The sequence below is a fragment of the Neophocaena asiaeorientalis genome, unplaced genomic scaffold, assembly GCF_003031525.2.
Source record: "Neophocaena asiaeorientalis asiaeorientalis breed wild unplaced genomic scaffold, Neophocaena_asiaeorientalis_V1.1 scaffold49, whole genome shotgun sequence".
NCBI classification, from domain to species: Eukaryota; Metazoa; Chordata; class Mammalia; order Artiodactyla; family Phocoenidae; genus Neophocaena; species Neophocaena asiaeorientalis.
In genome coordinates, this window is record NW_020172456.1 from 6,020,617 (window position 1) to 6,074,241 (window position 53,625).

The following is a 53,625-nucleotide window of genomic DNA, read 5'->3' on the forward strand; positions in this document are numbered from 1 at the left end:
AGAGCGCGTTCTTCTCGTCGCGCAGGGACGCGCGCAGCGTGACCGGCTGTCCCGGGGCCAGGCCGCGCACGGCGATGCGCACCGGCTCGTCCCAGCGGCAGCGGCCGGCGGGCTCCAGCGTCACTGTCACCGCCATCCTGGCAGGGGCCCAAGAGTTTGGGTCACCGGTCCTCAGCTTTGTAGGCCCTGCCATCCGCGCCCAGGGGGTCGGGTCCCATCGACAGAGTCGGAAGCGTCGCAGGAGAGCCGGAAATGAGACCACCATTTTGCGCCTTTTTCAGATCTCGGGTCAACTTCAGAGGGCTGTGAAGAAGATTAGAAACTAGTCCCTCTAGCGACAGGCTGCCTACCTGCAGCCTAAGGCCTCATGGGGCCGAGCAGCCTGCTATAACTCTTTGGAGGGCCGCGAAGTCCTGCCGATCAGTGACCGACCTTTAAAAGCAAGAGCGAAAGCAGACACACAGGAACTTTATGTGGGGAAGAATTTTCCTAGTTTTGCCTCTCAGAAGTTCTTTGGCTCGTGCAGCGTGGGCTGGACCGGGCTGCCCCTGAAGGAACCTGGCACTTAACAAAGTGTCCAGTCTCCAAAATTAATGTAATAGGGCAGGGCGCGGCGGCCGGACCCCGGGGCCTCTATGATGTAGGAGCGTGCGGCCGCCGCTGCCTCCTGCAGCCAGCCGCCCGGTTGGCTCCGACGCGGGCCCCGGGGCGACCCCGGTCTCTGCCCCCTCCCCCAGCCCAGCTGCGGAGTCAGACGGCAGCTGAGGCAGCGCCGGCCCCTCGGCGGGACCGAGCCCCTGAGCCTGTGGTGGAGCGGGGCAGCGAGCAGCCTTTGGCGCGCAGCATTTGCCGCACGCAGTTACTCTGGGCGACCGGTTACCGTGAGAACCCCAAAGCGGGAAGGTTAGAGAGGCGATTAGCGGTCCTTTTCGCCAACTGTCCGACCGGCGGTGGTCCTCCAGCGGAGGGTGAGGTAAGAGGTGGATCAGACCACGGCCTTCTCCCTGGGGCCCTCCAGGCCCTCCGCAGCCTCCTGCCAGCAGGTGCGCTGGGGAGCCCCAGGACAGGCTGGGGGCTGTGTCCTGTAGGGCTTCAGAGCCCTTGCCAAGGCTGCCCACTGGCGGGGCCCAGGCCTTGAGGCAGTGGTGAACCTCTCCCCCATGCCCGTCTCTGCGACCTAATGGCAGCGGTAGTCTGCCTGGGTCGCAGTCTGTGGGACCTGACCTCCGCCTTTTGGGCGGCCTGAGGAGCCTGAAGGCCAGTTGGGTCCTGGACGCCTTGCTCCCTCAGTGATGACGGCTGGGCAGGGTCTGGGGACCCGGCCCTGAGGGTTAAAGTTGTGCCTTGGGACCTTGCCCTTTCAGGCCGGAACAGAGAATAACATTTGTTTGGTGGAGATTTATGAGAACATCGTTACCTGACCTTGACCTGACCTGACCTCAAGAACAAAGGATCTGGGACATCCCTGGTGGTCCAGTGGGTAAGACTCCCCACTCCCAATGCAGGTGGTCGGGGAACTAGATCCCCACAAGCATGCTGCAACTAGGACCTGGCGCCGACTAAATAAATACATAATTTTTTTTTTTTAAAAAAGGATCTAACATCAAGAAGTTTGCAACAACTAACCACGCCCCCTCCACCTTTCCTATAAAAGGGCTTTGCTGAAAGCTTTAGGGGAGTTTGGGGTTTTTAAGGCATGAGCCACCAATCTCTTTGCATGGCCCTGCAATAAACCTTTCTCTGTTCCAAACTCCAACGTTTTGGTATTGTTTGGCCTCATTGTGCGTCAGGCACATGGACTTATGTTCCGTAACATTAATTGCCAGAGGAGTGGACTGGAATTGAGTTTTGTCACCTTGTTGGGTAATTCACACCAGCTAATAATCATGTCTTTTCTTTTAAAATGTGCACCATAAAAAAAAAGGACCTCCCTGGCGGTCCAGTGGCTAAGACACTGCCCTTCCAATACAGGGAGCATGAGTTCGATCCCTGTGAGGGGAAGTTCTCCATGCTGTGCGGCACGGCCAAAAAAAAAATGAAAATAAAAATAAAATGTGCACCATGGTGTTTTGCTTGTATGTTATTTGTCTATTATGATTATTTTTCCACAACTAAGGGGCCTGGCGTCTTACTAGCTGTGTGACCTCACTTTCATTCCTTATGGGTGTAAAAACAGCCAAATGAGGTAATAGTTGTTATTTTGTTATCTGGACTCTTATATTGCTCCATTTAGGCAAACGTTATCTCCCTCTCGCCCTGGACTGCTCACCTTTTCCCACTATTACATAAGTTACGGGTTCTATCCAGTGGTGAATTTTTCATCAAACTTAACTGCGGGCCCCTTCCAAGGCCTTGTACTTGATTTTACATTCATGAATTCATATCCTTTCTATTAGAGAAACCTGCAAATTGTATAAGCTTCAAACCCACAAAACCTGTGTTTGCCTCTGCTCCTAATAAGGCCACACCCATGAGCTTCCCAGACAAGACTTTTTACCTAGTTTCAAATGTTCTCCTGTCCTGCTGGTCATTAATCATGCAACTCCCTTTAGCTCTAATTACTTTTGTACTGGTTCTATGGGATACTTCACAGTGTATTTTGTGCACGAGACTCGAACTAAAGACGGTAAATAATAATAGCTAACTCTTAATCCATACAAGAACCTTATGAGAAAATTAAGGCCCAGAGAGGTGAATTGATTTGCTGAAGATCACACAGCTAGAAAGTGGAAATGCTGGGATTTATACCTTTGCAGTCCAATTCCAGAGCCTGTGCTCTGAACCATTATGCTTTGTTTCTCACATGATGATGTCCTAGTTGAGAAGATTTGGGAAACAGACATTCATATACTGTTGGTGGATATACACACTGGTATGACCTTTTCAGAGCAACCTGGTTAAAAATATTTAAAAGATGCATTCTCTTTGACTCACAATTCCACTTCTAGAAACTTTGCCTAAATAAACATTCATAAATGTGTGTGAATATTTGGCTATAACAATGTTTACCATATCGTTGTTTTAACAGAGGAAAAAGAAACTAGCAAGATAAATTTGGTTTAGTCAATTTGATTGTAATGCAGTAATACAACAGAAGAGATGTAGCCATTAAAAATGATATAGCAGAATATGATGAGGAAATTTTCATGACATTGAAAGCAGGCAGAGAACAGTTTGTAGAACTTTATATATATATATAACATTAAAAAAAAAAGACTAGTAGAAAGCTACCCTAAACTGTTGTCTCTTAGGCTTTGGGGTATCATGAGTAGTTTTAATTTTCTTCTTTGTGCAGAATTTCTATCACCAAAAAACACATGGCTTTTATAATTAAACAGGGTTGGTTTTTTTAAACTGTGGTAATATACAAAGATAAAATTTACCATTTTAAAATGCATAGTTACCTAAGTACATTCACATTGTCGTGCAGCCTTTAACCCTATCTCCTTTTTCATCACCCAAACTGAAATTCTGTACCTATTAAACAACTCCGCATTCCTCCCTCTCCACCACAGCCCCTTGGACATCATTATTCCACTTTCTGTAGCTATTATTTGACTATTCTAAGTACCTTAGATCAGTGGAATCATACAGTATTTGTCCTTTTGCGTCTGGCTTATTTCACTTTGCATAATATCTTCCAGGTTCACCCATATATGTAGCATGTACTGGCATTTTATTCCTTTTTAAAGCTGAATAATATTCTATTGTATGTATATACCACATTCTGTTTATCCATTCATCCATCGATGGACATTTAGGTTGCTTCCACCTTTTGGCTGTTGTGAATATGCTATGAGCATGGGCGTACAAACATCTGTATGAGCCTCTCTGCTTTCAATTCTTTGGGTATATACCCAGAAATGGAATTGCTGGATCACATGTTAATTTTAATTTCTTGAGGAACCTTAACCAGTGTTTTTGTTTTTGTTTTTTTGCGTTACGCGGGCCTCTCGCTGCTGTGGCCTCTCCCGTTGCGGAGCACAGGCTCCAGACGCGCAGGCTCAGTGGCCATGGCCCACGGGCCCAGCTGCTCCGCGGCATGTGGGATCCTCCCGTACCAGGGCACAAACCCGCGTCCCCTACATCGGCAGGCGGACTCCCAACCACTGCGCCACCAGGGAAGCCCTTAACCAGTGTTTTAATATTTAATTTTTTAATTCTTTCATTCATTTCATCTCAGAGAACATGTCCTTTCACTCTTTTGTGAGAGACCCAGGGTCTGAGCACAAACTGAGCCCTGGCACTAAAGTTAGTGTTCAGGTTGGTCAGCAAGAGATGGTAACCACCTGAATAGCACAGCCCCAGATCAACGAGACAGACAGAACTTTATGGCCAGAAATCTTCTTTACTGTCAGGACAAATTAGTTCTCTTCACAAGGGGAAGCCTGAGGACCAGTATTCTGTAGGCCTGGAATTTTATTATTAAAAATATAGGACTTGAAGAGTCCCCTTGTAAAAAAAATAGTGTTATTGGCTGACAACCTAGCCAGAATTTGGGAAGCAGGGGAGATGGAACTGAACCGTGTGAAGGAAGGAGATTAAGCAGGGGCAGAGATGAAAGGGGAATGGGAAAGGTCCCAAAGACACTCATTCTGCTTTACCGTTTGTTCTATCAACCTGGTGGTCTGAAGCATGCCAGAGCTGGGTGTTCATGTGTTCCCTTGCTCTGTCTCTTTCTCAGTAGGACTTATGAACGAATTGGGGGAGGGGGGACATTGAGCTGCATAGACCTAGAGGTTTATTTTTCAAAGGATGACCAAGAAATCCATTTGGCCACCAATCAGTAAATACAATGCAACTTCCCAAAGTTCAATTTACAAAAAAGGAAATTTAATAAATAGCTGAAGATACCCCTGATTGAACCCATAGGTTCTGTGCGTAGACTCATGGAATTCTAAAGAGGTGGTTGCCTAGTAACCAATATAAGCAGCTTTGGAACCTAAAACTAGGGAAGGTTTAAGATGGAAGAAACTTGCTTCCCTTTGAAGACTGTGTGTGGGAAGCCACTTTGAAGGTAATTTCAAAACACTGCTGCTTCATCAGTATGTGAAAGGAGCTTATTAGCATCAGATGAATGATGAGAGGCAGACAGAAGTAGTCGAAAATATTTTAGATTAAGTGTCAAAGTATCAGTGTGTTGCTTCAGGTACTAAGCAGTACTGTGATCTTAGTCACGTCTGCTCTCCAGACCTTGGTTTTGAAACCTAATTAAAAGAGTTTTAACAGATTATCTTTATGGCAGCATTTCCAGAGTAATCTCATGAGACAGCAGTGTACCTGTATGAGTGCATGGCAAAGAATGGGAATTAGAAAGTAGAGGGGAGGGAATTCCCTGGCAGTTCAGTGGTTAGGACTTTCACTGCTCTGGCCCAGGTTCAGTCCCTGGTAGGGGAACTAATATCCCCCAAGCCACTCGGCATGCCAAAAAAAAAAAAAGAAAGAAAGAAAAAAGAAAGTAGAGGGGGGAAAAATGAAGGGAACTTTCTGTTAAGAAAGAGGCAGCAGGGACCTCCCTGGTGGCGCACTGGTTAAGAATCCACCTGCCAATGCAGGGCACACGGGTTTGAGCGCTGGTCTGGGAGGATCCCACATGCCGCAGAGCAACTAAGCCCACGCACCACAACTACTGAAGTAGGCTCTGAGCCTGCACTCTAGAGCCCATGAGTCACAAATACTGAGCCTGCGCACCACAACTACTGAAGCCCACATGCCACAACTACTGAAGACTGCGCACCTAGAGCTCATGCTCCGCAACAAGAGAAGCCACCGCAATGAGAAGCCTGCGCACCGCAACGAAGAGTAGCCCCTGCTCGCCACAACTAGAGAAAGCCCATGGGCAGCAACGAAGACCCAACACAGCCAAAAAATAAATTAATTAATTTAAAAAATACTTAAAAAAAAAAAAAAGGCAGCAGAGAGGGGGTATTTGAAATAAGCCAGGTTAAAAGGCTGTGTTCCCTGATCCCACTCTCCCCGCTAACCAAACTTCCTTCACAAATCTGACAGATACATTTTGGAGCTATGGTTTCTCTAAATTTAATGTGTATAAAAACCTCTGAGAGCTTGTTAAAATGCAGATCTCTAGGCTTCACTTGCAGCCCACTGAATCAATATTCTAGAGTGTGGGACACAAGAATCTGCATTTTAACAAACTCCTCAGGTGATCTTGATGAAGAAAGTCCTTTAACTGTATCTAACAAGCACTGTCACAGAAGTTGACTGTCCCCTCTTGGGCCCTTCCTCAGAACTTCAGAATCTGTGGGTGTAGATCAGAGTGTATTACTTGTCTAAAACTCTCAGAAGATGGGACTTCCCTGGTGGTCCAGTGGATAAGACTCCACACTCCCAATGCAGGGGGCCCGGGTTCCATCCCTGGTCAGGGAACTAGATCCCGCATGCCGCAACTAAGAAGTCCATGTGCCGCAACTAAAACCCCAAGTGCTGCAACTAAGAAGATCCCACATGCTGTGATGAAGACCCCGCGTGGCGCAACTAAGACCCGGCGCAGCCCAAATAAATTAAATAAATAAATAATTTAAAAAAAAACAAAACCTCTCAAGATACTGTGCTAAGGTTTATAGCCTTTCCTTCTGTGGCAGTTTCCACTGCTTTAGTAACAGAAGGAAAGAAACAAGATATTTCTCCTTTCAGCATGCATTATTTAGCCCACTTCAACTATTTCTGCAGAATAAAGGCAACAGACGAGGGGGTGAGGGTTGGGGACTGGAAAGGTGAACAGAAGAGTGGAACTAAATTTGGGACCTCTGAGATAGCATCCATTTTGAGTCTGGATTTTTATATCAGGTGTTAACTGGACACATGTGGCATAAACCTTCGAGCCCCACTCCTGCCTGTCTAGCCAAGTTCCTAGAAATGCAAGAGATAATCTGGTGGTTGCTGCTTACCAGATTACAGGGCCTGATCTGCAGTTATGCCAGGTTTGAATAACTGTAGGATGCAATTTATTCAATTTCTCACGCTGTCAGTGCACAAAAGCACCTGGAACCTGCCACTCTGCTTTTGCTTCTTGAGGGCTATTTGTTGGGAGGGAACCCTGCCTCAATGTTAGTCCAAGTAACATTTAAGTTTGGATAATATGGAGCTTCCAAACTCTGTAGGTCTTTTCTTCCCTCTCTTAATTGCCCAGAGCCCCAGTATTCCTAAACTTTTCCCTAAGTGCCCAGTGCATCTACCTGTGGGGCCCCAGAGACTTGCCTTCTAAGGACAATACTCCAGGCTCTAAATCAATAACAATTCCTCACAGTTATGTAATACTTTGCAGCTTGCAGAGAACTTTCATACACGTTCCCTAATTTTGAGCTTCATATCAACACTAAATTAGAACAGGTATCAGACTCTATTTTCAGGTTGGCAAACTAAGGCAAACCAGGGATATTAAATCATTTAAACATGGCTGGGAAGTGCAGAACCTGGCCTGACACTTGTCTTCTGACTCTAAGTCCGTCCAGGACAGACCTCTTTTGACCAAACCTTAGAACATTTTGTCCTGTCCCAATTCCTTTACAAAAACATATCTATCATGTGTTTCATCCTTTTTCAACAAGCCATTATCTTAGATGATGATAACTATTCCTTGAGAATTTATAATAACTGATAATGATAACATGGTATTCTTTCTGTGATGACAGCATTGTAACCAAAGATTCTGTATGTCATAGGCTAAAGGGCATATATCTGGGGACATCCCAAATCATTCCATATAGGTAGTCATCTTAGGGTAAAACCAGTCCTCATTCTGTTTTTCAAGTGTTTAGGCTCAAAATGCCCCCTGACTTAGGAGCAAGATACTGACACACTGATATGTTAAGAATAAGATGTTCTATTAGGCAATACACAAGGCAGGAGAACACTAATATTGTGTTCATCTCGCAGTTCATTTTCAACCAGTGAGAGTAGACACTGTTTAAAGAAAAACAGCACCTTGTGACCACCCTCTAGCCTTGCCCTAATTTTTTTACTCTGACTTTTAAAATACTCAGTGCCCGGTGGCCATGTTGCCTTCGTGACTGTGAAGAGATGGAACAACTAAATTTAACCTTATGTGCAAAAATTCCTGGAGGGACATCACATTAATCATTTAATGTGAGTTAGGTCATTAATTCTGGCCTAGTGACATCTAGGTAAAAGCTGACCCTTAACAAAAAGACACACCAAGAGGACAGATTTAATACACAGAAGACAATGGAATAAATCAAGCCCTAAAAAGAGAAGGTACTGTGCTGGGTGTTGTGAAAGAGAGAAGAGTCAGATCCAGGCTAAGGGGTACCCTGTGCACAGGGCAGGAAAGGCAGGAGTTGGCACTAAGCACAACAGAATAATGGTCTCACCTTCATGCTTGGGGCAGAGGTGGGGGGGGCAGTGTCACCTGCCCCTGGGAATGGCAAGGCCAACAAAATGAGTGGTAGGGAGCCAAAGCCAGTGTGGCACAGAAGTTAAGTGCTCTGGGGTGGAATCTGGCAGCTGACTTTGAAGCCTGACTCTGCTACTTATGGCCTATGTGATCTGAAGTAATTTACCTACCTCTCTGAGCCTCAGCTTCTTCCCACAGGCAATAAAGACCATAATATCATCCCAGTGTAAAGCCCTTAGCAAAGTACTCATAATTGTCAATTATCATTATTAGGCCAAGGAAGTGCTTTGGAAGTAAAAATTTTTAAAAAGCACTAGCTCTAGGCAATTGTTCTCTACAGTGTTTTCCATGCTAGCTAAAATGTGGAAACAACTTGCCTGATAATTAAGAGCTAAGGTGATTTACCTATTTGATAAAATATTCTGTAGCTGTAAAACATTTTAACAATGAAGCCTATGTAACAATATGGAAGAGTACTGGGTGACTCTGAAGGACAGCAGACTGGAGACGTGGTCCTTACGGTGCAGTTAAGGAACCAAATATTTAACGATGTGAGGTGTCACAGGGTTAAAAGTTAAAATAACTGGAATGGACTAGGAGTGATTTGTAAATCTGTGTATGACAGGGAGGCCTGGATAGGTCAAGAAAGAGTTACGGAGTAGGCAGGAATTGAGCTGGGCCTGGAAGAATGGACAGAATTTGTGTCAAGTAGGGAAGAAAGGCTTCACATGGCACAGAAGGAAGATCTACTTGTGGAGGGAAGAACACTCGGAGAAGAGCTAGGAGTGTCGAGAGGAGAGGTTACATGTCAGGACAAGGTCATAAACTGGGGTCATACTCAGGGAGAACCCTTGAATGCCAGGCTGAGTTGTCTGAACTTTACGCTGTAAGTTCTTTGAACAGGGAGAAAGCAACTTTTGGGGAAAAACTGGAAACCTGGGATACTGCTGAAAAGCAGTAATCCCTCATAAGGAGATGAGGGTCTGAGCTTTGGGACAAATGTGAGAACTGGAAGCAAAGGTCTGAACAAGGACCATTTCAAATGTTGCAGCATTTCTTTCTTTTGTCTTTCTAATTCCCATGGCTTCCCCCCTCCCCTACCTGTTCTCCAAGTTCTTTTCTTACTGACTGCTATGGGCTACCAATTTCTACTGACCTAGAGCTCTCACCAGTTCTTCCCATCCCCTTAACAGGTGCCTGGTCATGCCTCCAGGTCCTCCTCTGGACCAGGCAGTGTGGAAGGAAGCATTTGCTGGGAAACAATGACTAAGACCGAGAAGGGAAAGACCTTTCTCTCCCAGCATTTCCGTCAGTCACTCCCCCCACGGCTGGGATGGGGCATGATTTTCTCCTACTTAAAACCAAGAAACAAGGAGGAGTGCGCCTCCGTTTCCAGTGTGCCTCCAGTCTTCCACTCCAGCCCGCAGCACTGTGCAAACCTCAAGAACCAATATTTGAAACTGGCAGCTGCAAACCTCACCTTTTCTCGGGAGGTGGTGCAGCAACGAGGGCTGGCCAGCATTCCTTACAGCCAAAACAGCTTTGACCATCTCTACGATGCAGACGGCATCATCCAGCCTCCCCAAGTCAGGAAGCCCCGAGCTGAGAAGCCCGTCAGCTTCAAGTTCCTGGATTTTTCAGGTCCCTCGACAAGGGTTACCTCCCAGGCTATGAAGACGGAAAGCTCTGCCAATCTTAAGAAGCTGAAGAAATCAAAGCCAGCAAGCGCAGTCCAGGAAGCATCTGGTCCTCTCAATCTTCATCCAAGCAGGGAGCTAGACGTGCTGGATCTGTCACTTTCTCCAGATGTGAACCTGGAGGAGAGGGAAACCTGGCTTACCCCTTCTGAGAAGGAGGCCAGAGCATGGCAGGCTGTCGTGCTGGAAAAGCTTAACAAGCGCACTGCCCGATGGATCCAGAACAAGTGTCCTCTGAGGCCTGGGGTGTCCCCCAGTAAGTGGCAGAGCTTCTTGCACCAGCAATACGACTGGAGCCACATCCGGGATGAACTCACTTCCTCCAGCGACCTGGAGCTCTTGAAACAGCTGGAGGAAGAAGAGACGGCAGAATTTGAGGATCGAAGTGTCCTTCTGCCCACCCAGGAGGAAAAGAAGCCAGAGCTGCTGCTTCCTGTCTATTACAGGTAGACTGGCTGGTGCCTCGGGCGCACCTTTGAGAATCCCTGGCTCCCCTTCAAGGACTCCTGGGTGGCCTCACACTCCTTATTTCAGAACACACTCTCACATTAACCTCTTGTGTTCTCCACCACCAACCTGCTAAGATTTCCACAAAGTAAGGTTTCGCAACCTCAGCACTCCTGAGGTTGGATAATTCTTTGTTGTGGGGCTGGTCCTGTGCACTGCAGGATGTTTAGCAGCAGCCTACTGCATGCCAGTAGCACTCTCCAGGTGTGACAACCACAGATGTCTCCAGACACTGACACATGTCCCTTTGAGGGACAAAGCTGCTCCCAGCTGAGAACCACTGCCTTTAAAGGAATGCGTTTTCAGCCTTTCCCAGCAGACTGAGCCATTCTGCTGTTCCAGGTACTATCCAGGTGCTCCTAGAAACGAATCCATGGTGGGAGTGAGGAAGGCAGAGACCTCATGAAGTTTGGTCCTGCCTCAGTCTGAATAAGGAGCCAGTGTGTCAACTGACTCGAAAACTGACTGGCAGCAGGATGGAGAACTAAACAAGCTTAGAAAAGAGGATTACTGCACCTTTCTCACATTGCTTCCTTTTCATTTATAACTGGAAGGAAGACTGGAGCTATAACATCCCTGATTCCTAAAAGTGAACTAAAGTGGAAACATTTATTTATTCATCTATTGGACAAATATAAATTGCATTGCCACCACTTTCCAGGCACTCTGCAAAGTGCTGGGAATACAATGTATATGAAACTGACACGGACCTATCCTTTAAAGAGCTTACAGTCTGTCCACTAAATAACCACACACATAATAGGTAGAGTGAGGTAATGTAGGAGGCAGGTTCCCTTCCCCAAGTCCATGCACCCTCTAAGGGCACCAGTTTTAAAGCTACCTGTCCCCCCTTTTCTCCCCATGTCACTCATTCCAAGATTGCCCAATTACTTGCCGCAAGTGCAGACAGTTGAAAGCATGCCTGGCATTAGTAAGACTGCTGAGGACATCGATGGAAAGGGGAGCGTCTGCCAGCCCCCAAGGCAGAGCCACTTCCGACAGGTGAATCCCCGAGCTGGAAAGTTTGCTTACTCCACAGACAACACCTTTGAACAGGAGATTTACTTTGGTAATGGAACTGGGGCCCTGTAGTGGGGGCCTAGGGGGACATGGAGCAGGGAGGTGGAAGGTAGCTGGGGGATAAAACAGTCATGGGTGTGGATGAGAGGCCCTGGATGAACCAAGTGTTCATGTTGACACCTCCTGGTTACTAGCACGTGAGGTTTTTTTTGGGTTTGTGGGGTGGAGGCCGGGGACGGGGGCAGGTATCTGATAGGAAGGAAACTCTTCTTCCTCTTTCCCCTCTCTCTATCCCTTTATGTTTACTAAAGAGGTAGTGGAGGTAGGATTGCAAAGTAAGCAAGATTCAGCTTTGGGAACAACCTACCTCTTCTCTGTTCTCCCTTCTCTCACTGAGATAATTCCCCCAATGAGGTGCTATGTTGGAAAAAACAACCACAGGCTCTAGAGATCTGAGCTTAAATCCTGGCTTAGCCCCTTCCTACTAACCTTCAGCAAATTATATAAGCTGTCCGAGCCTTACATACCTTATTTGTAAAACAATATTAACAAAAATGCACTTTAAGTAGACAAGAAATATAGTGCTTCTTGCCCAATACCCATGAATGTCCACTACCTTCCCCTTCCGTCCTGCTATCCTTTAGATGCCTGGGCTTCCAGGGTACACAATCTAGGACTGCACGTTCCAAGCTGTTTATTCTTCCCTACCCCCATCTTGTTCCGAAACTGCTTTCAACTGAAAGTCTTCTTAAAATGTTTAACAAAATTATTCAGACAAAGGTATTTATGATTGATAAGAGATGAATTAGGTAACCCTTCATTAGTATCTAGCTTTTCATAGGGGACAATGCCTGTAAGTTAGGTTCTGACTTGGCTTCCAGGCTTTTATGAGGCCACCAGGTCATACTTCCAAGCAACAGTCACCTTCAAGGGATGCCCTCAGAGCATGGTAGTCATGAGTCCTAGAGGCTTTAGAGTAGGGCAAAAGGAAACTCGGTTGATCCTGGTGACCAAAAACCCAGGAAGAGAGGAAGGAGGCGGGTTCTAGGGACTCATTATTTATCTGTTCACAGATAAAGTCCAGATCATCCACCAGATTGGTGCAAAGAGAGACCAGATTTTCCTGGAAAACCTCCATCGATACAACAAGCAGCTATCTAAGGTCTTCCCTGAAACCCCAGAAAGGTGGACTTCCCAGCCAGTTCCTGAACCATGTAAGCACGAAGCTGATAATGGGGGTAAAGGTGGATGTAGGGTTAGTTCTTTAAGGCCCCTGTTTCATAGGCTGGGACACCACCAGCATCTAGGGGAGTCCCTTCCTACTAACTAAAAATCATCTCATAAAATTATAAAATAGTTGGGGCTTCCCTGGTGGTGCAGTGGTTGGGAGTCCGCCTGCCGATGCAGGGGACGCGGGTTCGTGCCCTGGTCCGGGAGGATCCCACGTGCCGCGGAGTGGCTGGGCCCGTGAGCCATGGCCGCTGGGCCTGCGCATCCGGAGCCTGTGCTCCGCGAGGGGAGAGGCCACAACAGTGAGAGGCCCCCGTATACAAAAAAAAAAAAATTATAAAATAGTAATTGTAACAGGAAAAGCCTTTGTGGCCCATACAGCTGAAATGAGACGGAACTTAGTTGTAACCAAGTGGTTTAGGGCCGGTAATTCCTAATAAGACAGATCCCACCTTAATGCTTCCAAAGGAAGTACATCAAACCCCTGATCTAGCACTCTGCCCTTTTTCCTTGGGCTGGCTCTACCCTCCCACTCCATTCTCAGGCCCATACCTGCTTCAGGCCCTAGAATCAACCTGTGTTTCAAATTTCTGTTTCATGAGTACATCATCCTTCATTCTGTAAGTTAGGTTAGGTAGAGGGAAAGGAGTTAACCAAGAAATAAACTTATGAAACAAAAAGTGCCCATGCTCGGGCTTCCCTGGTGGCGCAGTGGTTGAGAGTCCGCCTGCCGATGCAGGGGACACAGGTTCGTGCCCCGGTCCGGGAAGATCCCACATGCCGCGAAGCGGCTGGGCCCGTGAGCCATGGCCGCTGAGCCTGCACGTCCGGAGCCTGTGCTCTGCAACGGGAGAGGCCACAACAGTGAGAGGCCCGTGTACCGCAAAAAAAAAAAGTGCCCATCCTCCAGAGACTACGTTTCCATTCCCCATGACTCTTTTTTTTGCAATGTCACCGTTCAGATGGGCTCACTGGTGTGCAGAAACTAGCAGCAGTAGTGAACCATTCTTTTTCCCACCAGCCCCAAACCTCTGTCTCTAGTGCTGCCTGGCTCTAGAGGCAATAGCCACTAGAGCAGAGGAGGTGCTAATGATGGCAGATGTGGGCAGCTTCCACCAAACTCACACAGCCTCCTCCTTTGTTGAGGGCTATGATTATAAAGCAGTGAAGAAAGCATGTAGCAAAGCCTTGGGTTGGGTCTTAGCAAGTCACCTCCCAGGGCTTCAGCTGCCTCATTAAAACGGAGACACTAATCATTCCTATAGCAAGGCACTCGTAAACACTTAGCAGCTTATAGCACCATTCCTCCTCCCAAATTAAAAACATCAAAAAGAAAACTTAATAAATTAGGAATTAATGGCCAATTACATTCTACTTTAAATGGCAATATATCAAATATTGAATTTTATGAGCAAATGTTGTTACATATAAACATATTTATATTCCTAAAGATTTATTAAACTTATAAAAAGGCTTATATGTATCTCAACTTTTCTTCCCCAAATTTCTCTGCCCCATCATCATGGCTTTATCATGTTTGTAGTCAGGACTTGTCATAACTCCCTATGGGACTTGTACTCAGTTTCCTACATAATCACAGGAAAGTTGGCTCTTGATAGTTTTGTTTTGCCTTAGTGCCAGGAATAGGAATGTGATGCTGGCTGGGAACACACGCTTAGGGCAGTGGGCAGAATACCTCATACTGCTGCCCCGCACAGCTTGCAGGCCTGTGAAAGGGGCCATGCGCTGGACAGCTCTGCCCATACCGGCCAAGGATCTGCTGGTGCAGGTGGGTGAGGAGGACATGCCCATGAAGACCAGGAGACTGAAGAAGCAGGCAGAGTCACTGAAGGAGAACGTGACTTGGGAACTGGTGGTCCTGCGGAGGATGCTACAGGAATGGAAGATGGCCTGGGCTCTCAGTGAGTGAAGGGGGTGGGGCGGGCGGGGGTCCTGACATATCAGCATGTTATTTGTGAAGGAGGAGGTTCTCACCTTGGACTAGTGTTTCTCAATCTTTGAAAATCCATCCCTCTCTTGTGAGACATAAAACTCTGGTTGCCTCATCAAGGTTAGACTAGAAAAGAGCTTTTCACACAATGACAGTTGCATTTATCTAGATACTTTTTGCATGGGCAGGTTTTACATCAGTAATTTGTGGAAACTCACTATGCTGAGAACTCTTCACAGGCAGAGACCCTATCTTTACTGACCTCTGAAACTTTACACTCAATAAGTGATGCGTGAAAGAAAGGGTGAAATGTGCTGTCCAAACAATGGAAATGCAGTGATCAAAAGAAACTTCAGTTGGCTATGGTATATACAAACCTTTTCCAAAATTCATTTGTAAATTTGGGATTATCGTATATTTACTTTGCCTTCAGCGATATGGGAATAGAACGCTGAGTGCCTGGGACAGAGGAAGGGCCCAGCAAGGAGTGTTGAAAGCTGCAAGATTTGAGGACTCAAGGGCTGCTGGCTTTCAGAACATGAAAAACTAGTTTAGTTAGTGCAGGAAAAAGAGAGGTGATCCATCACATAAACTGGTCCAGGTAAACAAAAAAAGAGTTGAAAAAAAGATTCTGAGTAAAAGCTACCAGTGGGGAGCACCTACAGGTGGTGGGAGCACTGAAATAAAAGCTCCAAAGCTATAAAGAGAGCAGTTAGCAATAAAAGGAAGAAGCCCTTGAAAGCCAGATGGAAGAGCCCTAGAAGTCAAGGAAACCTAATGATAACCACAACCGTAACATGTGAGCCCTTTATTATCTTGCAGGCATTTTGCTAAACACTTTGTCCAGTTAACTCATTTAACACTCAACGTAACTCAATACAATGGGTTCCAGCATTATTCTCATCTTACAAATGAGAAATCTCAAGCCCAGTGAGGTTAAGTAACTTGTCCAAGGTCACATAGCTAGTAATTGCGATTCCAAACCAGATATGTCTGATGACAAAGTCCCCTTAACCGCTATGTTTTATTGTACCAACTATTTACCAGGTGATAACAATAAAGAGTTATTTAAGTCAAAAAAAAAAAAGAATATAGGATGGGATTAGGAGCTTTGTTTGGGAACTACCTAAGAGGGTACTTGGATCATAAGAGAAATAACTTCCCTCAGGACAGGACTCCATCTCTGGAGCCCTTTATTCTTCTGAGCTGTTCTGCTTGAATTGTCCTAGGGGAAGGGGACTTCTTGTCACCTGCCTGCAGCACAATATCTAGCCCTAACCAGGTGGTTCTCTTCTAATTTTCCTCCTCATGGTACAGTCATCGAGTGGCACCATAAGACAATAGAGAGCCTGCTGCAGAGCTTGGTGGACATCCATGATGACATCCGCATCCAAGCCATCATCACTTGTGCCACAGCTGCTTTAGAACGGCCCCGTATTGCCATCAGCCAGGGGGACTCAGGTGAGAGCCAGAACTGGACTGCTTGAGAATATAAGCAATTCGCAGAGCCATAGAAATTTTGAACTGGCAGAGACCCTGAAGCTTATCTGAGATCATTTCACAAAATGGAAACCAAGACCCAGAGACTGGCCCGAATATACACAACTTATCAGCAATAGAGATGAATTTAAAATTCCTGACTTCTAGTCTAGTGCTTTTTGCACGAATTTCATCACCCTTTGATGCTCAGTAGCTTACAAGTAAGTTCACATTGTTCTACCTTGAGAGCTCCCATTCATAATACCCAAAAAGTATGTGTATGTGTGTGTGAATGCACACGCTTTTCTCCCGACTCCATTTTAGCGCTTCTTTTGACAGCACATCTCAAACTCAACATGTCCCATCCCATACTGAACTCATCACCCTCTCCATAGACCCCTCCCCACGTTCCACATCGCAATTGGCATCCCCACAATCCATGCAGTTTCTGAGCTAGGACCCTGGGAGTCATCCTGGATAAAATCTTTCTTCTTCCCACAACCAATTGACCAATAAATTCTACAGATTCTGCTTCCTAAACATTTTTTTTATTACGAAAGAAATATAAAGTGTCATTATCAGTCAACACAGAGGAGTATAAAAAGAGGTGGGACTTCCCTGGTGGCTCAGTGGTTAAGAACCTGCCTGCCAGTGCAGGAGACACGGGTTAGATCCCTGGTCCAGGAAGATCCCACATGCCACAGAGGAACTAAGCCCCTGCACCACAAATACTGAGCCTGCGCTCTAGAGTCCGCAAGCCACAATTACTGAGCCCACGCAACTACTGGAGCCCGTACGCCTAGAGCCCCTGCTCCACAACAAGAGAAGCCACCGCAATGAGAAGCCCGCGCACTGCAACAAAGAGTAGCCCCCGCTCACCACAACTAGAGAAAGCCCGCACGCAGCAAAGACCCAGTGCAGACAAAAAAATTTTTAAAAAAAGAGGTGATTACCTTCCCCCAACTCACTTCCCAGTCCCAATCCCACCCCCATGCCATTCCCCAGGGTAACCAATGTTTAGTTTGGCATTCTGCCATTTTTCCTATGCTTTTACAAACATATGCCAACATACATGTGAGCTTTTCTATTTATTACAAAAATGAGTGTTGAATTTTACCAGCCATTTTCTAATGGATCTTTCTTTTACTACTCCACTGGGTTTGATTTGTTAATATTTTAGAATGTTTTACTACATTTGTAAGTGAAATCGGTAGTTTTGTGTTTATTTATACTATCTCTATCAAGTTTTAGTTTTTACTAGCCTTGTAAAATGAATTAAGGACTTGGCCATTTTCCCCAATGGTCTGTAATCTTTTGAAAAAGAAATGTCAATAGTTTTTTCTTTGCTAGCAATAAGCAGTTAAAAAGGAAAATTTCCCATCTACAAGAGCCAGAACTGTAATCTACCAAGGAGCTGGCTTAACAAGACACAGGACCCAGATGACAGAAACTATAAAATGCTGCTGAAAGGACATAAAACCAACTCTTACTAACCTCCAAGTGCCCTCTCAGATACCACCTTTTGTGAGAAGCCTGGGCTGATACTTCTTCCTTCTCTGCTGATGGTAGCATCCTTTTTAAAAAAAAAATTTATTTATTTTTTATTTTTGGCTGCGCTGGGTCTTCATTGCTGCACGAGGTCTTTCTCTAGATGCAGCAAGCGGGGGCTACTCTTTGCTGCGGTGCGCAGGCTTCTCGTTGCGGTGGCTTCTCTTGTGGAGCATGGGCTCTAGGTGCATGGGCTTCAGTAGTTGCAGCGTGTGGGCTCAGTAGTCGTGGCACAGGGGCTTAGTTGCTCCACGGCATGTGGGATCTTCCCGGACAAGGGATTGAACCTGTGTCCCCTGCACTGGCAGGCAGATTCTTAACCACTGTGCCACCAGGGAAGTCCGGTAGCATCCTGATATTATTCTGCCCTAGCATTTATCATTCTGTCATAATTGTCTGTTTACTTTTCTGCCATCTCTACCAAACAAGGAACTTCTTAGAGGTGGGAACTAATTTTATCTCTACAAAGTTGTCAGGTTTTTAAAGTTTCATTTCACTTATTTCCTGTCTTCTGAGTTCCAGATATGGGCATTTTAACTCCAGGTTTTCAAACTTGCTGCTCCCTCTGCTGGGAAACTCTACCTCTCCCTCTTTACCTGATTAACTTCTATACATGCCCTTCAATTTTCAGCTAAGGTATCACTTCCTCTGAGGAGTCTTCCCTGCCCCACCACCCAGACTTGGTTTGATGTCCCTGCTAATATGCTTCCACATGTACACATTCTTTATTTTAAATGCTTATTTCCTTGGGTATTAAATGGGATGATGTGTGTTAGTGCCTGGCACATAGAGAAAACCTTCAGTAGGTGGCAAGAGATATCATCTTATCCCCAAATCTTCCACATACATTAGAGAATACCTTTGTCATTCCCTTTCATGGGATCCCCTTCCTGGGTGTCTAGATTCTTTTTTTTTTTCTTTTTTGCGGTACGCAGGCCTCTCACTGCTGTGGCTGCGCAGGCTCAGCAGCCATGGCTCACGGGCCCAGCCGCTCTGCGGCATGTGGGATCTTCCCGGACCGGGGCACGAACCCGTGTCCCGAACCCGTGTCCCCTGCATCGGCAGGCGGACGCTCAACCAGTGCGCCACCAGGGAAGACCCTGGGTGTCTAAATTTTGATTTGTCTTATTTCCTCCCCACAACTTTCCAAAGAAAATTATCTTACTCGTTATTTCTTGAAATAATTGACTTCTATCTGTTCCCCTGAAATGCACATATTTCCACCTAGCCCATTCTTAACAGATGGCACAGTGACCCACAGTAGTAGCAAAAAGGACAGATCAGAAATTCTAAAACCTTAGCTATAGAACTAGCTCTGCCACATCTTGGGAAGTCGGTTAACCTCTCTGAACTTCAAATTCCTTATCTATAAAATGAAACTAGTTGTGGACAAAAGGTTAACAAAACACTTTCCCCTCTTACTTGAGAAATGAGCTTTAGTTAAATGCCTGCCTGTTGTCCCGATAACCTGATAAGGATAGGAACTATCTTTGTAGGCAACATTGCTTATGATAAAAATGAACACTGACTGATAATTACATCTGGACTGGGAAGAACTGTAAAGTGAAATACACACACCTGAAGGAGGCACCATCCTTTGGGCTCCCATGAATGCTGTAACTTGTCAAAGCATGCCCTTTGAGGACCTTGGAATTATATCTATGGAGTTGTTCTATAAAAGAGATAATAACTGCGGTGGAACATAAGACACATACCTGGGGATCGATTCCATGCTCCTGTCCCCCGAAGGCTCCATGGAATGCTAGACAAACCACCTCAAGAACTCTTACCAAAAGGAATGCCTGATAATGTCCTGTTGGCAAACTATGCTTCCATCCTATTTCCTTCCAAAGATTAGTGCCATGCGTGGCCTATGATAGTCTTGTGAGGCTGTGTAGTTAAACCTGAAAGGACTCCTGCAATACACATATTTCAGGTGAGCTCTGCAGTCATACCTGCCTTGCCTACTTCAATGAGGGTTAGAAGACTGAATGAGATAATGAATATGAAACACTATATAAGCAGCAAAGCACTACCTAAATATATTTGCTATTATTATTAAAAATACAAAAACATATAAATAGGTTGATTTTCATCACTAAAACTAATGGTGATGGTCACCATAGCCTAGCTGGAAACATTCTCCTTTGGCTTGAATACAGCTCTGTAGAGGCCAGATGATAAAGGATTGGGAACAGGAATACCCAGCACAAAAGTCAGCCTTAAAATCCTGCCCATTGTAGGGGCTCTGCTAAACTCTAATTATATTAAGAAGCAGTAAGCACCTGCGACTGAGACTGAGGTTGGCCACCACGTGACTACAGGAAAAAGCTCTGTTTCAGAGAAGAGCAAAGGGGCTAGCTAGCACCCTCTTACTGGCTTTCTTTTGATCACAGACAAGGAAACCGTCAAAGCTCCATCTATCCAGGACTTGCCAGAGGTTCTACAGGCCCCCCTAAAGGCTGCTCTTTGTGACAAGAACGCCAATGTGCGGATGGCAGCAGCAGTATGCCAATATGCCATACAGTCACATAATCTTCTTGCCCGGGAAATCATGCAGACTGCCCTTTTGAAGGGTGAGTAACTCCTTGTTACTTCTGACCTGGAAATATGGGGTAAAGAGAGGACAGCTCACCATCAGCTTTTCCTAATCCTTTCGTCTCCACCATCATGCTCTATGATGTCTACTGTATTGGGCCTGGGATTCCATTAGATACTCAGAGATTTGTTCTTCCCAGGTACTTTACAAAATAGGTACACTGCCACCTAGTGGTACCTGGGCTAAACGTTTCATAGGTGCGTTTGAACAAAAACCATGTCCCCTTTCATAAACCAGATTTTCAATCGAAAAGATAATGTAATATTAAAGAATACGTTCTAAAATTTTTTTAAATCACCACTTGAACACATCTTGCTTCCATTTTTGCACATTAAATTACAGGCATTGTCCACAAGCATTGCTGGAGTAACACAAGCAAAAAGGTTCTGTCAGATGATAGGCCCAAGGTGCCCAAATGCTGTCTGAAAGATGTACCTGCTCCTTGCGTGGCGGCAGGGGTGGAGGACAACTGGCTGACCAGTTTGGCCTTTGGCACGGAGATACTCAACAATTTAATTCATCTGTCTTAAAAAAGCCTCCACTACAGACTTCCCAATCTCTAGTGAGAGGGACAACTGTGTCTCTCACCCAGGCTGGAAGTGCCTTCCTGCTGTTACCTAACAAAAACATATTAGGATTTGACTTTTCAGGTTAAGATTTTCAGTCTATATTTAGAACCTTGATACAATCCATTTAAATGTGATTTAAATAAGGGATTGAATTTCGAGACAGGGGGCAGAGGGAAGTGAGAGATCAGGCAGGTAGCAGCCTTGTGTACCAACCCAAAGGCTGCTCTCTCTGTGGGGAGAAGAGATCGCCATTCTGGACTCCTTTTTCACCCCACTGTGGCAGGTAATAGCGTGGACAGCTGGGCTGCAGCTCAGTGCCTGGCTCTGGAAGGTGCTGCCACTTACCCCGTGATTACGAGGATCCTCCATCAGCTGTTTAACAAGAAGAATGAGGACACTGAGCAACAGTCTTGCATGCTCCTGAGCCATCTAAGTGCGAAGACAGTATGTGTCCATTACAGGGTCAGAGGAAGAAACCGAGTTTGGGGGGAACAATTGGGTCTTTGAGGTCGGTGCATGTAAGGAACTGAAAATGCAGGTGGTTGGGTAGGGATAATCTCAAGCACAGGTAAAACCGGACTAAGTGTGGGTGAACCGGCGTGTATACAAGGAAGAGTGACAACAGCTAGCTGAGAAAGGTGAGAAAAGTAGGCTGCAGATGGTTTCTAACTGTGTAGGCAAGAAAAGTTGTGATATGCAGAATTTGCTTCTGCTAGAAGTTTACCACTGAAAACTACACAGACCTACAATTCTGTTTACTTCCAGTAGAAATGTGAAACTCACAGATTGAGGCATATACAAATCATTTTAGGGGGAAAGATAGTTAAATTAAGAAGAGAATGTCCCAGGAATTTTCTGTTCAGATTACTAAATCTGTATATTGTTCCCTGATTTGTTCCCCAGAAATCAGTTGGCTTGGATGGAAGAGTGCCCCATTATAAACCCACTCTCCTTTGCTAGCAACGGGCATCTCATGTGTTTGTGACATTAACTATGCTGGATGCCAGGTTAGGATATAACTTCTTCAAGGTCCCAGCATCTCTAAAAGTGATCACGGATATCCATACACGTCTTCCATTTCCTCAGACCCTGATACATACCATGCTTGCCGTGGAGCTGAATAGCCATCAATGGAAAGACCGGACTATAGCCTGCAGAGCTCTCTCCCAGATTGGTGGAAATGTCAGTGTGGTAAGCCTTCTCTTCCTGTGTTTCCAGGACAGAAAGTCTAAGCAAAACTGAGCTAGGGAGCTCTTCCACTTTTTGCTGCTATCTAGTATCCCATTCTTGCCAAACAGATCTCTGTTCCCATACTGCTACCTCTTACTCCTAACCCAGAATTCTCTTCAAATGCCAGCATATCGTTCTATTACTTAAGACACTGCTTCTCAGCCTGGTGGCAGTCCACAAACTGTTTGTAACCTACCTACAATGAAGTAAGCAAGAAAAAAAAAAGAGAAAAGTTTAGAAACTTTTATAGTAATTTGACATTGCCTCCACATCAAGGTACTTTTATAACTATCAGTCAATACTGTCCCTACTTTCAAAAACCTGACATTAGAGTAACAAGACTAACATACACAAATGATTCAAGAACAAGTGATAAATGTAATGTACTCAAAACTTTTCAGAGAGAGATTAGTGTGGGCTGAACCTATCAGTTAACGTTCTGTGAAGGAAGGAGTGTGGGTCAGCTGAGCAAGACTTGGGACAGAACTGAAAGAAAGACTTCCAGGCACGGGAAACCCTGACCATCATTTAGGCTTTCACCTGACCTCCTTCTTGCCATTATTTTAAAATCAACTTCAGCTGTCCAGATGGGATTTTTCCCTTCTTCCTATGTGCCACTATCTTTTCCTTATAACACTAAGTAACTCCAAAATGGCCCAGAACACTGCCATTCCCACAAGAGAGCACCCTCCATCTTGACCCTCACATTTTGATGTGGGAAGCACAAAACCTGGCCATTCAGTGTAATCAGTATAATTCTAGTCTGGGTTAATTCTGCCTCGACTGCCATAGTAGTACCCTGCTGCTAAAGTCTTGGACCAGCAGCATAGGTATCACCCGGGAGTTTGCTGGAAGTGAAAAATCTCACCTCTGGTCAATTCAATCAGAACCTGAATTTAACAACACCAGTTTAACAACATCTGATTAATTTGCACATTCACCTCCTCAGCACTTGTTACTCAGGATGGCCAACTGAAAGTAAAAAGCCATGCAGAGCAAGCAGGGGACGGGGTAAAGATGAGAACTTCACATCAGACTGCTGGGGTTAAGCAATGTGTCCATCAGTCCTTCCACTCATTCAGTAAGCAAGCAGTTTCTGACCACATCCTACATGCTGGGCAGCATGCTACCACTGGGGATGCAAAGATAACAGAAGTAGCTGTAAAGTATTATGGAGATTTCCTATTGCTTACAGAAGGCAGAGGAGTTCACTGAGGAGATGCTTTTTGAGTTCAATCCTAAAAGAACAGGAAAACATCAGGTATCAGATAGGGGTGGAAAAGCGAGATGTTTCAGGCAGGGAGAATAGCTTTGGGCACATTACATAATCACCAACTAGTAATCTTCGTCCCTTTCCCTTTGAGAGACGTACTAACACATAGGGTGGCCAACTGTCCTAGCTCGTCCAGTACATAGGACTTTCAGTACTAAACCCAGGAAAAGTCCCAGGCAAATTGGAATGAGTTGGTCATCCTACTAATGTATCACTTTCAAATTTTAAGAGTCTCAAGTACAGATTATGCTGGCCCCGATATAATACAGTAGTTTAAAGCATGAGCTTTGGGCTTCCCTGGTGGCGCAGTGGGTAAGAATCCACCTGCCAATGCAGGGGACATGGGTTCGAGTCCTGGTCTGGGAATATCGCACATGCTGCAGAGCAAATAAGCCTGTGCACCACAACTACTGAGCCTGCACTCTAGAGCCCATGAGCCACAACTACTGAAGCCCGCATGCAGCTACGAAGACCCAGCGCAGCCATAAATAAATAAATAAAATTTATGAATAAATAAAGCATAAGCTTCAAAAACAGGCCTGGGTCTGAGTCCTGGCTCCAGCACTCAACAGGTTAACCTTGGGCAAGAAATCTAAGCCTCCATTCTGTCACCTATAAACGGTCATATCTGCCTTATGGGATTGTTTGGGAGGATTACGTGATGGGTAAAAATACTTATTAGCACAGTGTCAAGTACAAAATTGACTTGGTAATAAATGGTAGCTAATTATTACACCTATGTGTAGGATATGAAACGTAAGTTGATCCAGCTGATGTTGAGTGACTGGAATAAGAAAGTGAGACAAGCAGCTGCCCAAGCTCTGGGGCAAATGAGCCTTGGGAAAGAGGTGCATGACACAATCAGGTAAGACCTTGTCAACATGGAGAAAGAAGCTTTTTTATTCTTAACGTGTACAGGGAGCGTGGGCTCCAGCCAGCCAGCATTTGTTAAGCTGCTCTGTCTGCTCTGCATTGTATAGATCCCATTGCAGGATTTTTTTTTTTTAAATAAAGTAAAACATTAACAGCCCCTACAGACACTAACAATGTAGCTAAGGGAAGAATCATTAATTGAATGCCCACTAGGTGTTAGGCACTGTTTTAGATGTTTGAGAGTTCAAATGTATGCCATGATTCTGATTATACAGGCAAGATACACAAATGCCTAGCAAAGTCAAGTTTCATGAAGGATGGGTAAGACTACGTAGGCAGAGAGAAGGTAAGACCTTCCACACTGGGAGCCAAATACAGAAATGAACATGGCACATGTGAGGGCAGTGGGGAAGAGAACTTGACTGTAGCAAGAGATCCATGTTTAAAGTTTCCTTTATTCAGTCATTCAACATAGTTTAGCACCTAGCATACTCTAGGTAATAGGGATTCAAGTAAATAAAACAGTTGAGGTCTATCTGGTGAAACTTAAAGGCTAAGTAGGAAAGGGTGGGAATGGATAATGGAGAGCCTACAGAAGTTGGATTTTATCCTGAGGGCACTGGGGGTGGGCGTAGGGAGAGGGACCAAAAGTTTAAGGAGGGAAAATAAAAGCACCTGTGCCTTACAGAGTCAAGCTGGGCCAAGGAAACTTCCAGGAGCGTGTGGAAGCCCTCTCCCTGATTCGTGGGCTCAAGCTCATGACTGCCAAGCTTCTCCCGAGCTTTCTGAACTGCTTCTCTGATGACTTCACGGCAGTTCGGCAGGCAGCTTGTTTGGCTGCTGGTGCCCTGCAGATCCATGATAATATGGTGAGTCAAGGAGACATGGACCCATCTTACCTGATTAACCCAAGAGGGCATTACCCTGTGCTTCATTCGTACATAGCATACTCACCATTCTGTGGGGACACAGAATGAGAGATCAGAACCAGGAAGGTGAGGAGATATATAGGCCACACCAACAGTTTGGACCACACTTAGCTCCAAGCCAGCCTAGACGTCACTTTAGAGCACACCCCTGAATCCTGTTCTCACCTCAGTTAACTAGCTTCTCATTACATGGGTGCTGATAGGCTTAGGGATCGACTCCAGTGAATCGAGTTATAATCCCTAGTTATTAGTGGAAAACCTGATGGAGGTATTCAAAAGAAGCCTATATGGCCATAGATCTGTGAGCTGGGAAAATCAATCTACAGAGAGGAGATAAGAGCACTCCGCGCCTAAGCCAGTACCTCTGGCTCCAGCTCATTTTTTCACTAGATTTGATAGAAGGCCACTTTTCCAGTTAAAGCACATTTAGACAAGAGGGGTCCCTGTCTCTGGTTCATTCTTGCTCTGATTCTCTCTACTCAGCACTGCCTTTTATCCATCCCAGGTCCTTGAATGCCTTCTGAATCTCATACAGAGAGATCCCTGCTGGAAAATCAAGGCCTTTGCCATTCGAGGTATTACAGGAGTGGCCCCAGCTCCTCAACCTTCCCGTATTTTAGTATAGATGATCCCCAGAATCTCTTTAGGAAGAGAGTAGAGTGTAAGGGAGGGGATAATCACAGCTTCTCAGAAGTTCCTTGCCTGAGAAATTAAAGATTCTTTTCTTGTTCTTTTTAATTTTTAGTTAAGGCGTCTAGGTCTATGTCAAACGCGTTAAGGCAAAGGGCTGACAGGACAATCCCTGCCAAAAGAATTAGGTATGAGTTCCAAGTAGGTATCCACTGTTGGATATACTTGCTTTCTCTAGAGGTTTCAACCATAGGACTCTGTAAGTCAGACCAGATTCAAGACTGCTACAAACCTAAAATCCTGCCCTCAAATTTCCTAGAGTTTCTTTTTAGGGATTTTTGGCATTGTTTCTCTCTGACAGGTCCCTTTAAGAATCAGCCCTGGGTTAAGCTGCGAAGTAATTGTGCCTTCTTTCCCCATTACCCTGCCTTGACTAGGTTGGTCTTCTGAGTTATCTATCCCATATCTCATTCCTAGATAAATAGGTACATTAGTATATTCTCGCATCCTAATGGACAAGGATGGCATGGAATACCCCCCTTCTGGGAATTCTCTGGGGATAATGTCCTATTCTAACCCATTCCTAAAATTCTAATGGTAATTGTCATCTAAAAGGGAAGGTAAAGACAAAATACTTAGTTTAGTATTTGCAATATTTAATTTAGCAAGTGGCTGCCTATACCTTATTATTATTTATTAATAAGGGCATTTCTGGATGCTAGGATATAACAAACTCAATCTTAAGTGACAGTGGAACATGCTGCCCTCTAATCTCTGCAGCTTTGGGACAAATTGGCCACGTGAATCCCCAACTGACAGACCTCCTGCTCTGGGCTATCCACTATGAAGAATCACCAGGTGTACGACTAGAGGCTTGCCGTAGCATCCTAGCCCTCAAACTTCAAGGAGACCGAGTCAGGGACACCTTCCTAGACGTGCTGCTCCTAGAGAACCATGATGCTGTTCTAAAGTAAGCACTAACCCTCTGGTTCCTGCCGTGACCTCTTGTACTGCCAACTCTCCCAACCTTGTTAACAGAGTATGTGCCTGCCTTTCCAGGCTGCTTAATGGCTGTAAGAAGCACAGGCTCACCTGGGCCATTCATCTACTTAGCAAGTGGGTAACAGAAAAACTGGCCTGAATTAGATTAAAAGTCAAGCTCATGTAGTTTACGTACTTGTTCATCATCCCAGGTGGGTTTTTTTATTCAACTAACATTTATCAAGTGCCTACTTAGTGACGATAGGCTTTAGCGTCAAAAAGACCAGGATTTGAACCCCAGCTCAGACATGTGCTAGCTCTGTGAGTTTGGGTAAGTTACTTAAATTCTGAGCCCATTTTTTTCATGTATCAAACGCAGACGGCAGTCTGCCTTATGGGTCTGTGGTGATGATTAATGAGATAACATGTTAGTACCTGTCATAAAGGTGTTCAATAAATAATATCTACTAGTACCTTCAAGTATATCATCTCAAAAACTACAGAACACCCCTACAAGCTAAGCATCATACAATTTTTGCAAATAAAGGTCAGCAAAACTGCAGTTAGGATTGGAACTTAGGATTCTTGTCTGATTCCAAGTTCTGTATTTTCCACCTCCATGCTTTAAGGATAGGAAGAACAGCCTAAGAAGTCCTTCTTACCTTTCAGAGAAATTCACCATGCAATGAAGATACTCAACTTAGAAAATGAAGGAAACCAAGAAATGCTTCAGAAGATCAAGAACAGGGTAGATAAGTACAAGCTATGTTTTCAAAAAAAAATTCAGGGCTCACAAGGGTTCCTCAGGCCCCTTTTTCCCCCTAAGCATGTACATACCCTCTTCCCCAACACAGAAATACTTTCTACAGCCCCAGATACAATATCTCACTTGAAGATACAAAATACATCCGTGCAAGATAGGATTATAAAATCCTCCTAGTAAAAAGTAAAACAAAGCAAAAATCCCCTTAGTCCTATCAAGTAGCCCTCAAAATCAGCTGTTTCTGAAATATTGTTTCCTTTCCTTCCCTTTTTTTCCCCACCATCCTCTAAACCCAAGTTCTTTCTTTTTTGCAGATAGGCATAAAGAAGGAATGAGGGACTGGAATAGGCCCCCTAGATTTTTTTTTTAATTATTTTTTTTTGGCTGTGTTAGTTCTTCGTTGCTGCACAAGGCTTTCTCTAGTTGCTGCAAGTGGGGGCTACTCTTCGTTGCGGCGCACGGGCTTCTCACTGCGGTGGCTTCTCTTGTTGAGGAGCACGGGCTCTAGGCACACGGGCTTCAGTAGTTGTGGCTCGCGGGCTCTAGAGCACAGGCTCAGTAGTTGTGGCACACAGGTTTAGTTGCTCCGTGGCATGTGGGATCTTCCCGGACCAGGGCTCAAACCCATGTCCTCTGCATTGGCAGGTGGATTCTTAACCACTGCGCCACCAGGGAAGTCCCTAGATTTTCTTTTTCCTTCTAAACTTTCCTTAATTCCTAATCTGGGCTCTTTCACCAAAGGAACTCTAACCGAACAGGTGGTTCTAATTTTTCAAAGCTGTTAGAGGAGATGAAAAATCGAGGGAAAAGGACTTTAAAAAGGCAAAAGAGGGCTTCCCTGGTGGCGCAGTAGTTGGGGGTCCGCCTGCCGATGCAGGGGACACGGGTTCGTGCCCCGGTCCGGGGGGGGGGGTCCCACACGCCGCGGAGCGGCTACGCCCGTGAGCCATGGCCGCTGAGCCTGCGCATCCGGAGCCTGTTGCTCTGCAGCGGGAGGGGCCACGGCGGTGAGAGATCCACGTACCGCAAAAAAAAAAAAAAAACAAAAGGCAAAAGATTCTTCATATAATTCACAAAACCAATTTCACATCAAGCAAGCATTTCTTAGCAGATTCCTTTCATCATGCCCAAAAAGCTAAAGTAAATTTTTCAATAACATGTGAAAAATATCCAACCAATATCACCAGAGAACAATGTTCTCAGGCATTTACGTACCACCTAATACTAATAAGCATGATGCAATCCTACTTTATTAACGCTTTTTGATGATTTACAGCCTAGTATAGTTTTTTTTTCAACATTTGTTCTGATTCAGATTCAAACACTAAGCCAAAAGGAACTGTTGATACAGAAAATATTCAAGATTGAGACAGTCATAGGAAAAGTGAAGGAGGAAGCAAAACGTGTTTACATGCAACCCAAACAGAGGCAAAAACCACTGAAATTCCATACTTTTCTCCAAGAAGCTTTTCAGGGTAAGTTTTCTAGGGGTGAATCCTATGCCTTGACTCCTTTAACAAGGCTTTTTCGTGACTGGATGTTTGGGGACTTAGTTGTGAGCCCTGTAGGATGAGAGCCAGGAAAGGACACTTTCTTTTCTTCTAGGCCACCATCCTCTCAGTCCTTCTGTTATCTTTTCCTTGTCCCCCTCCCCCAGGCTCTGATTTGCTATCTGCCCCTTAAAAAAAGAATGATGTAATTCTATCGAACCAATTTGAAAGTTAGGTCAAAAAAAGGACGCCTTAGAAAAACAAAACAAAAAACTGCCGTGTGTACGTCTGGTTAAGCACTCAGAAAAATCCTTGAAGCTTAACCTTGAATAGTAATATTACCGCTGGAAAGTGAGATTATACGTACATCTATGCTTTTGCAACTTTAAAAAAAAAACGATTTCATAAAGTTCTCAGCTTTATATAACTCAACCTATCAGTTACGGTGAAAGGATCTTAAAAGTTCCAGATACAACCTAAATGATGAGGTGTAGACATCAAGCTGTACCAAAACATACTTACAAAATCAGTGTGCCCGGGCGCAGCAGCAGCCTCAGGTCATTCAGCCAGCTGCCCACCAGCCACCACCCCAAACCCAGGTCTTCTGCTTCCAAGTCCAGTGCTCTCTCCGGTACACCAGGCTCTTTTCCACCAACCATGAGAATATTCACTTGCCAGATTTGGGGAAGTTTCTTCCAACTGCCAGAAAAAAATGAGAGTGGAAAGTAACTTGAACACCAGCCTTCCCTCATGGCCAGCTTGCTACAAGTTGGCTGACTGAGGCCTATGACAGCACAACTAGGTGACATTCTGTCTCTTTGGGAGCAGTGCCAGCCACTGATGCAAGCAAGCACTGAGCAAAACCCTAATACACTTTTAAAAACATAATATACTCAAAACTTTTCTAATAGGATTGTGCTGTTTGGGGTTCGAGTAACATGATTAAAATGAATAAATTACCCCCAAAGTTGCAGAATTGGCCCCAATCCTACAACCGTCCCAAGTTACCTTTCACCTCAGCTGTTGATTTTCCCTATCGACCTCCCTCCTCCCATGTTTCTTCAGACCATGCCACATAATAATCTAGCCCTAGAAAAAGGAAAACATTCTCTGGCATTTTAATAACTTTTCTAACTTTCAAACAGACTCACAGTAACAAACAGGATACTGACCCCAACCCTCCCCCCAAACTGATGAAAGAGAACTCAAATGAAGGATGCAAATTCCAAATAAAAACTTCTAATGTCTCAAGTAGAGTAACACAGCAAATGCCACACAGTACACGGAAGCCTCAGGGTGATGATGAAGTTGGTACTTTCAAACGATCAGGAATCAAGGGTACTTCAGAACAAGCTCCTTCTTCCACCTCCAACTCCTGCTTTTACTTTTGTGCCTAGATGAGGTGGTGTTTCCTAGAAGTCCGTCTGAGTTCTGTGACATTGAAGCAGTCATAAAGGTAAATGTAAGCACAGTGATGGTTATTAAGGTAAGAACGAATTTTCCCCCCCAGAAAAGTGGTGGTGGTAGGAGAGAATCACTACTGTCTTGTTTCTGGCAGTCAAGGAGTAACTAGTTCAGGTTAGAGGCATCTTGGTGAGCAGCAGCCCCTTGTCATATAACATGGTCGCCAAGGAAAGCTGGTCCTCCACACTGTCGCACGGCAAGTCCGCTACCCTCACAAACTCTGGGTAGGAGCGGAGCAGGAGTTCCATGGCATCAGCTTGCTGGGGGTATATCTCCAAGCACTTGGGCTCTTCCAGATGATAAACTCGGGAGTTTTCCACTGTATAATAGAGAAACAAATGGCCTCCCTCACCCACCAGCCGAGCTATACCATCCTGAAGCATGTGCACTTCTGTTTCTGTTGTCAACTGGGCCCCCACGTTTACAGGTTCCCCAGCCTCCCAGCGAATTGGGAGCCCATAAACGCTTAGTGCCCTCTCCCTCTCAGTCAACACAGGGGGCAGAGAATCGTGGATGAAGTCTTTGGCTCTCTGGTCAGCCACAGCATCGACAGGGGCAAAGTGTCCCAAGCGGGCAACCAAGACCCGCACTTTCTCCATGAAAGCAGTTCTTCGCGGATCCTTAGACTCCGAATGCTGGGCCCCCATGTAATCCATAAAGTCTCGGGGCAGTCCCCTACGAAACTCCACATTTTCCTCCATTGCAGCCTGCACTGCCAGAGGCAGTACAGCCTCCAGGAAGTCGCCCCAGGTATTGCGCTGGTATGTGGACAAGGTCAGGTGCAGAGAGTGCACTCCATCCTGGCATTCGGCTTGGTGAATGAAGCCTCGGGGAAAATAGAGCAAATCTCCAGGTTCCAGCACCGTCTGCAGCACCGGCTCTCCTAGGTCGTCCTGACTGAAGTTGGGGCTGGATGTCAGGGCTAGTTCCTCGGTGGGATCCCGCGGTCGGTAGACCCGCCAGAGTTTCCTACCTTCCAACTGCAGCACAAAAGCCTCGATATCGTCGTAGTGGGGGGCAAAGCCCTGCGAGTTGGGGGGCGTGAGGTAAACGTTGGAGCCTGCCATGCTTCCAAACTGCTCCTGGAGCACAGCCAAAAACTGCCACACGGTGGTGGAGAAAGCCTGCGGACAGAGGAGGCGCAGGGAGCAGCCGGCCCTGTACAGGGACCACGCGGCGGCGGGCAGGGCGCGGCCGGGTGGGTTCAGGGTCTCGCGCCGCCCACTGATGTAGCGCGCGGCGTCCAGGTGCTGCCCAAACTGCACCTCCTCGTTGCGCAGCATTGAGTCCAGGTCGGCGGTAGAGAAAAGACCCTGGTAGTAGGTGTGGTCCTGTCGCCGCACCAGCACAGCCTCGCGCTCCCATAGGCGCCGGTAGAAATGGTCGGGCGGCATGGGCGCGATGAGCCACTCGAAGAGGCGCGCCGCCCGCCGCCGGCTGCTCGGGATGCGGTTCAGCTCAGCCAAGACGCGCTGCAGCGGGGAGTCCCAGGGCAGCTCCCCGCCCGTGCTTTCCCCCTGCGGCCCCGACAGCGTCGCTGGAGCCACGGACGGCGGGGCGGCCGCCAAGTGCTGGGCAGAGCACAGCACGGCCGAGGTCTCTACCAAGCGCGGCGGGGGACCCGAGGCCTGCACCAGGCGTGCCGGCAGGGCGGATGCCTCCACCAGGCGCGCCGGCGGGGTCTGCGCCTCCACCAAGCGCGCCGATGGGGTCTGCGCCTCCACCAGGGCGCGGGGAGTCTGCAGGGATCGGGACGCGGGCGAGGCCTCTAACAGCTCCGCGGGCCCGAGGTGGCCGTACGGCTCCCGCCGGGTCACCTCCGAGAGGGCCGCCGCCCCTCCAGCCAGCGGGTCCCTGCGATCGTCGACCATCGACTCCACCCTCGAGTCCTCCGAGTCCTCGCTCGGCAGCGCCTGGGCCCTCAGCGCGGCCATCCGGGACGCGACACTTCTCCTCAGCTGCCTTCGGATCTTCCTGGGCCTCAGGGGCAGGGCCAGGACCGACCCGCTATGTGGCTGTGGCTGGCGCCGGCGCCTCAACCGCCCGCGCCTCGGCAGCCCAGCGTTAGCCCGGAGCCCGTCCATGGTCCTACCCTCTCCCGAGCCCAGCGGGAGATGGCGAGAAGCCGGTTCAGGCAGTCGGCTTCCGCAGTGTACTCTGGGAAAGGGGTGGGCCTCCAGCCGCCTCTGGGTTGTCCCCGCCCACCATTCTTCCATCGGCGCCTCCGGCTGGCCCCTTTAGAAATTGTTAATTCAATGCATGGCTTCCCGCTAGAGCGGTAGAGTCCCTGCCAAATTAACACGGATTCCATATTTAGGGGGCAGTTTACAAATCAAGTTGCCAGGGACTCCAGGAGAAAGAAAGTCAGCTACTGAACTTTTTCCTTCTAGTGTCTGCAAATTGCAGTGTTCCTCGGGAGGTCCCCGTTTCTGAAAAACACGTTCCCCAGCAGCTCTGCATGAGAAAGCGCACAATTCTTGGTTTCAAGGAATGCCCTCAGGCAAAGTTCTAGGTTCAAATTTCGATCCACCTGGGTCTCTTTACAGACTGATTGAAGTCCTAAATTCCTCCGCCTAACTTCCCTTCCTCCCCTCTCCATTACAAATTTTCAGTCATTGCTCTCTCTCTGAAAATGAAGCTACAGACTTTTCTACTTGTATTCTTTTTTTATTTTATATTTTTAATTTAACAAATGTTTACTGACTAGTAAGTGACAGACATTGCGATGGCATCGGCGTAACAATCATAAACAAGACAACGAAACAGACTATCACCTGCCTTCATGGGACACGTTTCAGAGGACACGATCAACCTGCAAGGAAATGCACACTTTGCTTTTTCTTCCCTTCATCTTTGCTAGTTTAATCCAGCTCAAACTTGAAGTTCATCTCCAAGGCTACTTCTTAATTAAACTGGAAAGGAATATTTTCTGACTTAATAATTCCATATTCAGTAAACATATGCTGACTTTGCCTGCCCAGAATCTATCTCCTCTTTTCTTGTAGGAAGACACTGAATTTCCTTTGGGGGAACATCCTATGTCTCACACTAAGTTGCGCTGGATCAGGTGGGGCTCCACTTGGGCTCCACAAGTGCTGCAGAGCACAGTGAACGCTCCCAAACTCTGTGAAAGGAAGGCCTGGAGCATTAGGGGAATCCTGTATCCTAAGGCCACAATGATTGGCTTGTGCTTAACCACGTGACCCAAATTTCTCCAATCAAAGTGAATCAAAGGAGCTTCACGGCCTAAGTTGCCTAAGATTCTTTCTAGGGTCCACATTTCATGTTATCCTACTTCAGAAGGTCTTGAGAGGAAAGCTGGGGGAAGAAAAGTGTTAGTATTTTTTTCTTTCTGAAGTCTCTTCCTCTGTCTCTCAAAGATCTTCCTAATTGCCTCTATAGAACCATTAGTGGTGTACCTGTTCCTCATCCTATTACTTCTTCTCTGGCCTTTGAAATTGAGAACTCTGGTTGGAGAAAAGCCCTTGGCTGATAACCTCTTTACATGAAGAGAGGTCTTGTTAGATGTGCCTTAAGAAAATGGGGAGGAAGACCCGCCTAAAAGGACCATCCTGTGCTGGGACTCCACTTGGCCTCCAGAAGTGCTGCAGAACACAGTGAATGCTCCCAGACTGTGGAAGGCCTGGCCACAATGATTGGCTTGTGCTTAACCAAGTGACCCAAGTTTCTCCAGTCAAAGTGACTCAGAGGAGCTTCACTATATATACAGGCTGCCTACGATTCTTTTTAGAGTCCACGTCTCGTGTTATCCTACTTCAGAAGGTCTTGAGAGGTGACCATATGCCAGGCGCTCTTCTAGACACCGGGGATGCAGAGGTGAGCGATATCCTCACTGTTTTTCGTGGCAGTTGAGCGTCCATCCAAAAAATTTCCTGTGTCCCCGAGCTGCTGCGGGAGACCAACTCTGAGTCCCACGTGTTCTCTCCGAGCTGCCCATGCTGTTTAGGAAGAGCTGCGCGCAGCGTCTTGGTCCAGGGGAACTTTGGTCCCTCGTCAAGCCAGTTCACTCGGGCGACAGGGGTGGGGAGGGGGCCGACCTGCGCGCCTCCTCAGGGGAATCGGGGCCATTCTTTTTTTTTTTTTTTTTTTTTTATAACTAAAGAACCACTCCGTGGCATGTGGGATCCTCCTGGACAGGGGCACGAACCCGTGTCGCCTGCAACGGCAGGCGGACTCTCAACCACTGCGCCACCAGGTAAGCCCCCGGGGCCATTCTATATTCTTGATAACTGCCCTTCCCACCCCCTCTGGGATTTTGTTTTATTAGCTACAACTTCTCTCTCCAGAATCTTCAAACTTACCTCCTCTGAACCTTAAATCGACTTCTTAAATCTGGACCTCTCATTAACAGGCACTGTGGTAGGCATGAGGGTGCAATTGTTGAGAACATGGTCACTGTCCCCATGTAACTATTGTTGCTTTATACATAAAGATTACTTGTCTTCATTTGAAACATTTATGATAGATTACCAGGAATGGAATTGCTGGGTCAGTTTAATTTTTGTGATTATTATAGGGCAAGATAATTTTTGTGATTATTATAGGTTTTACCAAACTTCCTTCCAAAGAGTTTACAACCTTGCAAGCAATTATGAGCAGGTTAGACTACATGGCCTCTAGGGCCTTTTCTGTGTTTCTGTTTGATCTCTCAATCTTCTTCCTCACATTCCTATCCAAACCCTTGAGAAAGCATTTCGATTTTACCCCTACCCAGGTGTCACATCTACCCTTTTAATTTCTAACATGGTCTATTACAGTGGTCCTCAAGTGGGGGCAATTTTGCCTCCCCAGGGAACACTCAAATATCGTATATTAACACATATATGTGGAATCTGAAAAAATTGGTATAGACAATCTTGTTTACAAAGCAGAAATAGAGACACAGACATAGAGAACAAACCTATGGATACCAAGGGGGCAATGGGGGGGGGGTTGGGATGAACTGGGAGATTGGGATTGACATATATACACTATTGATACTATGTATAAAATAGATAACTAATGAGAACCTACTGTATAGCACAGGGAACTCTACTCAATGCTCTGTGGTGACCTAAAGGGGAAGGAAATCCAAAAAAGAGGGGATATATGTATACATATAGGTGATTCACTTTGCTGTGCAGTAAAAACTAACACAACACTGTAAAGCAACTATACTCTAATAATGATTAAGAGAAAAAAAAAAGAAATTGCAAACTCTCCAGGCAGCTCAACATGTGGGCTTATACTGGGCCTTGATGAGAAACAATGTTGCTGGTTTCCCCTGCCATATTCTCTGGAACTCAAAACAAGAGACCTAATCAAGAATAGGAGAGAAAATTCAGTTCAAGAAAGAAGCCTTTTGACCTAATCAAACGTATAAGCTTTTGCACAGCAAAGGAGACCATAAACAAAACGAAAAGACAACCTACGTAATGAGAGAAAATATTTGTAATGTGACCAACAAGGGCTTAATTTCCAAAATATACAAACAGCTCATACAGCTAAATATTAGAAAAACAAAAAACCCAATCAAAAAATGGGCAGAGGGACTTCCCTAGTCATCCAGTGGGTAAGACTCAGCACTCCCAATGCAGGGGGCCTGGGTTCGATCTCTGGTCGGGGAACTAGATCCCACATGCATGGCACAACTAAGAAGTCCACATGCTGCAACTAAAAGATCCCACATGCTGCAACGAAGATCCCGTGTGCTGCAGCTAAGACCCAGCGCAGCCAAAATAAATAAATAAAAATAAATAAATCTTTAAAAAAAAATGGGCAGATACCTAAATAGATATTTCTCCAAAGAAGACATACAGATGGCCAAAAGGCACATGAACAGGTGTTCAACATCACTAATTATTAGAGAAATGCAAATCAAAACTGCAATGAGGTATCACCTCACACCAGTCAGAATGGCCATCATCAAAAAGTCTACGAATAATAAATGCTGGAGAGGGTGTGGAGAAAAGGGAACCCTCCTGCACTGTAGGAGGGACTATAAGTTGGTGCAGCCACTATGGAGAACAGTATGGAGGGTCCTTAAAAAACTAAAAATAGAGCTACCATATGATCCAGGATTCCCACTCTTGGGCATATATCCAGAAAAGACAAAAACTCTATTTCGAAAAGACACATTCACCCCAATGTTCATAGCAGCACTATTTACAATAGCCAAGACATGGAAGCAACCTATAATGAAATTATGCCATTTGGAGCAACATGGATGGACCTAGAGATTATCATACTAAGTGAAGTAAGTCAGACAAAGATCATATATCACCTTTATGTGGAATCTAAAACAAATGATACAAAGGAACTTATTTACAAAACAGAAATAGACTCACAGACATAGAAAACAAACATGGTTACCAAAGGGGAAAGGGGAGAAGAGGGATAAATTAGGATCTTGAGATTAAGATTAATATTAATATACAGGGGCTTCCCTGGTGGCGCAGTGGTTGGGGGTCTGCCTGCCAGTGCGGGGGACGCGGGTTCATGCCCCGGTCCGGGAGGATCCCACATGCCGTGGAGCGGCTGGGCCCGTGAGCCATGGCCGCTGAGCCTGGGCGTCCGGAGCCTGTGCTCCGCAGCGGGAGAGGCTACAACGGTGAGAGGCCTGCATACTGCAAAAAAAAAAAAAAAAAAGATTAATATACACATTACTGTATATAAAATAGATAAACACCAAAGTCCTACTGTTTAGCACAGGGAATTAGGGAATTATATTCAATACCTGTGATAACCTATAATGGAAAAGAATCTGAAAAAGAATATGTATATATCAGAATCACTTTGCTGTATGCCAGAAACTAGCACAACCTTTTAAATCAACTATATTTCAAAAAAAAAAAAAAACGAAAGAAAGAAGCCTTTTAATTCTACCTAGTGGGCCTTCTACATTGCCTCCCAAATGTTTTTCAAACTGCTTTGGGGAAAGTAATAAATGTTTGTGATTTAAAAAAAAAAATGGGGCTTCCCTGGTGGCGCAGTGCTTGAGAGTCCGCCTGCCGATGCAGGGGACATGGGTTCGTGCCCCGGTCCGGGAAGATCCCACATGCCGCAGAGCGGCTGGGCCCATGAGCCATGGCCGCTGAGCCTGCGCATCCAGAGCCTGTGCTCCGCAACGGGAGAGGCCACAACAGTGAAAGGCCCACGTACAGAGGAAAAAAAAAAAAAAAAGAAGGTCCACATCAAAAAAACCTTAAATAAAAACAAGTACCCTTATTAAAGCCCATTTCACATTCCATCTCCTCCCCAAAGGCTCTCCCATCTCCCTAGTCACAGGAGGACTTTGGCCCTTTCACATTGCTTTAGCACATTGTGCATGTATTGGTGTATTATATATCAGATTCCTTCTTAAACTTCCTAAACTGTTAAATCCTTCGAGCAAAGGACTTCCGTATGCCTCTTTCTCTTGCTTTTAGCACACTGCTCTTCACAGAGAAGATGCACAGGAAATGTTTGTGGGAAGCAGACCAACCAGAATTGAGTCCCTGCTACTCATTATCTGTGGCATTAGCTTAGTCAAGTTACTCTCTCAGATCTCGGTAATCTCATCTGTAAAGTAGGAATAGTCATTGAACATACTTCTTCATAGATGTATGGAGAAAATAATGTTTTGTTGTGAGCATAAAATAATGCATGCAGGGCACTTAGCACAGGATCTGGTACAGATCTAAACACTTAAAAAATTGTAGCTATAATTTATTATTATGGGGCAAGGACCTGTATGATGGCTTTTGTGCCTCTGGCCTAGTTCAGAGAAACTAGGGGTGGGGGAGTCAGAGTTCTTGAATTGGCCAGGATGACAGCAGGGGATGGGAAGATTAAGACTATTTTTGCCTGTGCCCTGTGGAAGTTTAAATGGTGAGTGGGACCGTTTCAGACAAGGCCATCGTGTGAGGTATCGCTCTGCACAAAGTTACCTGGCCAAGGGCCAGAGTAGGGTCTGAAACCAACTGATGTTATCCTCGAAAGTCCTGTGCCCTACTCTAGGGCTGCAGTGTCTGGAGGAAGGGCCAGCAGAGGGGGAGCCCTCTTCCTAATTGACATACAGGCTGTGTGTGCTGGCCAGACCCTGATATCACATTCCCCAGGGAAATATTGCAGAGGGCAGGTCAAGGATGGCACTGGGAGGTTTCATTGCTTTTTCAAAGGGAGCGGTTTTCAATAGACAGTGGACACATCCTGTAGTGAACTGGGGGGATGAGCTATGCTTCTCTGCTGGCAAAGCTGGGAAACACTGGGCTTAGCTAGATGAGAGCTGTAAATTTGTCTTTTCCACATCCTGTACAATATCTCCTCCTCTTAGTCTTTCCTGTGACCTCATCCTTTTCTTTTTTCAACATTTTATGAATTCCTCAAGTAAAGAATGTTGTTGCTATCTGTCTTCTAGTTTCCCTCGTGACTGGGAGACACCTTTTGGAGACTGACTTACTTTTAATTTCATCATTTTCCTGTGGCTTTACTTAGTTCAACAAAAGCAGCTATTAATAACCATTTTCAGAAATATATTTACTGGGACTCCCCTGGTGGCGCAGTGGTTAAGAATCCGCCTGCCAATGCAGGGGACACAGGTTTGATCCCTTATCCAGGAAGATCCTACATGCCACAGGGCAACTAAGCCCGAGTGCCACAACTACTGAGCCAGCGCTCTAGAGCCCGCAAGCCACAACTACTGAGCCTGCGCACCTAGAGCCCGTGCTCCGCAACAAGAGAAGCCACCACAATGAGAAGCCTGCGCACCACATCGAAGAGTAGCCCCTGCTCCTCGCTGCAACTAGAGAAAGCCCGCGCACAGCAGCGAAGACCCAACACAGACAAAAAAAAGAAAGAAAAAGAAAAAGAAATATATTTACTGACATGGAATAATGTTCTCAATATATCATTGAATAAGAAAAAAATCAGACAAAATAAGTATTATGGTAGGATCCCATTTGGGAGATATATATGTGTGTGTCGATATATATGTGTATTTCTATCTATCTATACATCCATCCATATATACGTACTACTGAAAAAAGTTTGGGAGTCTTTATGCCACAATATTTAACAGTGATCGTCTTTGGATGGTGAGATTCCAGGTGATTTTTATTTTCTTCTTCTTTGCATATTTGCATGGTCTGGGTTTTCTACATTGTACATATCATTTGTGCAATTAAAAATATAGTGTTTTTTTTGGAATTCCCTAGCAGTCCACTGGTTAGGACTCCATGCTTCCACTGCAGGGGCAAGGGTTCCATCCCTGGTTGGGGAACTAAGATCCCGCAAGCTGTAGGGCACAGCCAAAAAAAAAAAAAGAAAAACTTATATAGTGTTTTTTTAAACAACAAACTTCTCTCCCTAATTCATTTCATTTCTTCTGATCTCTAATCATTGCTTGCCTTGCTCTTATTTTTTTGAATTGATATTATCTTTGTTTAATGAAAGAAATTTGACATTGAGATTATAGAAGTTACTAATTGTTCATCAGAGAAGCTGCTGTAGAAAAGAGATTGAATAGAGCCAATCCCATGTTTAAATCTACATAGAATGATCTGAATCCTCTCAGAAAATTTATCTCCCCCACCAAATCCCATTGTTAGATAGTATACCTTTGGATAAGTCATTGCCTTTTTCATTCATTCTTTATTTAAAATTCAAATACACTGGGAAGGTGTAATAATTTGCCAGGGCTGCTGTAACAAACTACCACGGACTGGCTGACTTTAACGAAGAAGTTTTATTTTCAGAAAACAATTTCTGGAGGCTAGAAGTCCGAGATCAAGGTGTTGGCAGGGAAGCCAGCGCTCTAGAGCCCGCAAGCCACAACTACTGAGCCTGCGCACCTAGAGCCCGTGCTCCGCAACAAGAGAAGCCACCACAATGAGAAGCCTGCGCACCACATCGAAGAGTAGCCCCTGCTCCTCGCTGCAACTAGAGAAAGCCCGCGCACAGCAGCGAAGACCCAACACAGACAAAAAAAAGAAAGAAAAAGAAAAAGAAATATATTTACTGACATGGAATAATGTTCTCAATATATCATTGAATAAGAAAAAAATCAGACAAAATAAGTATTATGGTAGGATCCCATTTGGGAGATATATATGTGTGTGTCGATATATATGTGTATTTCTATCTATCTATACATCCATCCATATATACGTACTACTGAAAAAAGTTTGGGAGTCTTTATGCCACAATATTTAACAGTGATCGTCTTTGGATGGTGAGATTCCAGGTGATTTTTATTTTCTTCTTCTTTGCATATTTGCATGGTCTGGGTTTTCTACATTGTACATATCATTTGTGCAATTAAAAATATAGTGTTTTTTTTGGAATTCCCTAGCAGTCCACTGGTTAGGACTCCATGCTTCCACTGCAGGGGCAAGGGTTCCATCCCTGGTTGGGGAACTAAGATCCCGCAAGCTGTAGGGCACAGCCAAAAAAAAAAAAAGAAAAACTTATATAGTGTTTTTTTAAACAACAAACTTCTCTCCCTAATTCATTTCATTTCTTCTGATCTCTAATCATTGCTTGCCTTGCTCTTATTTTTTTGAATTGATATTATCTTTGTTTAATGAAAGAAATTTGACATTGAGATTATAGAAGTTACTAATTGTTCATCAGAGAAGCTGCTGTAGAAAAGAGATTGAATAGAGCCAATCCCATGTTTAAATCTACATAGAATGATCTGAATCCTCTCAGAAAATTTATCTCCCCCACCAAATCCCATTGTTAGATAGTATACCTTTGGATAAGTCATTGCCTTTTTCATTCATTCTTTATTTAAAATTCAAATACACTGGGAAGGTGTAATAATTTGCCAGGGCTGCTGTAACAAACTACCACGGACTGGCTGACTTTAACGAAGAAGTTTATTTTCAGAAAACAATTTCTGGAGGCTAGAAGTCCGAGATCAAGGTGTTGGCAGGGCTGTTTTCTGGGGCCTCTCTCCTTGGCTTGTGGATGACTGCCTTCTCCCAATCTTTATATGGTCTTCCCTCTGTACAATTCTGTGTTAAAATTTCTCCTTTTTATAAGAACATCAGTCATATTAGATTAGGGTCCATTTTTACAATCTCATTTTAATTTAATAACCTCTTTAAAGACCCTGTCTTCAAATACAGTCACATTCTGAGGTACTGGGGGTTAGAACTTCAACACATGAATTTTGGGAGACACAATTTATCCCATAACAGAGGGGTGATATATACTAAGTCACAAATTCCTTTAAGCATTTTTCCTTTTTGAAGGAAGGATAACATGATAAGTTGTTGAAAGGGGGATAGGGAGAAAAAGAAATTAAAGAAAAAAGAAAAACAAGTGTCCAGGGTAGTGGTTCTCAGCCCAAGATGATTTTGCCCCCCCTCCCTTCCAGGGGACATTTGACAATATCGAGAGACAGTTTTGATTGTCACAACAGGGGAGATGCTACTGGCATCTAATGCGTAGAGGCCAGAGATGCTGCTAAACATCCTACAATGTGCAGTACAGCCCCACAACAAAGAATTATCCAGCCCTAAATGTACCAAGGTTGAGAAACCCTAGGATAAACTTTTGGATGACCCCATCAACATAAAAATGTGGATATCTTTGATCCAGTAATACTGCTTCTAGGAATCTATCCTACAGAAATATTCATCCATGTGTACAAACATATAGAGATAGAGAGAGATAGAGACAGAGATAATACAGATGCTCATTGCTTATCATTTCAAAATTGGAAATGACTCAAATGTCGACTAAGTTTCAAGAATTCTTGTTAAAAATAATGACTAGGAAAGATGTTGAAAATATATTGTAAACTGAAAAATCAAATTGCAGCACAACATATATGTTGTCCCTTTTTAAAAAAATCCATATACATTTATATATAGTTTCTTTAAAACCACATATGTTGTATTTGTGTGTGTGACTGCACAGTTGAATATTTGAAGTCAGAGGTTGCCTCTGGGGAATGGCATTATTGGCAATAGAAGAACTTTCATGTTTAACTTTATACATTTTTGAATAATTTTGCTTAAGACCTCAAGGATATAGGACTTTGCTTTGGCAAATGTGAGACAGATTACAGTCTAACTTTGAGACTACTGACTCACTAATTTGTAAAACTATTTTACCAAATTACTGTAAATTAGGGATCAACAAATTATAACTCTCAGGCCAAATCTGTCCTGACTCCTATTTTTACACACACTGTGGACTAAGAATGATTTTCATATTTTTAAATGGTTGAAAAAAATCAAAATAAGAATAATATTTTCTGAAATAAAATTTGTACAAAACTCAAATTTCAGTGCCCACAGATAAATTTTATTGGAATACAACCACACTCATTCATTACAAACTGTCTGTGGCTACTCTCATACTACAATAGCAGAGCTGAGCAGTTTTGACACAGGCCATCAGGCCCACAACGCCTAAAATATATACTATTAATATTTGGCCCTTCACAGAAGTCTGCCAAGTCCTGCAGTACATCATGTAAGATGCTGTCTAGGATGTTGAACTTCCAACTCTTTTGCTCATGGACCCTCTAAAAGAATTGTGAAAAGCTATGTCACCTCTTCACCTTTTTTCATTGACATCAAATATTTTTTTTAAGTTTAAATAGACACAAAGCATCTAATTTCTAACATCTACACAGTCCAGCATTTATATATATTGATATTTTAAATTAAAACTGTTACATCGGGCTTCCCTTGTGGCACAGTGGTTGAGAGTCCGCCTGCCGATGCGGGGGACGTGGGTTCGTCCCCCAGTCCAGGAGGATCCCACATGCCGCGGAGCGGCTGGACCCATGAGCCATGGCCGCTGAGCCTGCGCGTCCGGAGCCTGTGCTCCGCGTCGGGAGAAGCCACAGCAGTGAGAGGCCCGCATACCGCAAAAAGAAAACTCACAAAAAACTTACATCACTTTAAAATGCATCCAACTAAGTCTATAACAGTTCGATACCTACCATCATCCATTTTAAAAAATTATAAAATAAACAAGCTCTTCTTTGAAGTTGAAAATTTAATGTATTTTTTAAGCTTATATTTCCATTTTGAAATAACTTCCAGACAGAATTTTATTCTAATATACTATATGTTTATGCTTGAAAATATTTTTCATCATCATAACACTGTCTGTAACAAAAATATGTATTTAAATTGAGGTTATGGTTATATTCTCTTGTCATAGTCTGGGTTTTTCCTGGGATTCCCTGACCTCCTAAATGATTTTTTTTTTAATTTGTATTCATTAAGTTTCATTCTTGTGCTGTATAGTTCTACGGGTTTTCACAAATGCATAATGCCATGTATCCACCATTTCAGTATCATGCAGAATAGTTTAACCACACTAAAAATCTTCTGTGCTTCCTCTTTTCCATCCTCTCTTCCTCCCCGCAAACAACTGACAATCAGTGATCTTCTTATTATCTCTGTAGTTCTGCCTTTTCTAGAATGTCATATAATTAAAATCATACATATGTAGCCTTTTCAGGCTAACTTGTTTCACTTAGCGATACATATTCAAGGAGGTTCACCCAAGTCTTTTGTGGCTTGAGAGCTTATTTCTTGTCTGTGAACAATATTGCATTGTATGGATGTACCACAGTTTGTTTTTCATTTCACCTACCGAAGGTTGATTCTAGTTTTTAATGATTATGAATAAAGTTGCTACAAACATTCATGTGCAGGTGAGACTTACAAATTAAAAGTTAAAATGATATGACCCGTCACAATTGATTTATTCAATTTTTTAAGTAATGAAAAACAAGATAATAAATAATGTGTTGGTTCTTTTTCCTTAAGTAGCAAAAATACAATATAATATGTAGCTAAAATTGTAAGTTATTTGTGAAATAAGAAATATTATACAAGGCATGGTGTTCTCTCTGCGTATATGTAAGTGGGCATATATCAAACTTTGGGGTTAGGCTTTTGAGATTAATTAAAGAGTAGTCAAGTATGGGTTGGCCAAAAAGTTCGTTCGGGTTTTTGTAGCAGCTTATGGGAAAAACACGAATGAACTTTTTGGCCGACCCAATATAAAAAATCAGAAATAATCCCATTAAATTCACTAGGCACCATAATAAAATGTTTCCTATTTATTTAATGAAGGAGGAAGATATATACATACACAAGGGACTTCCCTGGCGGTCCAGTGGTTAAGACTCCATGCTTCCACTGCAGGAGGCACAGGTTTCATCCCTTGTTGGGGAACTAAGATCCTGCATGCTTCACAGCATGGCCAAAAAATAAATTAATTAAAATTTTAAAAAATTCACCATTTGTAGTACCACTAGAGGTTTGCTCCCTGCAAATACACAATTCTGATGTATTCTATTTTGCTTGATCCTATCACAAAAGAAAAACATGGTGCATTTATTTATAATGCAGTTTTCCTGCACCACCACATTCTGGTAAGGAGCTCCAAAGACTGCAAAAATTCCAAATTCAAACCTGGTCTTTTTGTCAATGTAGGTGATAGTATGTATTTTAGTTAATAGTTTGGGGACTTCCCTGGTGGCGCAGTGGTTGAGAGTCCGCCTGCGATGCAGGGGACACGGGTTCATGCCTTGGTCCGGGAAGATCCCACATGCCTTGGAGTGACTAGGCCCGTGAGCCATGGCCGCTGGGCCTGCGCGTCCAGAGCCTGTGCTCCACAACGGGAGAGGCCACGACAGTGAGAGGCCCGTGTACCGCAAAAAAAACAACAAAAAAACCAAAAACCGTTTGTTAGCTTGATTTTTTAAAAATATTTATTTATTTATTTTGCCGCGCCCAGTCTTAGAAGATCCTGTGGCACGCGGGATCTTTTAGTTGCAGCATGCGGGATCTAGTTCCCTGACCAGGGATCAAACCGGGCCCCCCGCAGTGGGTGGGAGTCTTAGCCACTGGACCACCAGGGAAATCCCTGCTAGCTTGATTTATAACATTTAAATATTTAGACGTTTAGTAAATGGGATTCCATTTGTACTTTGGCCCTAAGCTAAGAATACATTTGGGAATGAGATAGATAACTCTCTTACTACTTCATAGAGTAATACAGAAACCTAGATTAACATTAGAACAGCCTAGATTCCTGGGAACGCTTTAACCTAGGTACAAACTCAACCATGGCCATCACTACTTTGGTTTATAAGGTGAAAATAGAGCAGCGCTGTGTCCCCAGGGGCTGTTCACCCTGAGTGAATCCACCTTAGCACACATGAAGAATAAAGCTCTTTAGTCATTGCTACTACAGTTCCCATAGCTGCTGCTACTACTACATATGAATAAAGACATAGAAAACACAGGCTAACCCCAAAGATCGCCATGTGGAGGTCCAAGCCTTGGGTGGGAAATTCAGGCATATTCTCCAAATTAGGCTGCTGACTGCAGTCAAAACAGGCAGGTCTTGGACTCATAGATTCTATTCTTTTATTTATTATGGTAGTTCACAGAGCTATTCTGATAAAACCATGGCTGAAGAGGCTTTCTCTTTGGATCTGTCACATGAGACCACATTTTGCACATGCGCTCACATGTTAATATCTCTCTGCAGCCTGTGAGGCCCCGCACGCCAAATCCCTGGTCACAGAGTCCAGTCCCGGGCCTAAACACAAGAAGCAGAGGTCATTCATCACTTGTCAAAGATCTGCGCACTGCCCGGGAAAAAAGAATTGCGATGGGACCATTTGGATCTGACAACCAAGATCTCTAGCTAAGTAAAAACTCAGTTTTTTTCCAGGGTGATGTCCTCTTCCCCTAGAAGGAAAGGTAATTATTTCTAGGATGAGCCCTTCTCTTCCTCCAAGACACAGGCAGCAGTGGACCTAGTCACATTCTTCTCTTTAACTGATGTTGTGTATCTCTTTGTCATTATGTTTATAAAGAAAAACGTTTAACAGTAAACCTGGCTCTTTAATGTGCACCATTTACACAGAGGGTTAAAGAAAATTGACATCACATTAGGTGACAGTCCATATTTTTCTATAACCCAGAAAAGTCATATACTAAATATAGGTCAGAACTCCAAATTTTACTAGAATAGAAATATTCAAAGACCCAGAATCTTTTGTAAGCTATACAAAGAGCCCTTTGAAACCCAAACTAGAATCCCATTAATCTAGGAAAGAAAATCTTAAGTGATGTTTTCTATCTACAAGTCCAGTCTTGGTCTAGAGCAAGTTCTTTAACTGCAGCCCAGAAGGCAATAAGGAAGCCATGTCACTGGACTGTTACAAGAAAACAGAGCTAGTACAATATTTTCCACCTTGTACTGCGTGGGTGGGTGTGAACACTTTTAGATCCCTAGGAAGCATTGCTGCAGTTTCACAAGGCTGATTAGCAATTCTCATGAGCCTCCTTAATGTACTTAATGCTTAAAAGATTAAGGCATCATGGGAGAGTTACAAACTGTTATCTGTATCCTAAGCTGGGATCCCGTAAGAGCACACAATACCCAAAAAACTGCCATGGACGAGGAAAGATCCAGAACTCATAGTAGTGTGCATGCAGCTTTCTTTCCTAAATATTGATTGCTGTTTACACCCTAAACAGCTTTGGGACATTCAGTGATTAAAATAGAGCCAAGGGCTTCCCTGGTGGCGCAGTGGTTGAGAATCTGCCTGCCAATGCGGGGAACGCGGGTTCGAGCCCTGGTCTGGGAAGATCCCACATGCCGCGGAGCAACTAGGCCCGTGAGCCACAAGTACTGAGCCTGCGCGTCTGGAGCCTGTGCTCCGCAACAAGAGAGGCCACGATAGTGAGAGGCCCGCGCACCGCGATGAAGAGTGGACCATTTTTCTCCCCCTAATCAGATCCTCTCTTGTGGTTGCACTGTTACGATCAGAAATATAAAAAGCAATAATTTCCACTATGAACACCCAGCAGCTATTGAACACGGCGGAAAAAAGCACTTTGGGGGGATATCAGTTAAGTATGTAAAAGAAAATCTTCCCTTTTCCTGACTCATGTAACCCATGTTTTTATTTATTAATTTACACACTTCAAGTTAAATACTAAGCCAAAAAGCACCATCACATACATCAAAATTATTTCCACATCTATCAAGTCTGAAGATTCTGAGATCTGGCTGCCATGAGACATTTGAGACAATAAATAATTCTGTATGAGTACTTTCTCAGCCCCTCTATCTTTGACTTTGTAATTTCATAATGAAAGGACTTTATTGTGCTCTCTGCATCACTGGCAGGAACAAGAAGCCTGAACGGAACCCTTCAGACAGTCAGCAAGGCCAAACAGAGGGTCTATTAGGCCTTCGGCACTCTGGGAGATGTAGCAGAAGCAGCAGAAATGGCCCTTGTCTTTGAGGAGTGTACAAAGGGTTCTATAAAACACACATATAAGAACCTTTGAAAGACAGTATGCTTAATCTAGTAGGAATTGTGGGGTACACAGAAGATGTGTTGTAGGAGTCCAGGGGAGAAGGGCGCTGGAGTAGTCATGGGTCTCAGGGATAGCACGAGCCTTAGATAGAGTGAGGGGAGGAGGGAAGATCTTCCAGGTGGGGGGAAGGACACGAGAAAAGCTGGAGGATGGAACTCGGCAGGGCTCCACGACAGCTCCATTTTCCTCTTGTGTTTCCAAATCAGTTCACTTGTTGCTTCACAATAAAGAAGCAGGTCATCTATTCTCCTTGCCCTTGTGCTTTCTAGCTGTATCTATTCATATTAATAAACTGTTAGTGACAAAATATTCCAGAGATCCTTGTCTGTCCTTCCAGACTGAGGCAGTTGTAGGAGAGTCTTCCCGCACAGAATGTTTCGGCTGTCTCCTTTCCATTACTCCTCTTTCCATTTTTCGTCTCCTTTCTTCTGCCACAGACATTCGCTAACTCCACAGGTTGATTAGACAAGGGATTGCTGCCTATCCTACTTTAAAAGGAAGCTTCTGTTTGGCCCAATTTGTGGGAGAAACACTATGTTGACCTTCTCTTGGTTGAGATCTAGAGAAATTTTCCATTTTTCAACAAAGATTCATGTCCTTATTAGTTTACATATTCCATCTAAGTTAGCATCCCTTAGTGAACTACATCAACAGAAATCTTCCTGACCAGACTAACGGCAAAGAGGGGGCGGTGGGTCAGAAGGAAAACACCTGCGTTAGAATTTGTTCTTTAGAATTTGTTCTCTCCCATCCCACAACCTCCCATTGGTTATCACTTAATCGTCCCACTCCATCACATCCTTTCTGGAAGAGCTATACTGTCAACAAATAGTTACCAAATGCATGTATTATATTTAGGCGTCATGGCTGTGCCAGGAAGTGTAAGACAGTTTTTCTGACTCTGAGGAGTTTGTTTTCTTACTGGATAAAAGGGGCTCATTTGCTGGAGGCAGCAGCATCAGGGCCTCTCAGAGGTCAAGAGTGAGCTGGATACTCTGACTTTTTTGAGACTTCAGCAATATTTTTAAAAATGAAGTGCCAAAATGAAATTTCTAAAAATACAGTAGGTTTTTAATGTATCCACTTAAATTATTGCTTTTAACACAAAAAATTACAATGACTAACTTTTGAAACAATGTCAAAAATCTAAATTAACATGAATGTTCATAGCAATATTATTCATAATAGCCAAGAAGTGGAAACAACACAAATGTCCATCAACTGATGGATGGATAAATAAACTTTGGTGTATCCATACAATAAAATATTATTTGTCAATAAAAAGTAATGAAGTACTAGTCCATCGACAGATGAAAGGATAAAGAAAATGTGATTTTATATATATACATATACACACATATAAATGTATACCCACATATACAATGGAAATACTACTCAGCCATAAAAAAGAATGAAATAATGCCATTTGCAGCAACATGGGTGGACCTAGAGATTATCATACTAAGTGAAGTAAGTCAGACAGAGAAAGACAAATATTATATGGTATCACTTATATGTGGAATCTAAAAAAATGATACAAATGAACTTATTTACAAAATAGAAGAGACTCACAGACATTGAAAACAAACTTATGGTAACCAAAGGGGAAAAGGGGTGGGGAGGAATAAATTAGGAGTTCGGGATTAGCAGATACACACTACCATATACAAAATAGATAAACAACAAAGACCTACTGTATAGCACAGGGAACTATATTCAGTATCTTGTAATAACCTATAATGGAAAAGAATCTGAAAAAGAATGTATAACTGAATCACTTTGCTGTATACATGAAACTAACACATTATAAATCAATATACTGAAGTACTGATAAATGCTACAGTGTGGCTGAACCTTGAAAACACTATGCTAAGTGAAGGAAGCCAGTTACCAAAGATCACATATTGTATGATTTCATTTATGTGAAATTTCCAGAATAGACAAATTTTTTAATTTGTCTATTCCTTCTTAAACCAATCGTCTGTTTATGCGCACTTGGGTTATTTTCATGTCTCGGCTATTGTAAATAGTGCTGCTATGAACATTGGAGCACATGTGTCTTTTCAAATTGGAGTTTTCAACTTTTCCAGATATATGCCCAGGAGTGGAATTGCTGGATATATGGTAGTTCTATTTTTAGTTTTTTGAGGAACCTGCATACTGTTCTCCATAGTGGCTTCACCAATTTACATTCCCATCAATAGTGTAGGAGGGTTCCTTTTCTCCACACCCTCTCCAGCATTTTTTTACAGACTTTTTTCTTTTTTTAACATCTTTATATAGACTTTTTTTTTTTTTTATATAGACTTTTTGATGATAGCCATTCTGATCGATATGAGGTAATGCCCAATTGTGGCTTTGATTTGCATTTCTCTAATAATTAGTGGTGTTGAGCATTTTTTCATGTGCCTGTTGGCCATCTGAATGTCTTCTTTGGAGAAATGTCTGTTTAGGTCTTCCGCCCATTTTTTGATTGGGTTGGGTTTTTTTTTTTGATATTGAGTTGCATAAGCTGTTTGTACATTTTGGATATTAACCTCTTGTCAATTGCATCATGTGCAAATATTTTCTCCCAGTCCATAGGTTGTCTCTTAATTTTGTTGATAGTTTCCTTTGCTATGCAAAAGTTTATAAGTTTGATTAGGTCCCATTTGTTTATTTTTGCTTTTGTTTCCTTTGCCTTAGGAGACAGGTCCAAAAAAATACTGCTACGATTTAGGTCAGAGAATGTTTTGCCTATGTTCTCTTCTAGGAGTTTATGGTGTTATGTCTTATATTTAGGTATTTTAACCATTTTGAGTTTATTTTTGTATATGGTGTGAGGGAGTGCTCTAATTTCATTCTTTTACATGTAGCTGTCCAGCTTTTCCAACACCATTTGCTAAAGAGACTCTCTTTCCTCCTTGTATATTCTTGCCTCCTTTGCAGTAGATTACAGAATATCAAATTTATATAAACAGAAAGTAGATTAGTGATTGCTTAGGGCTGGGAGAGGTGGGAATGGGGGAGGGAGAGTTGGAGAGGGGAATAGGAATTGACTGTTAATGGGGTTTCTTTTGGGAGAACAGATATGTCCTAAAACTAGACTGTGGTGATGATTGTTCAACCTTGTGAATAAAATGAAAAAACATTGCATCATACACTTTAAATGGGTGAATTGTATAGTATGTTAATTGTACCTCAATTCGGCTGTTTTTAAAAAATCAAAATCGAAAGGCTTTTGTGACTGTGAAAGGCCCACAAGTGTAGGGTGCTGTGCAGTGTGGAGTAGTGAACAGAACACTGGCTTTGGAAGTCAACATGCCTGAGTCCAAATATTTTGCTGCTTATTAATTATGCTACCTTAGGTGAGTGACTTAAATTCTCTGAGATTTCTTTTTTTTTTAAATAAATTTATTTTATTTATTTATTTTTGGCTGCATTGGATCTTCGTTGTTGCGTGTGGCCTTTCTCTAGTTGCGGCAAGTGAGGGCTACTCTTCGTCGTGGTGCGTGGGCTTCTCATTGTAGTGTCTTCTCTTGTTGTGGAGCATGGGCTCTAGGTGCACGGGCTTCAGTAGTTGTGACACATGGGCTCAGTAGTTGTGGCTTGCAGGTTCTAGAGTGGAGGCTCAGTAGTTGTGGCACATGGGCTTAGTTGCTCCGCGGCATGTGGGATCTTCCTGGACCAGGGCTCGAACCCGTGTCCCCTGAATTGGCAGGCGGGTTATTAACCACTCTGCCACCAGGGAAGCCCTGAGATTTCTTTCATTCACTGTAAAATGGTGACAATAATTCCTACTTCATAGGACTGGGTTTTGTTTTTTTTAAAAAAACATTGATTCAAAAAATATTTATTAAAGAGTTATTACATTCCAGAAACTGTTCTAGGTTCTGGGATATAGCAGTGACCAGGATAGTCAAGGCTTTCTACATTATAACTCATGCAAAAAAATCTAGATTTTTACATGAAAACTGTCCACTGTAAAACATTGGCAATTACTTTAAAAATATTAAAAACACTGAAAACTAACACTGTGCAAAACACATCTGTGAGCCAAATTTTGCCCTTGGGCTGAGAGTTTGTGACCCCTGATGTGGGCTTTTCAGATGGTGAGTTTCTAGGCTATTGCTCACCTGGCTGAACCTCAGCACCCTCAGCCTTTTCCCATGTGCTGCCCAGTACCAACCAAAGAAAATTTCCTCAAAAATTCAGGGAAATCGTCCTAGCAAGAAAATGAGCTAGGCAGTGGCCTGGATCTCCCCCATCTCTATAAGATGCTGCAGGCTTCCTCAATGACCCAGTGAGGCACCATTCATTTTCCATGCCTGGGCTGAGCTGGCACTTCCTACAGGGTAGGTTTGGAAGGCACTTGTGCTTCCCATACCTTTCAAGATCATCTGTCCTCTGAGAATCTCTTTGGGAGGCCAATTTAAGACACAGTCTCAGAGGTTGGGATTTAGCCCTTTCATTCTTCTTTATCCGCTGATACCTGTCACCTCAACTGTTTTTGGACAAACATATAAGTGCGCACTAGTTGTATGGGAGGCTGTTTCCTGGAACTCAGTAATGGATAATTAATCTGTTTTAGTTCTCTAACATATCCCAGATCTCAGAAAAGAAAAAACAAAGCTTTAAATATATCTTGTAACTATTCAATTCAGAGTCAAACAAATTTAAATTGCTCATTTGTCCATCAAGAGAGCAGTAGAGTTTAAAGCTCTGGGAAGAGGGATTCTATAGAGAGAATTCAGGAAGTCAGTGCTTTCATTAGGCCATTTTACCCTCTCAACACCAAAATGCTGTTTGGGGTACTTCACCCCATAGGGTCATGGAATTCTTCAGTGCCTCTGAGTTTGAGACTTTCACAGGCAGAAGCTAAGTGGAGCACATCAGACTTCCAAAAGCCTCCACCAAGACAATGTGATACCATACCTTTGATAAAGGAGGCAAGAATATACAGTGGAGAAAAGACAGCCTCGTCAATAAGTGGTGCTGGGAAAACTGGACAGCTACATACAAAAGAATGAAATTAGAACACTCCCTAACACCATACACAAAAATAAACTCAAAATGGATTAAAGACCTAAATGTAAGGCCAGACACTATCAAACTCTTAGAGGAAAACATAGGCAGAACACTCTATGACATAAATCACAGCAAGATCCTTTTGGACCCACCTCCTAGGGAAATGGAAATAAAAACAAAAATGAACAAATGGGACCTAATGAAACTTCAAAGCTTTTGCACAGCAAAGGAAACCATAAACAAGACCAAAAGACAACCCTCAGAATGGGAGAAAATATTTGCAAATGAAGCAACTGACAAAGGAATTATCTCCAAAATTTACAAGCAGCTCATGCAGCTCAATCTCAAAAAGCAAACAACCCAATCCAAAAGTCGGCAGAAGACCTAAATAGACATTTCTCCAAAGAAGATATACAGATTGCCAACAAACACATGAAAGAATGCTCAACATCACTAATCATTAGAGAAATGCAAATCAAAACTACAATGCGATATCATCTCACACCGGTCAGAATGGCCATCATCAAAAAATCTACAGATAATAAATGCTGGAGAGGGTGTGGAGAAAAGGGAACCCTCTTGCACTGTTGGTGGGAATGTAAATTGATACAGCCACTATGGAGAACAGTATGGAGGTTCCTTAAAAAA

At 44.0% G+C, this 53,625-nt stretch overlaps 3 protein-coding genes across 4 annotated transcripts in view; 1 reads left to right on the forward strand and 2 right to left on the reverse strand.

Annotated features, from left to right (window-relative positions):
* Window positions 1–285, reverse strand: part of LOC112394892 (acyl-coenzyme A thioesterase 1-like) — a 10,571-nt gene extending 10,286 nt beyond the window's left edge. The window contains exon 1 of the mRNA XM_024737860.1: window positions 1–285. This exon is cut by the window's left edge and continues 330 nt beyond it. Coding sequence (XP_024593628.1) covers window positions 1–265 — 265 coding nt within the window. The 5' untranslated portion in view covers window positions 266–285.
* Window positions 286–9,573: 9,288 nt separating this feature from the next.
* Window positions 9,574–46,282, forward strand: HEATR4 (HEAT repeat containing 4). Its single transcript, XM_024737869.1, has 16 exons — window positions 9,574–10,517; window positions 11,457–11,647; window positions 12,672–12,812; window positions 14,547–14,750; window positions 16,097–16,240; window positions 20,203–20,382; window positions 21,258–21,418; window positions 22,061–22,165; window positions 24,224–24,342; window positions 25,039–25,219; window positions 25,785–25,854; window positions 26,690–26,879; window positions 27,560–27,638; window positions 28,969–29,128; window positions 30,541–30,599; window positions 46,124–46,282. The coding sequence occupies exons 1-16, from the start codon at window positions 9,637–9,639 to the stop codon at window positions 46,280–46,282; spliced, it is 3,024 nt and encodes a 1,007-aa protein (XP_024593637.1). The 5' UTR covers window positions 9,574–9,636.
* RIOX1 (ribosomal oxygenase 1) lies at window positions 10,291–32,757 on the reverse strand. 2 transcript variants are annotated; one of them, XM_024737871.1, is made up of 3 exons: window positions 30,316–32,729; window positions 29,666–29,842; window positions 25,080–25,198 (listed from the first exon to the last, which is right to left on the reverse strand). In XM_024737871.1, exon 1 carries the CDS (start codon window positions 32,689–32,691, stop codon window positions 30,718–30,720), a length of 1,974 nt encoding a protein of 657 aa, XP_024593639.1. In that variant the 5' UTR covers window positions 32,692–32,729; the 3' UTR covers window positions 25,080–25,198; window positions 29,666–29,842; window positions 30,316–30,717. The 2 variants fall into 2 exon arrangements, with proteins under 2 accessions (XP_024593638.1, XP_024593639.1); XM_024737870.1 differs by lacking the exon at window positions 25,080–25,198 and adding an exon at window positions 10,291–10,419 and having other exon boundaries at window positions 29,666–32,757.
* Window positions 46,283–53,625: the final 7,343 nt, after the last annotated feature.

Excerpts from the sequence above, each read along its gene's own strand:
- HEATR4 (XM_024737869.1), top strand. The coding sequence starts at position 9,637 with ATGACTAAGACCGAGAAGGGAAAGACCTTTCTCTCCCAGCATTTCCGT. Across the intron at positions 12,813-14,546 it reads CCAGCCAGTTCCTGAACCAT|CTTGCAGGCCTGTGAAAGGG; the intron begins GTAAGCACGAAG and ends TGCCCCGCACAG. Across the intron at positions 27,639-28,968 it reads TTCAGAAGATCAAGAACAGG|ATTCAAACACTAAGCCAAAA; the intron begins GTAGATAAGTAC and ends GTTCTGATTCAG.
- RIOX1 (XM_024737870.1), bottom strand. The coding sequence starts at position 32,691 with ATGGACGGGCTCCGGGCTAACGCTGGGCTGCCGAGGCGCGGGCGGTTG.